This window comes from Limanda limanda, chromosome 7, assembly GCF_963576545.1.
Source record: "Limanda limanda chromosome 7, fLimLim1.1, whole genome shotgun sequence".
Taxonomy (NCBI): domain Eukaryota; kingdom Metazoa; phylum Chordata; class Actinopteri; order Pleuronectiformes; family Pleuronectidae; genus Limanda; species Limanda limanda.
In genome coordinates this window covers 3,588,369-3,659,649 of record NC_083642.1, presented here as the reverse complement: position 1 = coordinate 3,659,649, position 71,281 = coordinate 3,588,369, and the positions used below count along the sequence as shown (strand labels likewise).

The 71,281-nt window shown below is 43.8% G+C and overlaps 2 protein-coding genes and 1 long non-coding RNA gene across 6 annotated transcripts; 2 read left to right on the top strand and 1 right to left on the bottom strand.

Annotated features, from left to right (window-relative positions):
- Positions 1-14,567: 14,567 nt before the first annotated feature.
- On the bottom strand, positions 14,568-25,709 carry ptpn18 (protein tyrosine phosphatase non-receptor type 18). Of its 2 annotated transcripts, XM_061075315.1 has the most exons (16): positions 25,484-25,709; positions 22,947-23,055; positions 22,592-22,668; positions 22,292-22,387; positions 22,135-22,173; positions 21,673-21,741; positions 21,486-21,548; positions 21,191-21,333; positions 20,656-20,722; positions 20,186-20,263; positions 19,311-19,403; positions 18,353-18,405; positions 16,589-16,702; positions 16,151-16,338; positions 15,985-16,074; positions 14,568-15,175 (listed from the first exon to the last, which is right to left on the bottom strand). In XM_061075315.1, exons 1-16 carry the CDS (start codon positions 25,544-25,546, stop codon positions 15,102-15,104), a joined length of 1,416 nt encoding a protein of 471 aa, XP_060931298.1. In that variant the 5' UTR covers positions 25,547-25,709; the 3' UTR covers positions 14,568-15,101. The 2 variants fall into 2 exon arrangements, with proteins under 2 accessions (XP_060931298.1, XP_060931299.1); XM_061075316.1 differs by lacking the exon at positions 16,589-16,702.
- Positions 25,710-26,991: 1,282 nt separating this feature from the next.
- gripap1 (GRIP1 associated protein 1) lies at positions 26,992-45,621 on the top strand. 3 transcript variants are annotated; one of them, XM_061075100.1, is made up of 29 exons: positions 26,992-27,116; positions 28,204-28,270; positions 28,384-28,445; positions 28,544-28,570; positions 28,821-28,928; positions 29,156-29,318; positions 29,504-29,658; positions 29,819-29,858; positions 31,160-31,230; positions 31,637-31,684; positions 31,809-31,840; positions 31,966-32,013; positions 32,145-32,244; positions 32,583-32,660; positions 33,195-33,287; positions 34,428-34,562; positions 34,814-34,909; positions 35,055-35,165; positions 35,344-35,445; positions 35,599-35,712; positions 35,976-36,053; positions 37,794-37,889; positions 38,395-38,451; positions 38,693-38,792; positions 40,417-40,547; positions 42,073-42,189; positions 42,271-42,364; positions 44,031-44,248; positions 44,460-45,621. In XM_061075100.1, the coding sequence occupies exons 1-29, from the start codon at positions 27,069-27,071 to the stop codon at positions 44,520-44,522; spliced, it is 2,652 nt and encodes an 883-aa protein (XP_060931083.1). In that variant the 5' UTR covers positions 26,992-27,068; the 3' UTR covers positions 44,523-45,621. The 3 variants fall into 3 exon arrangements, with proteins under 3 accessions (XP_060931083.1, XP_060931082.1, XP_060931085.1); XM_061075099.1 differs by having other exon boundaries at positions 31,064-31,230; XM_061075102.1 differs by lacking the exon at positions 33,195-33,287.
- A 15-nt stretch (positions 45,622-45,636) lies between these two features.
- LOC133005429 (uncharacterized) lies at positions 45,637-46,592 on the top strand. Its single transcript, XR_009678371.1, has 2 exons — positions 45,637-46,148; positions 46,210-46,592. It is a non-coding gene; the product is annotated as an uncharacterized LOC133005429 (long non-coding RNA).
- Positions 46,593-71,281: the final 24,689 nt, after the last annotated feature.

Sequence of the window (71,281 nt, the reverse complement as noted above, 5' to 3'; positions counted from 1 at the left end):
CACATGTCCAGCTCTCCACAGAGAAGGAGAAGAAGTGAAGCCTCTGAGCAGGAGGACGTCTTCAAACCTGGCTCCTCCTCAGGAGACTCAAACAGAGCTGGTTTGGTTTTAGACTCTGAGGTGAAGTGTCGGGCGACTCAATGTTTTATCTACTGTTTGTATTCGGACGTCAGATTCATGCTGAACCGGCACAGAGATCATCTCTCAAACAAACCCAGAACCATCTAGACCTAGGGAATCAACCTGGGTCCGATTTCTGCTCCGGTCTGAAAGTAGGCGGATCCACCATCGGAGTTTGAGGCTGTGGTCCTTGCTGTCTTCAGGTCGGGACAGACATCCGTCCCCTGACTGACATCCAGACAGACGCTCCTCTTCCTTCTCTCCGATTTCTGACTCTTTAAAACACAAATAAACTAGTTGCTAGGTAACAGAACCTCGCACACGTTTTCATCCACATGTTATTTTTGTGTTTGACTGCAGGTCAGAAGTATGTGGACGGCTGTGAACACATGTGACACCATGATCACCGATGTTCTGCTCTCACGGTGAAGCTGGGGGGGGCATCACTCCCTAAATTAGCATGAGCATATGTTCAAACCCCCAAACCCGGACCCTATAGTGAACCACACGTCCGTGCACGCCCACATGCACGCTCCTCAGGCTCTTTCATCAAGATGGGGGACGCTTCTTTCAGCTCTTAGCACACCTGCCGAGCACCTTTCAGCGGCGTGAACGCAGCTTTGTCGTAGCCGGGACCGTTACAAAGGAAGGAGGACGCCCCCTGGAGTTCCTCAGAAAAGAGGCATGACAGCGAGCCGTTAGCATACGTCACAGCCTGTGACTCATAGGTTAGCAACGACCTCCACGATTGATTGATTGACATGCGCACGCGGACCAATCAGTGTTCAGGAAATCAAAAATCTAAAAAGTGTGTCACAGATTGCGGCACAATGGAAGACAAAATACAAAAAAAACATAATAAATACTCATTAATGATACTGAGCAGATCAGCACTTGAACTGATAACGAGACGCAGTTAAAAAAAAAATCAAATGTAAAATCGACCTCACGACAGGAAGGGGAACTTAAACCTGTTGAAAAGAGACTCAATGGTATTTCTACTATGTAACGGTTCATTATGAATAGAAATATGTGGAATGTGATGCTCCAGCTAAAATAAACCATCGTATATCCTGTGTTTTTATTTCTGTGTTTATACTGAAATATGTAGAGATTCTAAACGATGAAGTCGCTGTTCTCTAAGTTCAATTCCCTATTTCTGTCACTTCTCATAAGAGCAGCTGAGCTCGGTTCTGTAAAATCCCTCTGGAGAGACGCTTGTAAAATGTTACACACTCAGGTACAAATTCATCACGCCTGGTTCCTGCAGCAGCGAGACGTGAAGCTTCTGTGCGACTCGACTGAGGAGAGACGACGGCTGGAGACAGACTCCGGTGGACGAGTCTCTGAGGTTCACGTCAGAGAAAGAACAAATGTCTCAGTGGAGCTGGTTCTTCCACCATCAGTCCTCATAGCTGCCACTTCGAAGAATATTTTAGACTTTAATTTGTTTTGATAGTCATCTCAGACCAGTCAACACAGAATGAGAACATGAACAAACACGTCACATTCATCCTGACAGTTTGTTCAGAGCTGCGGAGGCCGAGGGTACGAAGCCCTGTCTCCATTTCAGTGTCTGTACATGAAGTGTTGGTCGTCCTGATAGAAAACACCTTGTATTTACTGAGCTGCTCAGACTCTTCACTGCTCCTCCATCACAACCCCCCCCCCTCACAGTGACTGCAGACGTGTGAGCGCTGCTGCTGCAGGAACTCTCTCCGGGTTAGAGACGATCCACCGAGCGCTCCGTGTGAAGCTGACTGACACGCTAACGTCACGTCTGTTCCAGCGTTTCTTCTGACAGGAAACACTGCTCGGCTGTTACAGGTCCTGGAGCTCAGAAGCTGCTCCAGCGTTTGAACAGTTCGTCCTCATGCAGCTGGAGGTTTGTTAAAGAGTCTCAGAAGCTGCAGGACGGATCGTGGCTGAACTGGTTTCTCGTGTTCTGGTCGGTTTCTTCAAAGCAGAACTGGGATGGTACGTTTTTATGTTTTTGGTCATAACACAGAGGTTCTGTGCATGGGAACAGAAGAGTCCGTGTCAGTGTCTGGATCTTCTCCTGCAGCCTCTTGGTAAATCGTCTGCAACATGTCAGAGTGAGTCCATGTGAGGAACCAACAGGACAATGTGTGGAAGCTTCCCAGTGAGCGAGTGGACATGTGGACAAGTGGACGAGGTTTCTAACACGTGACGTGAAACTGGAAGAACCCTAATATCTCAGGATGAAGAAGAGGAGCCGAACACGTAGAAGACGAAGACGTCAACTGGGACAGACCAGGAGATTTGTCTCTTGGAGCCGACGCTAGTGTGGAGGTGCTGTAGAGGAACCATGTGATCTCTGCAGCAGAATCCACCCCCCCCCCCTCTCGTGCCGGCTGCTCCGCCCCTCACTCGATTGCTCAAGACTTCTTTCATGTTATTATGACTCTATATGGAAAATCCAGTCCTGACACAAGTTTAAGAGTCTGAGGTTTGTTTCATCTTGTCAGTGTCTGTTCAGGCTCAGGTGCCCCCCCCCCAGCTAAATATATGTGAGGGTAATATCAGAGGTCGGAGGTAAAGCTGAGACTGTGAAACACTCCACCTTCACTTTAATGGTTTAAACAGATCCGAGAGAAGCTAAGGAAACTGCCTCAGACTGGTTTTCTACAGTTTAACTCATTTACTACAAATCACGTGGACTTTACATTCCTGTCGACCGCTTAACAAAACACACGCCGGCGTCACGGCTCTGCCGACGCGTGTTTACGTTTCAGACGCTGCGATCTGAGACATGACAGTTTGTTCACGGGAAAGAAAACTGGAGCAGGTCGGTCGTTAATGAGAGAAAACTGAGGTTCCATCCTTTAAAGGCTTAAACCAGCTGTGAACTGCAGCCTGAACACACACACGCACGCACACACACACACACACACTTACATGCACAGTTATACACACACCTATAGAATGTGAACACACTTGATTGTACATTGAGCACGACCGACAACAAAACAAATATTCCTGCGATGTCGTTATCAAACCCTTCTGACCACAGACTGTAAATAAAGATGGCCGACAGACGTGCTCCTCAAAAGTGAAGCCAAACCATCTTGATCGCCCCCGGTGGCTGCCTGCAGTTTAGGTCATAAACCTCCTCCGGGTTAGCAGATGGGACAAGGACCAAAAAAGATGGATTCTGTCCTTTTCTTTAGTTCTTATCACACTGATGTTTGTTCATGTTTCTGATCAGTTTGTTTTTTAATCTGACGATATAAAAAAGGCTGTGACTTCCTGATTGACAGCTGAGCCAGACTCCTGATTGGTCCAGAGCGTGTGTGAAGTCTCCAGAGAGTGTGACCGCAGCACGTGTTGACTTTTCAATCTTCCAGCAGATGTCACAGACGTCACTGAATCATCACACATGGTTTTCATTTCAGCTCCATTTTCATTTAAACTTCATAGTTTTTGAAAAGCTCTGGGGAGTGAGACTCTGTCTCTGCTGCTGATCCTCAGGAAAGTTCACGAGGGAGGTTTTAATTTAACTTCTTCAAAAATCCAATCATCTAGTTTCAGACTTCAGTTCAGTTTCAGAGCTTAAGCGAATGCCTAGACTGTGTCTCAAAACACACACACGTATGGGCATGTGTATTTATTTGACCCTGGCCTTGCGAAGGACTACACACACACACACACACACACACACACACACACACACACACACACACACACACACACACAGGATGAGCTAAGGAACTCGTAGGAAACAATCAGCTGACACTCTTCACTTCCTCCCTCGATGCCTTCTGACCTCAAGCATGTGTTTGTGTGTGTGTGTGTGTGTGTGCCTAACACAACTATAGAGAATATTTCGGATATCTCTCAGTTTCATTTCCTCTGGTCTCAGGGTTCAGTCCCAGCTCTGAGCAGCTGAGTGAAAATGAAGATCATGAACCAAATTTCATATAAATTATATATGAATTATCTGTGTTTACATTCAACTGCTTTTATGCTGAATTATAACTTCATCCGTGCTATCTTCAAGTGTTTCCTGTTGTCGGGGGTGTGAAGCTGGTGAGTGTGTGTGAGGGGGGGGGGTGAACCAGGGCGCGATGACAGGCACAGCTCATAAAGGCCGGAGCTGCTTCAAGTTGTGTTGAATTAATGTTTTCTCGAGTGTTTCACAATAAATCGAGTTGAAACCTGAATGGTTCTTCTCTGGTTGTTGTAGGAAGGCCCAGTAACACCCAGAAAAACAATAACAAACTGATGGAATTAATGATCCAGGGAGAAATAAGTAAAGGAAAATCTGATTAAATTGTAATAGTATTGAGTCACAATAAAGAAAAGAAAGACAAGAAAATCAGTGTCTGTGTATCGTGATGATTTGAATCAGGAAACGAGCGAGTGGTCACAGATCGGCCTCTTTCATGTCTGTGCTTCTGGATCTGTTGTCGCATTTATGCTTAAGATTCCTACACAGATGTATTGTCCGTACTCTGCGTTCTTTTCGTTCAACACGTTTTCCGAATGATTACAGATACGTCTGAAACAGTAGAACGGACGCAGTACAGCTGGAAATCACTGGAGGGCAGACTAGCAAATAGTTCAAGTGAGACGACGAGGAAGAAACGGACAGCCTTTTCGACGAGAACCTTTAAGCGTTTGTCAGAGACGGCAGGCTTCTTTAAATCGTTACTTCTAACGTGAAGAGAATTCATCGTCCACCTGTTGCGATCTATTTGAGAACCTCACAGACCAATCGCCATTTAAAAAACAATACAACAACTTTTTTATCTCTTTCTTCAGACGATATCACAACCCTCTACATAACCGTCGCCATGTTTGTTATCATCAGAGTCACTTGACTCTGCACTGCCCTCTAGTGGATGAATTGCTCAGCAACCGTCCAACACAAAGGACGCATGGAACCATAGTTTGAGACGTGTCTCTTTTCGTATGCTAGGTCAGAGTAAATGACTTGTTTACATCATTGTTAACACTTCATCTTCATCGCAGACGCACCACGCCGCCGGTTTAAGGTTTACAGATCCTGAAGACGTTATGTATAAGTGCTGGTTATAGAGGAGGAAGAGGAGGATGAGGAAGAGGAAGTAGAGACACAGCATTCCTGAGCCTAGCTGATTTTGACTTTGGTCCAGAAAGAGACGACGCCGCTGCTCCAGGACATTTTCATTATTATTAGATGATGGACGGACATTCTTCAACGAGACTCAGAGCTGAAAATATCATATCAGTCTCTATCTGCTGACTCAGCGGCGACACCGTCCCTGACTCAGCGTGTGTGTGTGTCTGTGTGTGTCTGTGTGTGTTCATGTGTCAGAGAGAGTGCGTGTCTATATTTGATTCTAATTATACATTAGCAAACAACGAGTTCTGATTGTGGGACAAAGACCAAGATTAAATTGCAGACACACAGAAGCACAGCTGCAGGTAACAGGTTGACCTGATTTCAACAAACACACACACACACACACACACACACACACACACACACACACACACACACAAGGTCAAACACACAGACGTGCTCTATATATGATCAATATTCCATAATAAGCCTCAGTGATGGATTTCCTATAGCAGAAGAACTGGGACGTTGTGGAGACAAGGAGGAAATCTCATTAAGTACACAGACACACACACACACACACACACACACAGACACACACAGACACACACACTCACTCACACACACACAGATGTATGGAAAAAGTGATGTGTGATAAATCTGGGAAGTTAAGCTCTGTGTGGAAAAATGTCAATGCTCCAAATAAAAGTCTCTCTTTTCCACTTGACGACAGAAGCTCCGGTTCACTGCGACCAATGTCATTTTTACAAAGTGTGGTACAAGACAATAACGGAAAAAAGTTTGTTTGTAAAATGGGAAGATTTCATTCTCGCCATTCATGAAACAGACAGAACCCCACCCCCACCCCACCCCCCCCCGATCAATGAGCTCCGAAATAAATATCGTCAATCATACGTCGACACGATGTTCAGCTGCTTCACAACATTCCTCCGATCACTAATTATTTTTTCCATTATTTTTCCCTGTCCCGTTTAGCTCATGTATGGAAACGTAACGTAAATATATCCGGCTTCACCTCCAGCTAACAGCTAGCGGTACACACGTTACTGCAACGCTAGCTAGTTTTTATATTTACGACAAACGCCACACACAAACAGGCAGAGGCGGAGCTAGAAGCTAGTGTACGTGAGCACAGCCGTGTGCACGAGGAGGCTCAGACCGAAACTCGCATGTACGACATCGAGCAGTGACTCCCGCCTGTAGGGGGAGCGTACAATTCTTGCGTTGTGTGGCTTTAAAAAAAAACAAATGGGCATTAAAACGTAGCTCTGTTGCTAGGCGACAGCGGTAAGAGCGGGACAAGCTGACGAACCGAAACCAGAGAAATCATTCGTCTCCTTTCGATAAGATCTTCATAATCTATGCAAAGTTAACGTCAGACATTTTCAACTTGATTCAGAAAATCAACCTCCAGGATTTTCAGCTGAATTGTGATTTCTATTTTATTAAATTCCAGAAACAACGAGTTCCTGAGTCTTTACATTGATCTTCATCGTGATGTCGTGAGTCTGGACAGTGTGTTGTTGTTGTTGTTGTTAATCCACATGTTGACGTGTGTTTGCAGGTGAGTGTGTGTCTGAGGTCGATGAATCCATCGTAATCTGATGAACTTCAGACTCGTCTCAGACACGAGGACGTTGAGCTGATCTCTGGATACAGCCTGACGAGTCGAAAACGACCATGATCGTTTGATTTTGTCTGTTTTTCCCTTTGATCCTTGTTTGAATCTGATCTTTTATTTTCCTCCTCCTGCTGCTGCTTCGTTAATCGCTGATATTTTATTGATCTCCTCCTCGTCGTTAATTATCTGCTGATTATTCCTCTCACATTTAATCTGAGTGGATATAAATCTGAGGTAAATGATCCAGAAGCTTCTGTCGGGCTGAGCTCATGTTTTAAATAAGCTTCTATTTAAATGATCTGCAGCTAATGATCGGATTCATTACCGATCAATCATCAATACAGAGGTGGTGATACACCCCCCCACCCAGAAGAGGAAACGCTCAGGTGGATCAGGAGGAAATGTTTGATCACCATTAATCAAATCATATTCTATCATTCAATCTAATCAGTAAATCATTTGAATCTATTCCGTCCAGGGGAAGTGATCGATCAAATTATTGATTAGTTCAGTCTGGACTCTTTTCCTCCAGTTTCACTTTCTTTATAAACTCCTTCACTTGTCACCTGAACCCATGAGGTCATCGATCAGCTTATTGATAACTCCTCTGAACATCTGCTCACATCTGGCTCCTCTCACATCAGCTCCTGAGGATTTGACTGATCACCTCCTGACGGCGAGCGGCTCGTTTCTGATCCTTTATCATAAAACTGATCCTATTATTATCGATCAGCTTCACAACACGTCATCCTGGAGCACGTCGTTGTTTTAAGTTTTTTTTTTTTTAATGTTTATTGTTCAACCGATCACGTCACTGATGTGTTCGCATCATCAGGATTTAAATGAGCATCAGGTGATGGCTTTGATCCCGGGGTCGGATCCTTTGATCACTGAAGAGATGATCGATCACACGCGTCACTGTTAATGCCAATGTTCGTTTATCAGAGAAATCGATCGATCACAGAGTCGAACACATCGATCAGGGGAGAAGAGGAGAGGAGGAGGAGAAGAGGAGGAGAAGAGGAGGAGGAGCGGAGGATCGATGCCTGGGATCCGGAGGATGGAGGCTGCAGCCCGGGTGCGGGTGGACGCCGGTGCGGGTCCGTGCGGGTCCGGTGCGTAAAGCTCTTCTCCTGCCGCCTCCCCCCTTTTGTTCTTTAATGGATCCACGTCTGGAGCCTCGCTGCCTCCCCCCTCCTCCCCCACCGCCCCCCCTCTCACTGGAAAACACACATTTTACATCTAAAGCAACACAAACGCGTCCTTAACGCACAGAATCTGATCCGGTGGGAGGGAGGAGGAGGAGGGAGGGAGTGGGGGGGGTGTCGTACCTGTGGTATCAACCCCCACAGCCCGCTGCAGCTCCCCCACCTCCCCCCCTTCCAACTGGAAACCAGTGGAAAACAGGAGGAGAACGTGAACGCGCATGAGGAGAAGCAGCTGAGCGGGGATGCGGCGGGGAGACGAGGCGTTTACCCCCCCCCCCCCCCCCCCCCCACCCCAACCCCCCCAATAAACATACACACACATACACCCCCCACCAGCACCTCCTCCACTGACCCGGTCCCCCCCCCCCCCCACACACACACACAGCTCCGGGACGTACCTGGACGTGCACGCGCAGGAAAGTCCACTTTGATTTAAATCCCCGGTCCCACGCGCTGCTGCTGCTGCCGCTGTTCCGTTCTTCTTCTTCCTCCCTCTGCTGCTGCGGCTCTTCCTCAGCTTCAGGTACCCGAGCTCCAGGTGCGTTCACCGGGGGGGGGGAGAGGGGGGGGGGTTCACGCGTGGAAACAAAGTGCAGAATAATCCTGAAGATGACGCGTCTCCCCCTCTCTCTCTCTCTCTCTCTCTCACACAGCCTCACTCGGCTCGGCTCGGCTCGGTCTGCCCCTGCTCCTCCACCGCCACCCCCCCCTCCTCCTCCTCCCGGCCGGACCGTACCACTGTGCGCCCTGGAGGGGGGGGGGAGGGAGAGAGAGACTAGGAGACAAAGCGGTAGAAACCTCACGGAGTGGGTTTTGATTAATGGAACATTCCGTCTGTGATCTTCTGTTTGATCACGTGATGCAGTTTGGGAATGAGGGTTTTATCACGTGTGTGTTTTCCAGGTGTGAAACCCGCTGGTGCACCCCTACACCACGTGTCACATGGTCCAGTCCGGCTCCTTAATCTGCTGTTTGTCCTCCTCCCTGAGCCAGATGTGGAGAGAGAGACTGGGGTAGAGAGGTAGAGAGAGACTGGGGGAGAGAGGGAGAGAGAGACTGGGGGAGAGAGAAAGAGACTGGGGGAGAGAGAGAGAGAGAGACTGGGGGAGAGAGGGAGGGAGAGACTGGGGGAGAGAGGGAGAGAGAGACTGGGGGAGAGACACCAGACCACAGCGAGAGAGGGGGAGAGAGAGAGAAAGGGGAGAGAGAGAGAGAGAGGGGGAGAGAGAGACTGGGGGAGAGACAACAAACCACAGCGAGAGAGGGGGAGAGAGAGGGAGAGGGAGAGAGACACCAGGCCACAGCGAGAGAGGGAGAGAGAGACTGGGGGAGAGAGAGAGAGGGAGAAATATATAGCGACGCAGTGGAGGTGAATAAATCTATGGACACATACACACAGAGGAGGAGATGCATGGAAATGAATGAGGAGAGAGAGAGAGAGAGAGAGAGAGAGAGAGAGAGAGAGAGAGAGAGAGAGAGAGAGAGAGAGAGAGAGAGAGATGAAAGATGAAGACAGATTCAATTAATCTACATTCAACAACTTGAGTTTTAACGTTGATCAGGTTCTGATTCAATCAATCAATCAATCAATCAAAATAACAAGTATCAATCAAGACAAACAGCAGCTCAGTAATATAAGTATGTTCACTGTGCATCTGGATAAAACCTGAGAAAATAAATAAAATAGAGGAAAAATAGAAGAGAAGATTATTTACAAACACATTTTTATTTCCCACCAATCCGAGATGTGCGCAGCCTGTCAGGTGAAACTCAGGGTGAAACAACCCAGCGGCTCCGTCCCCACAGTCTGACTGCTGCTGGCTCCACTGGTGGAAAGTAACTGAGTACATTGGTCAGAGTACGATACTCGAGTACATCTCTGAGGTACTTTTCCTCTGCTTTGTTTTTTTTACATCCAAGTCTTCTGTGAGTTTTCAGTGTTGAACATCGAAGCTGAGTCGACGTGTCACAACCCGACACTAAGCTGAGAATCATTTAATAATATGTGTTGGCAACTCGGGTCGGTTTCCACACTCCGCCCGAACCCGAACCCGAACCCTAAAGACAGAAGAATCATCGATCTACATTCTGACATCACCAATAGAACGAGATTTCCACTCTAATATCTTTAAAGAGGAACTGGTCAATCAGATACTGAGTGTTTTAGACCAAGAAGCCATCTTCCCTAAACCTGCCCCCCCCCTCCCCCCACTGACCATGATGACCTCTGACCTCAGCGACCACACGGGTCGGAAATAGGGGGGGGGGTCTACAGGTGCCTGCTATTTACAAATTTATGTAATATCTGATTATAGATCATTGATTCATGATCTATAATCATCTTGTTTTCTTGAGACCAGAAGTAGCTATATTTGGAGGAGCAGTGGGTGGAGCCTGCCTGAGAGCTTGAGGACACCCATTGGACGGTACAAGATGTCAATCACACTGTGGTATCCACCCCCCCAATACATCTGTTGCTTTATGGTCTGTTTGACTCTAAATTATCATAATTCACTAAATGAGCATCAGCTGTTTGAAGAAGACTTGAAACTAGAGACTGAGAAGTTGAGTCACTTTCTGATAGACTTCTATAGAAACTACCAGTGGAGTCGCCCCCTGCTGGTCAGTACACAGTACACAATATAGATTCATGGCACTTCCATATTAGCTTGCGATCTATGTAACACGTGAAGAAACTGAGCCGAGCGGAACGATTCTGCTGAAACGATTCTGAGTTGGCTTGAAGTGACGTCTGTGATTTTATAAACTCAGTGTTTCCACAGCCTGAAATAACCTGAGTGGTTCTGGTTCAGGTTTAGACTGAGGTTAGAACCTGGTTCACCCTGTAATCAGCTCCGACTCCGAGAGGACTGCTGCCCTCTCTCTCTCTCTCTCTCTCCCTCTCTCTCTCTCTCTCTCTCTCTCTCTCTCTCTCTCTCTCTCTCTCTCTAGCGCTGTAATTTTCCTAATTGAAGCCATTTGAGGGTCCATCCCTCTCCTCTCTTCATCTCTGCTCTTTGGATTCTCTCCACTTCAAGATGGAAGACAGAACTGATCCTCGACAGTGGGACGTTGACTCCGAGGCTCCAGCTAACCTTCACTATCTGCATCCACCAGCGGGGGAGCTCCTGAGGCAGTTCTTGCAGTCAGGAGACCTCTAGTGGCCATAGTGATAATGACGGGGGCAGAGGTGGCGTAGCGGCGTCATAAATTCATGTGGAGTCGGAAAAAATAATTGAGAGAAATTTCTTATTGAACCACGAACGTCCTGCAACCTCATCCTCGAGTTTGTAACCAGAAACCAACTTCTTCTCTAACCTAACCCCCCCCCCCCCCCGACCATGATGACCTCTGACCTCAGCGACCACACAGGATCGGAGAAGAGGGGGGGGGGGCTACAGGTGCCTGCTATTTACAAATTTATATAATATCTGTTTATAGATCATTGATTCATGAGGTTAAACAGTTTAATGTTTTAAATTTTAAACTTACCATCCTCCGACTTTACAATGTCCCTTTCCCTCTCTCTCTCTCTCTCTCTCTCTCTCTCTCTCTCTCTCTCTCTCTCTCTCTCTCTCTCTCGCTCTCTCTCTCTTCCCTCTTCCATCCCTTCACCCTCCCCTCTCCCCCTCACTTCAGTGTAAATTGATGCCGATCGCCCGTTAATCCTTTTAAGTTGGCGTGAAACAGCCAGCAGCATGCATGACAATAGACTTCTGTGTGTGTGTGTGTGTGTGTGTGTGTGTGTGTGTGAGTGTGTGTGTGTGTGTATCTGTGTGTATTTGAATCACAATGGGCCTGTGTTTACATGTGTGTGTGTCTGTGGTTTCAGGATCTATATGCTTGCTTTTAAAATCCCTGCTACTATTACAAAACACATCTGGATATGTGTGTGTGAGTTTGTGTGTGTGTGTGTGTGTATGTGTGTGTGTGCAGCTGTTCGTTAGAAGCTGAAGTTTACGAGGTCGAAGCCGCAGAGCAGAACAAATTTTCTGTGTCTCTGTCGTTATTTATTTTTACTTCTCTGAGGTTTGTCTGATGTCCAACGCGTGAAACAGCAGCAGCACGACAACAGACTGTGTGTGAGTGTGTGTGTGTGTGTGTGTGTGTGTGTGTGCGGGTCTGTGTGTGTGTGTGTGTGTGTATGTGTTAGTTTTATTATCCAGAACCCAAACACACTTAAAGCAAACTGATCGTGTTTGTCGCCTTCTTCTTCTTCTTCTTCTTCTTCTTCTTCTTCTTTGCTTTTAATGGAGAGATGTTTTGTTTGTTTTCTGTCCTGAGCCACACCTCCTCTAATGAGCTCGACCAATCAGATGCTCCCGCTGAGTAGCGTCACCAGGTGAAGACGCTCAGGTGTGATGACAGCAGCAGTGGCGGTCCTAGACTCCAGGGGGCCCCAGACACCCCCCCCCCCCCCACCCCCAAGATGGTTGCCATGGTTACTGCTGAGCCGCGCTCTGACCTCATTGTTCAAAAAGAAAAAAACAATGAGGAAAAACTTCAAAGAGGAGCTGCTCAGTTGCCTAGCAACAAGGCTCAGTGGCAGCACTGCTCTCTCTCTCTATCTCTCTCTCTCTCTCTCTCTCTCTCTCTCCCCCCCTCTCTCTCTCTGTTTCATCACTCTCTCTCTTTTCTCTCTCTTAAATAACTGTTTATCTTTTTTCATCAGCCTGTTCCCATCTATCTCTCTCTTTTCTTTCTCTCTCTCTCTCGCGCTTTCTATTTTGGTCACTCCATTAACTCTCACTCTCTCTTTCTCTCTCTTCTGTCACTCTATCAACACACTTAGACTTTTCTTCCTCTTTTATCTTCTCACTTCCTCACTTTTCTAAAGTTGCTCTCCCTCTCTCTCTCTCTCCCTCTCCCTCTCTCTCTCTTTCTCTCTCTTTTTTCTTTTCATTTTGTCTGGTTGTTTTTTACTTTATGTCATTGTAATTTTGATATCAACAAAACTTCTGTTCACGAGATTAATTAGAAATAAATGTTTTTTTTAAATGTATCACTCTGTCTCACTTTTGTTCTAAATGTTTCTGTAATACATAAATAATAATCATGAACTTTCTGTTTAATCTAACTGATCTGTAACATGTTCGTTCAAACACAGGATCCATGAATGTTCATCGTATCTGTTGAACACGTTAATGCAGATTGACTGAAATCATTCTTGTTTCTTTACAGTGAACATGAGGCTGTTAGCTTAGCTTAGCAGAAAGACTGGAAACAAAGGGAAACAGATAGCCTGTCTGTTAAAGTCTTTCATTAGTCAATTGAAAGAAAACTACCTTCTGACTTACTGCAAAGATAAATTTGAAAGTTGAACTTGGATTTGAACAACAGATTTGATTTACTCACCAGAAAAATATTAAAACGTGTCTGACCCCCAGATAATGTAAATATTTCTGTAAATTTACTTTCTGTAAAGACCAGGAGCTGATCTTTTTTGCAACATTTATCAAAGGAAGGAGACAAATAAAATGTTGGGGTCATTTGCAGTTAGATTTGTGTTGATGTGGAGACGTGGTCACATGATCACAGACACAGCTGTATACATGGACGTACGACACGAGCGTGAAAATGTCCTGGAGCTGCCCTTTAATTTCTATCTCTTCGTTTCATCTCTATCTTTCTCTCTGGATGCCTGTGGTCTCTCGCCCATTGGAAGAGCCAACACCCAGGATCTGTGTGTGTGTGTGTGTGTGCGGATGTGTTGGTGTGTGTGTTGGTTACTCCTGCCAATAAGTAATGTATACTGTGGGCAATGAGCACATTTACACACACACACACAAACACCGCTTCTCAAAAACCACATCGTGCTACTTTGTCTGTGTGTGTGTATATGTGTGTGTGTGTTTGTGTGTGTGTGTGTGTGTGTGTGTGTGTGTGTGTGTGTGTGTGTGTGTGTGCTGAATCACCACTATCTTTCGTAACCTGATTCAGATCTGATGATGTCACTCTCTCTCTCTTTCTCTCGGAGGAGAAGGAGGAAGATGGTTTCAATTAAACTTTGGTATGAATGGACAGTGTGTGTGTGTGTGTGTGTGTGTGTGTGTGTGTGTGTGTGTGTGTGTTTGTGGTCTAGGTATTACTCATGTTGTGGGGACATAAATCACTCACATTATGGGGCTTCTTGTCTTTATGAGGACTATGAGCAGGACCCTGTAACTTTCAGTTTATGTTACAGCAGCTTCATTAACGTTAACTTCAGGTTCAAGTCATTTTTGGTGCAGTTAGTTTTCACGTTAATATTTTTTAACAAACTGTTTTTGTCGTTTATGCAGAAGGTAAACATATTCTGGCTAAAATGAGTTTTCTATCATGAGAAGTTAGATTTTTTCTGTTTATCTTTCACACTTTGAGTAAAAGCATCAAACAATCACTTCAGGTCACATGACAGCTGAGCTCAGACAGATGTCATGTGACCTCCTGAGATGAGGGTCTCACTTCAAACTGCTTCACCGACCTCCAGCTCTGCCAAGTGCACGAGGGAGTGGACTCATCCGTCAATTACTTTCAGAAAAACTTGACATAGGATAAACAGGTTTATTTTATTGCAGTGGGTGGGAATCGAACCTGTGTGACAGGGAGAATTCTACAACTGATCCACCACGAGTAGGATAACATCAGTGTGTGTCCTGTGAAATGAAGCTGTAACTTTATCCTCCTGCAGGACGTTTCACTGCTGATGTTTTGTGTTGCTCTGCTGCCTCCTGGTGGTCAGCACTGGTAGAGTGGGTCGATCTGAGACAATGGCCTCATTTAACAAAGCTTCACTTTTACTTCTCCTTGCAGATGATACAGTAAAACTAATACGGCAGTACTTCTCTACACTACATGTTTGAACATGGAACCACACTGAAAATCTAAATCTGATACATCGCAGAGACGTGATTTAATATAAAGAGGAAGGTATCACACACAACAACAACACAACACATCGAATCATAGACGAGTCTCAGTTCAGGTCAACTGAACATCTTCACTCTGTGGTAACGTTAGCAGTCTGACTGAGTCCAGATCGACTGAGTCCAGTTCGACTGAGTCCAGATCGACTGAGTCCAGTTCATCTCTCAAGTCGGCTCCACTCAGCTGGAGGATCTCTGGGTCCTTTGGGCTTCTGAATACGACAGTTAAACCCTGACAAGTAACACAAACACATTCAGACACCCAATCCATCAGCACAGTATCACAGAGTTAAACACACAGTTAAAGGAGCAGTCCATCGTTGAGGAGGATCCTGTCGTTCTGGCCGGATATTGTTAAAGACTAGACTGTTCTATTCCGAAGGCTGCTAGCTAACAAATGATTCCTTTCACCCCCAAGAAACGAGGCTTCAACCAAACTCTCCTACGATTCATTGGGCTTTAGTGACAAACTGTTTTTCAAAGAGCTAATGGCTCCGGCAAGGAGCTTTAATATCACGCTTCAACTCCACCGAACAGAGAACTGTACGCATGTCAAAAAACAAAAAGTATTAAAACTTTCTCTGCACGTCAAACCTCAGTTCTGTTGTTAGGCAACAGTAACAAGGGTGATACGATTGTTTCATTTTGGTTTTCACGTCCGTCATGGACCGGGAAGACTGCATCCTCAGGTAGATCCATTCCTGGATGAGATGCAGCTTCTGAGAGGGATAGTGGTTAGCCTAGCTTAGCACAAAGACTGGAAGCAAGGTGTAACTGCTAGCCTGGCTTAAAATAGATGTGTCAGAATTCCTAGGCCGGCTACTTCAGAGGATGTGGTCGACTGCGACAGTCAAACTGGAATGAGATGATCTGGTCTACAGACTTCTTGATTAGTCGAAGGCTGATAATTAAATTTATGTTAAGTTCTCTTCCGACATTTCAGTCAACGACTGCATCAGGGACGATAACAGCAGTTAACAAGAGGACTTCCTAACACGGTCTGTTCCTTTAAAAGTGAGGACAGAAAGTTCAGGTACTGACCGATGCCCCCTGGTGGACAGAGGCCGGGCGTGTCTGTGACTGAAGAGGAGAATTCTTCATAATCGTCATTTGTTGGTGAAAGTGGTTCAGCTTGAGAAAAGAGAACAGACGTTTACTTACAGATCATCACCAACGTTCAAACTTCACCTGATGGTCTGACTCTCACCTGCGGCCACGTGATGCTCTCCGTTGCTACGCGGCGACAGATGATTGGTTGGAGATGCCAGGTCATAGATGGGCGTGGCAGAGAGCTGGAGGCTGAGTGGTTTATTCCGGGGTCGGACGTGACTGTAGACAGGAGCAGCCGACGCCCCTGCAGGGTCGTTGTCATAGTGATGGGATGGGGGCAGCGACCTGGAGAGGGGTTAACGCATCACCATGATAAAAATAAACAAGTTAGAATATTCAGAGTTAAGATACTCATGATCAGTCAAAATAATGATTTACAATAAAACATTTAAACTTAAAATATAAAAAAGTTCAACCAACTTGAATGAAGAAACGTTGACATTTACATAATGATCATGAGAACAGATGAGAACAGTTGAGTTGATTCTGATGAATTATAATCAGTAATTCTCGTATCAGCTTTTTCACTCTTTACCTGCTGGATCTGGGCAGGGCTACATCAGAAGGGGGGGGTTTAGATGGAGGTGGGTGGGGATGTTTGGGTTTATTGATCACAGCGTATGTATCATTCATGCTCAGCCTCAATGATCTATACATGGATGGATGGATAGATATATAGACAGACAGATAGATAGACAGACAGACAGATATATAGATAGACAGAAAGACAGATAGACAGATAGACAGATAGACAGATAGACAGATATGTTTTGTCAATGACGATTACAACCTCAGAAAGACTCATGGAAACTGTACCAGACCTGTGAAACAACCTCACTGACCTCTATAACCTCGTGATGAACCTTAATAACCACTAGACTCTTCTTAATGACTAAAACCCTAAACCATCTGTAGAACCTCCCCAGTGACGACTTTGCCATATTAAACATCGCTCAGAACTACGAGGAGCCTCCAGAACCTTCCCATCAACCACAGAAACACTTTAAAAGAACCTCTGCAATGCCAAAGAGTTGACTTGAACTCCAACACTTCCAAAACTCCATGTAGAATGTTTACAAAGACCATATCACTGAGCTCTGTAATCCTAAAAGACGACTTGGACCTTCTTAATGTTTAAAACCATCTGTAGAACCTCTTCAGTGAGAACTTTAACCACTTAAACAAACCCCAGATTTACCCAAGGAACCTCAAGAACCTTCCCATCAACCTCCTAAACATCTAAAATGATCTTGAGAACCTTCTCAAAAACCACGAGACCCTCTGGACCCATGAACCTTCTGTGGATTCTACAGTTAAAGACTCCACCTGCAGAGCGAACGTTGTTGTTTCATAGATAAGAGGGGACGTGACTCCTCAGTGAATATGTAGTTAGTGTGTAGTTAGTGTGTAGTTAGTGTGTAATTAGTGTGTAGTTAGTGTGTAGTTAGTGTGTAGTTAGTATGGATCAAGACACAGCTTGGCATTTTCTACAGGTACCATGATGCTTTGCTGATGACATCAGTGTCACACATTATTATTTTTATCGCAGCAGGAAGTCACTCAGCTCTCGACTTCCTGCTCTGGCTGTGACTTCAGTCGTCATGGTTACACTGACTGGTCCCAGTGCAGCCGAACAAGATGGAGGAGTGAGATTGTGATTACAGTGATTTGTTTGCAATCTTGTCTCATTTTCTCTCCTCTTCCTCTGTCATTTCTCACCTCCTCCGCCTCCATCCATCTCACCTTTCCTTTCCTCTTTACATTATTCTGCCTTCACCCCCTCTTCTTCTCACCCTCTTAATATTCTCCTCTTCCTACATATTCTTTTATTAATCCATCACTTCCCCTCCTCTTCTCACCTCCTACGTCTCCGTCCTCTCGCGTCTCCTTTCTGGTTTTACCACCTTCTTTCCTTCACTTTTTGCCAAATTTGTCTTTAGATTTTTATGTATTTCTCTCAGGGCTCATCTTCTCTAAACCCTTTTTTCCTCGTCCCATCTCCCCTTCTCCTCTTCTCCGCCCTCAATCTGTTCGTTTTCCATGGCAACATGGCAACATATGGGAATGGAGGATGGAGGTGAGACACTGGGGTGAGACATTCTGTCTGTCAGATATTTCTCATCTTCATATACAGTCAATGATCTTCTTAATATGTGGATTCAAGGGATGGTTGTATGGACAGATGGATGGATGATAGTTGGAAGGATGGATGAATGGGTGAATGAATGAATAGATAGATGGATGAATGGATGAATTAATAGATGAATAGACAGTTGGATGGATGGATGGATGGATGTACCTCTTGTTGCAGGAAGCAGGAGTCACCGTTGTTTGCTTGTCTTGTGTCTTCAGCTGGAGAACAAACATTTATGTGGATATTATTACTGTTTTTTATAGTGACTGTATCTCTTAAACCCACAGAAACTGAACTGCTATTTAAATATTAACAATAAAGTCTGATTCATTCATTATAATTTTATATAGAATGTAATTTCTAAGTTAAACTCAGTATATTTACATATTTGTTTATATATTTTTGGTATTCGAGGAAAGCAGAAGTGAGAACAGAGTCAGTATTTCTCTTTCTGTGTAACGTGAGAGCAAGTCACTGAGCTCGAGTTCTGTTTCCGCTGATTATTGACACTCGATAAACTGACGTGAATCATAAGAAAATTACATTTTAAAAACCTGGAGACTTTCAGCCTGCGTACACTGATCCTGGTCGAGTGTTTCTCAATCAATAAATCAATCAAATTCTATTTGTATTTCCCGTATTCACTGATCACAGTTTATCTCATCGGGCTTAACAAGGAGCCTCCGATCTGAACCCTCGACTAGAGCGAAGAAAAACTAACAGACAAAACCTTGTAACAGCCAAAGAAAGAAAAGCATGGACGCCTCAGAGAGTCAGGAGTGAGGGATCCCTTCAACTAGAGAACACTTCACAACATTCTTTTGAAAAGACTTCTGTAGAATCTGAGCAGTATTAGAGTAGTAAGCCCCTCTCTGAGGCCCTGACCCACCTACCTGTCAGCAGGCGTCGTCCATCACTTAATAAACTAGTTTCTGTAAAGGTTCCACAGCTGGAGCTTCTCTCAGCGTCTCAACAACTGGATGTCAGTTGCTCTGCAGCAGTGGATTTACATACAGGAAGTTCCCCAGTCACTTCCTCTTACAGCAGCTGCTCCCCATCCACTTCCTCCACAACACACTCCAACATGTTTGTGTTTTTCTTCAGGCGTGTGTGTGTGTTTTACCTCAGACCGGTTGCTGTAGATCTGTGGGCCGCTCGACTCCAGGAGTCGTTCGATCAAACAGGCGACGGACGAGAAGATGAACCGATACTGATCCTGCAGAGAAGAGAGGAAAGAGAGGGATGGTTGTTGGTGTTGATAGAATCTGTGAATGGAAAACGCACACACACACGCACGCACGCATGCACACACACACACACACACACACACGCACACACACACAGGTGAAACTGGGTGTTAACCACTAAACTACAACTCAAACCTCAATATGAATACTCACAGACTTCAGCGGCTGCTTTGTGTGTCTTTGTGTCTCAGACAGACACACAAACAAAGTCTCTGCATGTTGTTGTCGTTGAACAATTAGTTTTAACGATGATCTGACAATGATCAGATTTTAGATCCTGGTTGTGTGTGATGATTCACTTTTGGAGCTGATTGGAAAAGGTTTAATTTGAATTTGATCTAATCTGATTCAGACTCTGCTCATCGAGTCTGAATTCTGGTTCTTATCAATTCCAATTTCTTTTATAAATATGGTTAAAAAAAGGGCTTTGCTTTTCTTTTAAGCGTTTACTGAACTTTTTGAGCTTCCTGCTTGTTGCTTCATATCCAAAGGAGAGACATTAATCACACCTGCTGAACGCTCGCTGGAATCAAGAGGCCCAGTTATGATGTCGATCAGCCTCCTGACATGTTGGACTTATCTTCTTCCTCTTCCCTCATCCCTTCTTCCTACTTCCCTCATCTCTTCATCCTCCTCACTTGTGTCTATCATGTTATCTTGTGGTGACATTTTGTTTCTAAGGTAACGGTCTGTGTCGTGTTCAGGCCGCCCCTGACTGATCATGACGGTTTCCTGCTCTGTCAGCACCTACTTTGGTCTGGACGGCTGAGGGTCTCTGCCTCCGGAGCTCCAGGACGATCTTCATGATGCTGAAGTCCGTTGTGATTGGCTTCAGGACGAACAACAGACAACAGGTCGCAGGTCAGACACATGAGCACTTCAGTCGCCATTTAATTTCACACACATGCCACCAATGTTCACTGGTTCCTGAGGCTCTGCTCACACTGATACGCTCACATCACTGTTGCTATAAATCAGAGAGTTTTATAAACGCTGATCGTCTGATTTCAGTTTGAACAGAAACTGAGACTTTTGTAAACAACGACGCAGACGCCCACATTCTCTCCCTTATTGGTTCTCATCAGTCACATGACTCGACTACCAGCGGTGAAGTCAAAATGTTCCTCACACTTCCTGTCAGTAATGACAACATGTTAATGTTCAGCGTGATCAGGGAATACGTGTGTGCGACATGACAGGTGGTGTGTTATCATGCGTTACCTTGGTAACCAGCAGGTCATAGATGTAATCAAGAGCACAGATGACTCCTGTCCTCCCACAACCCGCACTGCAACACACGCACACACACACACACACACACACACACAGACACACACACACACACACACACACACACACACACACACACACACACACACACACACACAAACACACACACACATACACACACACGCAGAGGGGCAGATGCAGTGTGCATGTTAACTGTGCCATCGTTAGCAGGTGTTACCTGTTGCATATTCACAGCCTTCTGTTTCTGTTTGTAAGAGAGTGTGTGTGTGTGTGTGTGTGTTCGTGTGGGTGTATGTGTGTGTATGGGTGTGTGTGTGTGTGTGGGAGTGTGTGATAAGCTGCCATATGTGTGATGCAGCCTGTTGCATGTTAATGACCATCTGACCTGTGATCTGTTCTGCTGGAAAAACAAGCTTCAGTAATGATGTGAAATTACAGTTGACTAAGTTACAGTTTAGAGGCGGGTGGAGTGTGTGTCTGTGTGTGTGTGTTTGTGTGTGTGTACCTGCAGTGTATTAGCACAGGAGACGTGCGTGACCTCTGACTCGCCCTCACCCTCTCCAGCAGGTCCAGGACTCCTGCCGCCTCGTAGGGAATGTCGTGATCAGGCCACGACAGGAACTGATACTGAGTCAGTGAGCGGCTGAGCTGGTTTGCAATCAAAATATGAAAATATTATTAATTTTATTTATCAATTTTCTGACGTTTACACAAGTAGAAAACATTGTTTACAGATGTCTAATAAACTGAAAAACTATAATATAATATATAATATAATATAATATAATATAAGCTCGTACCTGCTGGTATGTGACAGTCAGAGCTCGAACCACCACATCTTCATTAGGATGTGTCTCCCCCTGCTGGAGATACACAGAAATAACACATTCTTTTGTTTTAATTTCGTCGATTAAAACAATTATTCGAATGATAATTCTATATTAAAAGTATAGAAACGTAAGAGACATTAGTGCTGTGTGTTCTTACGCTGCTGACGGTAAATGGTCCGAATGTAGTGGCCTGATGAAGCTGAGCCCAGTAACACTCACACTTCTTCTGCACACGACAAAACACAAACACACTTCATGTAAAAAAAAACACTTTCTACAGCGTAAATCAAACGTTTGTATTCTGCAGTTATAAGACAAGAAGAAACGTGTTATACATTTTTATAAATAAGAACTGATTCAAGGTAGAAACTCTAACATTTCAGTCAGGAGATAAAATCAACGTTAAATAAATAAAAACTCCTTTAAAAATGTAAATTTTACGTCCAAATGAAGATAGTGAAACAATATTTCAATTTAAAACCTTATTCGCAGTTTTCTTATTTAAAAAAAAATTATCTTCAAAATAACTTCACAAACTGGTGAATAGTGAGAACTTAAGAAATATATTTTTGTTTGATTCTTCATGTTGTTTAGTTGTTGTTGTTTTGTGTTATTTTACCTTCCCCATCTCCACCTCCCTGCAGGCCATGACTATCACCTGGAGCACAAACATACCAGTCATTAGTCAGATCCTCGTGAAGCCATCATTTCATATCACTGTGTTTCAGTGTATGTATGGTCAGTGTGTGTGTTCAGTGTGTGTGTGTGTGTTTGACCTTGACGTCATGTTGCCAGATCATCCTCCAGAGGTCAGTCACTGTGGAGCTGAGAGGAGCCTGAGAGGCGATGTACCTCTTGCCTGCTGTCGCCCCCTGTGGGACAAACACCAGCATTACAACAGCACAGCAGCGGCTCAGAGTCCTCAAACATGAACCAGCAGCAGAGGACATGCGTGTGTTTGTCGTGTGTTATATTGATAATATAAATAACTCTTCATTTCATTTAAACCGTTTTCATTCTATTCTTTGTTGTCATTGATCAGGAGATGAAGATAAGAAGGAGAGAAGTGTTTCTACCTCGACAAAACTTGCGTTGATGTAATCTGTGTCGAGATCTGAGGTCAGCAGAGACAACACCACTCGAGTCTGGTCATCTACACACACACACACACACACACACACACACACACGCACACAAACACACACACAAACAAGAGAAGAAAAGAGAGTGGTGCATTATGGGTGGTCTATAGCCTTCATGTGCTTGCAGAACATGCAGTGTATAATCTTTGTAGCCTAACGCATTAATGTGGAATGTGATGTAAACAAAGTTAGGCACGACTTCTAAAGGGAGGGAGGATGGAAGGGCAAGAGGAGGATGGAGGAAACGAGGAAAGGAAGTAAGGACACAGAGAAGGCGACTTGCTCTTACATGGCAGGATGTCTTTGTATCTGTTCTTCTTGATGTTTTCCTTCAGAGCTCCGGCCTCAGTGGTTAAACCCAGATCTCTCTTCATCAACATGGATTGTGAACGCACCGCCTGTCTCACACACACACACACACACACACACACACACACACAGACACACATACAAACGCACACACAGACACACACACAGACACACAGACACATTGACCTTTGACCATTGAAATATGTTCATCTTTCAGTCCAAGTGACAACTGTTCAAAAGGTGAAGAATTCCCTTTTCACAACAATAGGATGGACAACCCGATAATACATCTGCCCAATGAAAGAGGAGATAAAACAGAAAGTCAAGAAAACAAACAACAGAAAGTTCAAATAGAGGAAGAAGTTAAAGTGTTTCCTGTTCCACCGAAAAGTTTGTATGTTGTTACAGAGGGAGAAACTTTTAGCCCAGAGACGCCGGGAATCGAACCATCGCCCTTCAGATGAGTGGATGAAGAGAGTAATAAATGACAGCACCTGAACTGAGCAGTGACCGGGTTACTCGACGTGTCAGAGGGACAGAGGCTTATTACTGGAGCATTAACTGGGGAGGATTCACAGCGGTGCATGAATCCTTGTGTGTTGCTGTGGTGCAAACACTTCAGTTCTGTGTGAGTTTGGTTTCAGGCAGATTCTCAGGTCCGTTTTCCACCTCGACACTTTCACCGTTTGAGTCAGAAGACGAGGAAGCTGCTGCGCCGGCTCAACAGCGAACAGACCGGAGAATGAGGAAACGCGATGATTGACTCACTCCCAACGTCCAACATGTGGATCCACCTCAAAACACACAACCTGTGTGTGTGTGTGTGTGTGTGTGTGTGTGTGTAATATTCAAATCAATCCAATTATATTCAAAGATTCTTCTTAACTGACATGAAAACTCCACAGAAGCTGTAAAATAATCTTTTCATATAAAACAAAAGTACCTGTTGTCTGTTTTCAGTTTACATCATCTGAAACGTGTCAGTTTTAGGAAACAGGAAATGATAATTTTGTCATGTGGGACAAAGCGTTCCCACAAACTGGGTCATGATTATTTAAAATAACACCAACAGCAAAGTCACTATTAATTAATAATCTCAAATTATTAATCTGTAATCTTTTAAAAGGATCAGAGGGATTATTAACATTTAATCTTGGAGTTATGTCAGAAATAAGTTGTTAGAATTTATTTTGATCTTAAAAAATGTATATTAATGCAGACTGTAAATAAATATGTATGTCATAAAGCTCCCGAAAGTGATGTCAAATCCTCTCATTCGCCCCCTGGTGGCTGGCTGCAGTATAGGTCATTAACCCCGCCTCCTCCATGTTAGCAGAAGGGACAGAGGACAAACAGAACAATCAATGTAGATGTTAAATTAATGTTTTCCAAAGATAGTTTCTGTCGTTTCAGGTCGTTCTTTTCAAACTGACGTTTAACTAATTGTTCTTATTCAAGTTTGGTTTTAATTAATTATTTGATGGCAGTCGAAATAATTTAGCTTAATTTTTATAAAATGGAAGGAAGTGGAGACACATTGTCCCACCTCATTGACAGTCACTGATCGTCTTTATATGCAGTTATTTATTTTTTATAATAGAATAATAATAAAATGAAATGTTTTTTTCAGAGTATGAAAGTTGATTCTACTTTATAAATACATCTCTTGTAGTTTGACAAAAGAAAACACAACTTCAACCACATGAAAGAAGATTGTTTTTGATATACAAGGCGTCTGGTGAGTGTGTGTCTGTGTGTGATATGGTGGTTTAGAAATATCTATATCTATATCTATGTATGCCTGTAGCTAATTTCTGCAGGTCTAAACAGCAGCTCACCATCCAGTGGGTGACGTCATGGTGGGTTAATGAAGAAATAGAGTCTGATTTCTTATAACTTCTTCACAGATGACAGAGGACGCTTCCGTTGCTTAATTAGAAATAGAAGTACTTATAATAAATTATTGAATCAATTGTTTTTTTAGGTTACACCAGACTGTATCGTGTGACCTCACAGAGAAATGTCTCATCTCTCAGACTGGGAGAATTTGCATGTTTCACGCAGCTCGTTCATTCACGATCAGATTAAAGCTGCAACTCATTTAAATCACGAAACCACAGCTCAAAGTTTCCAGGAAAGACGGACAGAAACTGTGTGTTTGTGTTGCAGGAAAAGAGAAAGAAAAACAGAAGAGAAACACACACACACACACACATACAAACACTAACAAGGCAAGGGACACACAAGTATCTGTGTGTCATTAAATGAGTTACTTTACTAACATCAACCTTCAAATCTGACCTCCTCTGAACTTATTTAAAGGTGCATTTTTATTTTATAATTCACACATTTGTCAAGTCAAATATCAGTGTATTTATTGTTTTGTATTTATTTAAGTTTTTTTAAATGAACATCATGTAAAGTACGACCTGAACCTAACAGTGATTCCTGTGGAATGGTCCTCACAGAGATGTTAATTCCCAGCAGAGAGTCCCAGTGTGTGAATCAGACACTCACGCCGTACTCCAGCTCCAGAGCGTCCGGGTCCAGGCCGCTCAGCGAGGACAGCAGCAGCTCCATGTCGTCAGCTGACGTCCAGAAAACATCCAACACCCGAGGCCTCTGACTGACAGAGTCTGTCCGAGCTGTGACCAGAAGCCAAACTGAATGAACCCCTCCTCCCTCTCTCTCTCTCTCTCTCTCTCTCTCTCTCTCTCTCTCTCTCTCTCTGGTTTCTCTCGACCTCTCTTTGTTCTCTCTTTACCTGTGTTTCAGTTCTGTCTCTATATTTAACCTGCTGGTTAATAATTCACAGGTCGATCGCCCTGCTCTCTTCTGTCTCTGTCTCTGTTGAGCTGAAACAAGAGGGAACATGAAGAAACTTTAAAATAACATCACAACAAGTTCCTGGTTACAGGATTACTAACCACTAACCCATGTTACTTTATATACTTCAATAATTTTAGTGTATCTTTGTCGTAAATGTTATTCAATGTATCTGTCTGTTGGTTGGTTGGTTGTTAAGAAGGTTGATTAATTTGTTGGTTGGTTAAATGTTTAGTTGGTTGGATGGACGGTTGATTGATTGATTGGTTAGTTAGTTTGGTGGGTGGGTGGTTGGATGGTCGGTTGATTGGTTAATATGTTAGTTGATTAGTCGGTTGGGTAGTTGGTCGAATGGTTGGTTGATCGTTTGGTTTGTTGGTTGGTTGGACGGTTGGTTGGTTGAATAGTTAGTTGGTTGGTTGGTTGGTTGGTTGATTGTTAGGTTGGTTGGACGGTTGGTTGGTTGGTTGGTTAGTTAGTTGGTTGGTTGGTTGGATGGTTGATTGATTGGTAAGTTAGTTTGGTGGGTGGTTGGATGGTCGGTTGATTGGTTAGTATGTTAGTTGATTAGTCGGTTGGCTAGTTGGTCGAATGGTTGTTGGATGGTTGGTTGATTGTTAGGTTTGTTGGTTGGTTGGTTGAATAGTTAGTTAGTTAGTTAGTTGGTTGGTTGGTTGGTTGGTTGGTTGGTTGGTTGGTTGATTGTTTGGTTGGTTGGACAGTTGGTTGGTTGAATAGTTAGTTGGTTGGTTGATTGTTTGGTTGGTTGGACGGTTGGTTGGTTAGTTAGTTGGTTGGATGGTTGATTGGTTGGTTGGACGGTTGGTTGGTTGAATAGTTAGTTGGTTGGTTGGTTGGTTGGTTGGTTGGTTGGTTGGTTGATTGGTTGGTTGGACGGTTGGTTGGTTGAATAGTTAGTTGGTTGGTTGGTTTGTTGATTGGTTGGTTGGACGGTTAATCAACCATCTGGTGATAAATTAAGTACTTAAGCTGATTACAGCGTTTGAAAGCAGGATCTGCAATAAAGTATTTATCATTCGATTAAATAAGATGATAGTATTTTTACTTTGTGTACTTTAAGATCCCGCCTGTTCAACGTAACATCTTCCATCTCCCTGACGATCTCTGCAGCTCGGTACTCGGAAACCACGTCAGAGTGAGAGCTCTGTGTCCGCCTCCCCCTCTGCGCTGTCCTCCTCTCTGAGTTAGCCGCTCCGTCTCCTCCGCTAGCATTAGCATTAGCATTAGCCTGCCGCTGGTAGCAGCCCGGGCGAACATGGCCATGTCGCAGGCTCTGTCGGAGGAGGAGTTCCACCGGATGCAGGTGAGAAGGGAGCGGCGGCCGCGGGGTCGTGTGCCCGGCCCCGGGTGTGTGTCAGGTGGACGGGGAACACCTGTCAGGGGCGTTAGCTCCGGGTGCTAACCGCTAGCTCCGGGTGCTAGCCGCTAGCTGTCAGCTGGTAACGGTGCGCTAGCCGCGGGTGGGGGCGGAGAAGGGGGGGGGTGGGGTGTTACTGGGTTTAATGGGATCGTGTCAGCGCGATGGGAACCAGTCTGACCCGAGCCTCTGTCACAAGTCATAATAAACTGAATTACATTGACTGACAGTGTGTTAGCTTAATGTCCACTCCAGCTAGCTTAGCTTAGCCTAGCCTCCTCCTGTGGAAGAAAACAGTGGCTCGATTCATCTTCCGCCTGCTAGCAGTGTGGGGGTGTGAGGGGGGGGGGGGACATGATGAGAGTCACGGGGTGTGTGTGTCTGTGTGTTGATGTGCAGCCTCTGTGTGGCTAACAGAGAAGCTAACACCTGTTAGCCTGCAGACTGCTGCTGCTCACAGGATTGATGTGTACACAGGTTGTTGTGTTACTGTGGAGGCTGCAGGTTGTTGTGTCACTGTGGAGGCTGCAGGTTGTTGTGTGACTGTGGAGGCTGCAGGTTGTTGTGTCACTGTGGAGGCTGCAGGTTGTTGTGTTACTGTGGAGGCTGCAGGTTGTTGTGTTACTGTGGAGGCTGCAGGTTGTTGTGGTTCCAACCTGGCAGGTGTTGTTTACACTCCAGTATGTGGAGCCAGTGATGCTGCTTGTACCTGAGTTTAAAGCAACACATATACACATATTTTACTGTGTTTACCTGGACAAGTCCTGATATTAATCATTAACAGTGACTCTATTTGTTACATCACATAACTTATCATTCAGCCGATGCTTTTATCAAAGCGACCTACAATAAGTGCATCAACCATGAGAGAGCAAACCTAGATAAACAAGAATCATGTTCTCACATTTAAAACTATACTGCAGCGAAAAGAGAGGTCATTAAACATGATGATATAATGTCTGTGTCTGTGTGTGTGTGTGTTTCTGTGTGTGTTTGTGTGTGTGTTTCTGTGTGTGTGTCTGTGCGTGTGCAGGCTCAGCTGTTGGAGCTGCGGACTCAGAACTATCAGCTGTCTGATGATCTCAGGAAGAACACGACAGGTAAAATACGTCTCTGTTTTCCGTTGATGATGTTTATTTAGTTTTTGTCATTATTTCACTTTTTATGAAGCGTTGGTTCTCATTTCTTGTCATGTGACTGACGTGTGTTTCAGAGCTGAACGCCGTCCGTCAGAAGAATGTGGTTCTGGAAAGAGATTTTGTCAAAGCACAGAAGGTAACCCACATTTTATTAGTATCATAACTGCTGTGATAAAGATGTGGATTTAATTTTTGAAGTTGATCACTTGTTTATTTACTTGTGCTTTTTTTCAGGCTCTGAATAAGAGCAAGAAAGCTCAGGTGAGTCTCCCACGTTACCATGGTTACCTCAAGTTTACGCTGATCAGCAGCCTTTTGATAATAAGTTATATAAAGTTATTTTAAACCTTTACATGTTTGAGGTGAATGGTTTCATTCTGCTGTTCACTCACTGATTTCTGCTGCCGTAATTAATGAACTGAATCCAGTAGAATCAGTTTGTCACAGTTTACTGGTTTAACTGGTTAAATCCTGAAGTTCTTCACTCACACACGAGGTCTTTGTTCTGCAGGAGGTGGAAGCTCTGCTGAGCGAGAACGAGATGCTTCAAGGGAAACTTCACAGTCAGGAGGAAGACTTCAGGCTCCAGAACAGCACTTTGATGACAGAACTGTCCAAGGTACACCCAGCGCCTCCGTGTCACGCTTCACATTCATATGGTTCTATGTATTTAATAAGTGAGAGTGGACATAGCAGGAGAAACAAGATAAGACCGTGAGATGACTGGGAATAAATGAGACAGTTGAAAATGTCTCTTCGACTAGAAAAAGGAAAATGCTTTGGTAGCAGGTTGATGGCTTTAATAGAAGCAGGTCAATAGGCGTGACATCATTTGTCTTCCTCCAGCTGTGTACACAGATCGAGGAGCTGGAACAGGAGAACCAGGAGCTGAAGGAGGGAGGAGGAGCCTCTGCAAACACTGCCCCTCCAAACCCCGCCTCCTGTCCTGTTGATGGAGAACTCCTCCGCCTCCAGGCCGAGAACTCCACCCTCCAGAAGAAAATGAAAGGTGCGTGTTACAGTTAAATATATAATCGATAATTACATAACTCGATCGTCTTTCGTACATAAACATACAAAGCTCAGTTGTGACATTGGTAAATTACCTTTACTGTGACCAGCCACCAGGGGGCGATCCAGATGTTTCAGTCATTTTGACAGTACTCGTAATACTGAGATGTGATTCCCCTCCAGCCCTCCAAGAGCGCTATGACAAAGAGCTTCCACAGAGACGGGGCAGCCAAAGCGTTTCCTCAGAGACGGAGTCAGCCGGAGCCAACAGTGTCTCTGATGTCACAGCGAGAGGGGAGGAGCCAGGAGCAGAGGGAACCAATGATAGACTGGAACAGGTGATTGACAGTTTTTTTTAACCTGCAGCTATAAATATTTAGCTGTTTTAAAAAAGTAGCTCTTAAATTGTTCAAGTTTAACCAGATTATATTTCTCAAATTTAAATAAACCTGTATTTAAATGTTTAATTGGTTTTGTTTCCTGGTCGTGTGTTTGCAGTCAGAGGCTCAGCTGCAACAAACAGAGAAACAGATCCATGGTGAGTTTTATTTATTTTAATTTGGACAGAATTTCCCCTTAAATATATAAAACTCCTCTATTTTCATGTGACATTCAGTGAAGCTCTGCTCTGATGGAAATACGTATTATATTGGAATTCTTCTTATATGAGAGTCAAAGTTTGAACATTTAACATTTAACCACGAGAAGCCACAGAGCAGTAAAACATCTGGATTTCACATGAAGTGCTGTAAGTAACAATGAGCTTTGCTTTGTGCTGACGTGACTTTATTCTCTTCAAGCCTTCAATAAACTCTCTGATCAGATTAATTTAAAAAAGACTTCACTGACTATTGCTTCTGGTTTTACATTATTTTAACCTATTATGACCTATTAAGACTCCTAAATCCTGAGGGTTTTCTTAAAATTACCAACCTTTTATATAAACTTCTCAGCTCTGAAGCAGATGGAGACTTATATTGACAACATTTCATGGCTTCAAGGCTTAAAGGTGCATGTCACCATAAATTCTCAGATTCTGACCTCTGACCCTTTTCCTCGTCTTGCCCTCTCAGTGCAGCTGATTCCACTTCTCCTAAATGTTTGGTTTTTATTTGAGCTTGTGTTGATTCAAGCGTAGAGCAGCTAGCCGCTCAGGGCAGACACACACTACAAGCTGATGCTAATGAACGTTAGCAAACAAAGGTAATGAGGATTTTCACCCGAATGTACGAGTCACTTGTTTTCTGGCAAAGCTGCAAAAACTGGTTTACACACGTCAATTCTAAAAATAATATTGTTGTAGTTTAAGACTTGATGGATGATGATGTTTTTATGTGTACTGCAGCCAGCCACCAGGGGGCGATCAAGACTCTTTGGCTTCACTTTTAGCAGCTGTCAAGTCTATCATCTTTATTTAATGTCTACGGTGGAAACAAACACATAAACACACAAAAAGAGAAACAAACAATCGCTAATGTCTCTTAAAAATTGTACAAACTGATCCAAAAGTTGGAAAATAGCAGAGGTCAGATAAACGCAGTGTCAGTGAACGCACCCTGATAAACAGGTACGTCATCATTTGCCTTCAACTTTGCAGCTCGATCAGAAAATACCTGATCTCAACCTCCCCCTTCCCCATTCCCCTCAGAGAAAACCTCTCAGACCCCGTGTAGAGTCAGGAGCTCGTGTAGTGTGTGTCTGGCCTAACAGACTGCCCCCTGCTGTGTGCGGCGCCCCCTTTAGGCCTGTCAGAGAAGAGCGTAGAGAAGATTGTAGCTAAGCAGGCAGCGATAGGCTGGTCGGCTGCTCTCTGTCCAATAACTCACTGCTTTGGACCAGAGCTGGAGATGGCACTGAACACCGAGCAGGAGGAGAAGAGGCTGCTGAGGGAGCAGATCCACCAGGTGGAGGTACAGACACACAACCTGACACACACACCTGACACACACAACCTGACACACAAACCTGACACACACACCTGACACACACACCTGACACTCACACCTGACACACACAACCTGACACAACACTAACTGAGCAGGAGAACATAGACGCTGCCTTTCAGCTGGAGTCATGTGTGATCTTGATATTTGATAAATATGTTGATACTGTAGGTGATTACTTCAGTGTGTTGGAGCCTGATGGAGAAACTATAATTTATACAAAATCCTTTCCTCAGATTAAACCATGTGTTTGTGTTGTTGGTATTTCAATTTAATTTGGACTCTGCGTGTGTAAATAGCTGTATCTCAGCGTGAGACATTCAGGAAACATCTGTAAACTGCAGCTGTTTCTCTGTCTCCTTTCTGTCTGCAGGCATCCAAACAGACTGAAATCACCAAACTGCAGGAAGAGATTGCAAAGGTAAATATCTCAGAGGATCAATCAGTGATTAATTGGTTGATTGATTGATAGAACCATGGGAAACGCAGCCTTGGATTCTGACTTCCTGTCTGTCTCTCTACCCTTCTGTCCATCCGTCCTCCAGCTCTCTGACAAGTTGAAGAAGAAGCAGGAGAGGTGAGACACCTTCAGATTAACTTCACAGTAATGTTGGCTCGTCACTGGAGGACAGTCAGGAGGAGTTTGAATCTACAGGATTGTAAATAAAACCACTGGTGAACAGATTGTTTGTCTTTGTGCAGTTTTCAGCGTCTGCAGGGGGAGAAGGAAGCTCTGTACAACGACAGCAGGTCAGAAACTAAACACGACCGTTACTATGACAACTGTCACCGCAGCAGTGACGAGCTGTGATGTCCATGATTGTTGTTTTCAGTTTGTTGTTTGTCGGTTTGACCTGTTGTTGTTTTCTTCTTCTCTGCAGGACAAAGATCGATGAGATCAACCAGAGGAAAGAAGAGGATCTGAAGACTCTAAACGTCCGCATCCAGAAACTGCAGTCAGATGTCATGGCAGCCAATCAGGTGAGATCTTACACTTTAAATGACCCTTTGACCTCTACTGAGGGGGTCACAGTCAAAGAGTTTGAGGACACATCTTTACGATACACTTGTCAGGTCCTGGTGGTTTTTTCAGTGTAGATTTGAAGCAGATGATGGATTTTGGAAAAAGCTGAGCAGCTCGACTCGAATCCAATCAGAGACGTGTCAGAGAAACACAGATTTTTATCTCTTAACTTCATCTCCCATCATCCTTCACTGCTTCACCAAGTCAGCTGACCCTGTCTGTAGTTATTGCTCAGACCGAGATGCCCTTGAAAATTTTATATGTTGGGACTGACAGATGTGTTTTGCTTGTTTAGATCTCCACGGAGCTCAGAGAGCAGCTGCAGAGCAAAGAGAGGGAGCATGAAGTGGCCGTGCACACTCTGAGAGACCAGGTAACACACACACACACACACACACACACACACACACACACACACACACACACACACACACACACACACACGGTTGTGTATCTACATAGTTTACTACATCAGTCTTAGATCTGTCTGTTTCTTCTCTATGAAAATATATTTCTCTGCCAAAATGAATCAAACTTTAGAAAAATCGTTTAACAATCACCGAGACCGGTTTGTGTGGAGCAAAGAAGACGCAGCTCATTAGTACAGATTAAATTTTCTTATCAAAACCTTCATATGACAGGAAATCTGTTTTTGAATTTGACTTTGGCAGAGGAATCGTCTGGTGTTTGTTTCTCTGTCTGTTGCTTTAACTGCATCTCTGACCTGCTCTCTTCTTCTCTCTTCGTTGTCTTCTTCCTTTTCTTTGACCTTTGTTTGGTTCTTTTGTTTGTCGGCTTTATTTGTTTTTCTTGCTTTCCCTTTACTTCCACTGCTTCCCTTTTCTCTGCGTTTTTTTCTGTCCCCTTGCCTTTGCTGCCCCCTGCCTGCGGCTCGCTGGTGCTACAGGTAGCCAATCAGAGTGCAGTCAGTCAGGAGCAGGTGGACAACATCCTGCAAGAGAACGATGCTCTGAGGACAAACCTTGCAGCTCTAGAACAGGTAATTAACCTGGAAAACATCACCTGAACCTCCGGCCTAAACACGGTTCAGTGGAGCAACCTGTGAGAACGAGTCAGGAACCGAGAGAACATTACTCAGAACCCTAATACATCACCACAGAGTGGTTCTGTGAGCAGTGATTCATGTTAAGAACATAAATATTTAAAAGACAACAGAATAAAAACAAAGAACATTTGGAAACTGAATCTTAGAAAAACCCTGTGAGGTCTAAACCCTCAGAGAGCTCAGAACCTTCATCTAGAACAACGCACATTATCCGGTTTCTCAACAGCAACTCCAACATCTGAACTCCATCAGTTTAAGAACTCTACCAAGAACCTACCAGTTCGATCACAGCTCAGATCGATGGAAGTTGATTAATGTGATAGAATGTTGTTCTTAGCACTGGTCAGAATTTCATTGTGCCCAAAACAGCTAGAACCTCCAGAAACAATTCTTATAGAACCATCTTTACATTAATAGAATCACCTTTAAGTCAGTACGGTTCTCAGTACGGAACTTTAACCTCACAGGAGAACAGAGCTGTGATGACTGGCCTGTGTGCTTTTCAACAGGTAACTCGTTCTTCAGCTTTAACTAGAACCCTTGGGTAGAACCTTACCTGTAGATTGATAGTGTGAAGCTAATTTAGAACCTTTTTAGAACCCCCCCAATCTGATAGAACATTTAAACAGAAACCACATCTTCAGTCTCGACCCATCACTGTGTAGTTAATTAACTTCTTGATGAGAACCTTAATGAGAACCCTCATCCAGAACCTCAGTTCCTTCACGTGAACCCTGAATCCTCCAGTCTTCTCCCTCTGCTGCACTGAGGAACTCTTTTCCAGCCAATGAGCTCCTCAGGACTCTTGGAACCTTATTGTGAGAGATGTAACAGAACCTGCTTCGTGTCGGTGTGACTCTACTGCCACCTACTGGCCTCTACATTCATTCTGTGTCCTCTTCCGCCCCCTGCTGTTACTTTATTGTTCTCTACACGTCTCTTCCTTAGTGTTTTGGCATCAGCTGAGGTCAACCGTGTTCCACCGTCTCTTTAGAACATAATGTAACACACGTGATGGTTATAATCTCTGGTTCTGCGCTGATGTTTAAAGATAGTTTTTGGAATCACGTTTAGATCCAGACGGTGAAAACGCAGGAGATGAATCTGATGCGTGAGCAGCAGGAGGCGCTGACGAGCGAGCTGCAGCAAAGACGTGTTGAACAGGAGAGCATGTTAGCTCAGAGAGACGACCTGGACTCCCAGTTGCAGGTAATACACGTGTGTGTGCACACAAACACACACAAATACACAAAAATACACAAAAACACACAATGTTGGAACGATTTTTTAGATTTGGTGATGTAAACGAGGACATAAGATGATAAAACGATTTACTTTTCAATCTCGAAAATGAAATATTCTCCCTCATCTTCATCCACACGTGTGTTCAGTGTTAAATGTGAGCTGCTGCAGAGCGATTGAAATTAAACTGAAACGTGTTTGTTTCTTCTCTTCTACAGGAGTCGAGTTTTGCAAACAGGAAGTTGTTGGAGCAGTTAACAGAAGAAGGACAAGAGAAGGATAAACTGCTGAGAGACCTGGACGAGGCCAAGAAGGTAAACACACACACACACACACAGACACACACACACACAATGCAAATACATCAACAGTACATACAAGCACACAAAGATAAACAAACACATTAAACCTATAAGGTCAAAAACAGTAATGATTGTGTGTGTTTGTGTGTGTGCGCAGACGGCAGAGAAGAGGAAGTCCATGTTGGATGACATGGCCATTCAGCTAGTCCAGGAGAAGTCCGACCACAAGGAGGCGCTGTCAGACCTCAAACTGCAGCACGAGAAGGAGGTGGGACACTAAATGAGCCCTGAGGGAGAAGCTGCTGCTTAGTTCTTTTATTTATCACTTTTCTGTTTCGCTGTTTAAGTCTGTTTCCTTTTCTTTTGTCATCTTATTCATGTTTTTAAAATGTGACACATGTTTTACTTTCCTCTTTCTCTTTTCTTCTCTTTCTCCTCCCTCGCAGGTCCTGGGGGTGAGGGCTCGGTATGAGAAGGAGCTCAGAGGACTCCACGAAGATAAGAATCGCTCCGAGGAGGAGATCAGACAACAGCTGAGAGATGAGAAGGTAAAAGAAAAAGAAAGTCTCCCAGGGTGAGGAGGTGAAAGACGCTGGGGGGAGGAGAGGTGGAAAGGAATGAGGAAATAGGGGAAGGCAGGAGGAGGAGACGCGTAGGCTCATTACACGTTTGATTATCATCATCAATAATTGTGTTTCCAGGCTCGTACCAAAGAGCTGGAGGGGCTTCAGCCGAAGGTGGAGGAGCTGCAGGCTCAGGTTCAGTCCATGGAGGGAACCAAAGGATGGTTCGAGAGACGACTCAAGGAGGCGGAGGTCAGTGTGACGTCAGCCAATCAGCTGCTTTACCCATTAAGACCTCAGGTGCCCATTAAAAAACATTCTCTGAAACCTCAGAGGTTTTTGAAGAACTGACAGAATTACTGAGGTGTGTTGTGGGCAAATCTCACAAGCTAAAAACATGTTAGTGTCTCTGTTCTTCAATGGACGTGCAGAGTGTGTCCATGTTTGTTTTGTGTATTTATTAATGTGATCGTTTTATTTGACTGTCTTTCGCCTGTTTTTCTTTGTGTGAGCAGGAGAACATAGAAAAGAACTCGCTTGAACATCAGGAGGAGATCAAACAGCTGCAGAAAGATCACACACTTCAGCTGGAGGTAAAAACACACACACGGTTTAATGTTTCAGAGTCTCATCTTTGTTAAATATATATGTGTGTGTTTTATAGAAGAAGAGTATGTTAGTAAGTGTGTGTTAATAGATGCAGTGTCTGTGTGTCTGTGTGTGTGATTAATGTGGTCCAGTTCTAATTTAACGTGTGTTTCTAATGAACGTGGAGTTGTCTCCATGGTAACAGGGAGGTTAAGTGGTGTTAAGAGGGGATCAGAGAGGAGGAGGCTCGTGCTGGAGATAACTTCACTTCACCTCGTTGTTCCCAGTGACGCTTGTCACGATGTCTTTATGTCTCCGAGGTTCTGGACACGTCGTCCTCAAGATGAATCTGACGATGATGAAGAATCTAAACATCTTAGGATAAATACACATGAACTGAAAACCCAAAAGTAACCGGTACTTTTAGGATTGGAATTTCTTTCAAGGAACTAAAAGGTTCCTTCAGTTTGTTGAGATGAGACAATCATCAACACACACATCAAGCTGTTAATGGTTCCTGTGGTGGAAACACAGCTAAAGTTTCACAATTACCACCCTGACTTCGTGCTCCCACAATGATAAAACGAACCCTTATCATGGCCACCATTAGAGTCTGTGCACCCGCCGTGCATCTTGGGAAATGTCAGCATGGATGTAACGGGTCCTTTCAGCCAATCAGATAAGCAGCTTGACTCGTTCTCTCGTGCTCCTCTGAAATCCTGCAGGGAGCGAATGGTTCCTCCGAGACCGACTTCACTGATTGCCCTGTGTGTGTGTCTGTGTGCGTGTGTGTGTCTGCGCGTGTGCGTGTGTGTGTGTGTTATCTGTGTGATAACAGCCTCGTACTAAGGGCAGACCGAGGGAAACTTAATAGGAAAAGTTAATTAATGATGGAAGAAGTCTAATTAGCGGGCAGGTCGGCCACTGGGTCGAACTCTGTGTGTTGTGGGTTCGAGTTCCACTGGTTTCCTGTTAGTCGAGGAGTTGTAGAGCAGGTCGTCCACTGGTTAGAAGGTCGAGGATCTCATCAGTACTTTACTTCCTGTTATCAGCTTCTTTTATAATCACTATTTTATCTGAAAATCGTAATAAATAATAATGGCTGTATCCCTCACCCCCCCCTATCTTCACACTTCAGCAGATGTGCTGATGAAGCAGATATTAAATGTCATTCTATTATTTTATTATTATAAAAGCTCTTTGCTCTTAAACCTCAGATTTAACTCGGTGAGTTTGCAGATACGTGACTTTGATGCTTGATCACTGAACAGGAAGAAGAAGTGAATTTATCCACGGCTCACCTGAACACACCTGCTGCCTCTTTACTCTGTGTGTGTCTGTGTGTGTGTGTTTGTGTGTGTGTGTCTGTTGTTTCCCACAGTTCTCCAGTGTTTTCCGTCCGTCAGGTCTGCGGCTGCAGCCTGTGTGCGTCTTAATGTAGATTTTGAGTCGTATTAATTAGCAACTGAGGATTAGAGGAGAATTAAACGCAGGTCTTTTTGTAAATTAATCCCTTGGTCGGCTGGATTAAGGATGACTGGGTAACACTGAAGCTGGAGTCTGTTTAAAATACTTATTTTAACTTCGTCCACCAGGAGAGAAGAGAGAGCGATAGAAGAAAAGTTTCTAATGGGGGTGATTGTTAAGTTCCTACAGATTGTTGAACTCCTGGTTTCACTGTGTTCCTTCTGTGTGTGTGTGTCTGTCTGTGTGTGTGTGTCTGTGTGTGTGTGTGTGTCCTGCAGGAGAAGCAGTCAGAGATGGAGGGACTGAACCAGCAGCTGTTGGAGGTGGAGAAACAGAGGGAAGAACACGGCGACACCATCGAAAAACTCAAACAGGTGCCAGCTTGTGTGTTTTCTTCTCGTCGTCAAACTGTATCAGAGTCTGATGCACACTCTAGGTTATTCAGGCTCCGCCCACAACTTAACGTCAAGTAGAAAAAAACAGGATAAAGCAAACAAGCTAAAGTTCGGACTTACTGTCCAGTAACAACAACAACACCAGGTCCACATCTGTCCTGCCTCCTTTTCCCTGTGGAGTGAAATATGCATTTCTTACTCGCTCACTTTGCCCTGACGTCCACGCTGAGAATGGCGAGCGACTTGTTTCTTACAGCTAGCAGCTGGTTGCAGCTCTGGTTGCTGGTGTGTGACAGATGTCGTAAAGTGTGTTGTAATGTTCCAGCAGAGTAGTTTCAGGCCTCCAGGGGGCGCTGTGGATAATGACAGACGCATCATTCTCACTATTATAAGTTTGTGAAGCATCAAAATGATTTTGAAGCTGTTTTTTTAAGGTATAAAAACTACGTCACGTTGCTGTAACCTTTTGTTTCTGACTCTGCAGGAGATTAAGGACACTGTGGACGGTCAGAGGATCTTAGAGAAGAAGGGAAGTGCAGCGGTGAGTTGATATTAAAACGTTTATCAGACTGATGAAGATAAAGAGACAACAGACGGACTGAGTCTGGACTGACGAACACAGGAACAGACAAACAGGAGGATTTGAATAGAGATGAGAGGAAGAGAATATAATGTGCAGAGTTATTTAAGAGCAGGCGTGCATGAAAAATTATAATTAGAAAGTAAATCCCTGACTGTGTGTGTGTGTGTGTCTGTGTAACTGTGTGTGTGTGTGTGTGTAGCTGAAGGATTTGAAGCGGCAGCTGCAGCTGGAGAGGAAGCGAGCGGACAAACTGCAGGAGCGACTTCAGGAGATTCTGACCAACAGCAAGACGAGGACAGGTACACACACATGCTCACACCTGATGACACCTGAAACCTGTGTGTCTCTGCCCCTGAAACAGACACACAAACTGAATAAGACTCAAAATCACAAGATCAATTCCCAAAACATTCAGTTCAGTTAAGGTTTTAGGGTTAATTTAGATTTTCAAAGATATTAATGAACGTTAGAAGAAACTGGGGACAAAGTCCTGAACATGTTCCAACATCACCTCAGCGCTTTGTTCATGGATTTAAATCTGTGGAGATTTTAAAAACATAAAAATTAAACGGCTGCTTGTAACTGTTTTTGTTCTTGTCCTCCTCCAGTCTCAGATTCAGACGTTAACTTCTCATCACAGACACAACAGAGTTTTCCAGCAGCTTATTGATCTGTTCACTGTCGATGAAGCAGAACCTGAAGTGACTCTGAAACCAAAAGAGAGAGTGTTTATTTCTTCTGACTGGAGGGTGTTCCCCTTTAACTGCTCCACTGTGTGTGTGTGTGTGTGTGTGTGTGTGTGTGTGTGTGTGTGTGTGTGTGTGTGTGTGTGTGTGTGTGTGTGTGTGTGTGTGTGTGTGTGTGTGTGTGTGTGTGTGTGTGTGTGTGTGTGTGTGTGTGTGTGTGTGTGTGTGTGTGTCTGTGTGTTTTTGTGTCCTAAGTGGTTGAGATGTGATTGTTATGTGAGCGATGGATCCGATAATCAGCGGTATGCTAACCCTGCGTCAGGAGGTTCTGGCTCGGCCCGGAACCTTCTGCTCAATATTTAATGCATCGCTCTGATTCTCAGAGCTGAGGTGGACACACTGGCGTCTGCTGGCAACACATAGACACACAAACAAACACACAAACACACAGACACACAGACACACACACACCCCTGCAGTCACTCACTCTCTGTTTGCCTGCTTTGAATTTCTTTTTCTTTTTTTTGGGACTTTTCCTTCTTCACTCAGGTGTCTTTACACATTTTTATATACACACACACAGACACACACACAGACACAGACCCACACTGGGAGCAGGGCAGTCCTCAGCATCATGTATAATCTATGAGTAGTGATGAATGTTTAAAAGGCTCTTCTGCACAAACCTGAGAATCAGACATTTTAAAGTAGCCTACTTATGTCTCTGCCCGCTCCCAGCACCTGGCCTTAAAGGGACGGGCCGCTGCCTTAAAGGGACGGTCCACTTAGTTACTGCAGCCAATGGTAGTTATTTCAGCCGTTTGTCCTATTGTCCGAATTTGCAGATCCTCGCCACAAAAGATACTGTGCTGCGAATACCACAAGTAACAACAAAGAAAAAATCCCTTTGCACTTGATCCAGTAATGGACGAACTGAAATCATCGCTCTGAACAGGCTCAATAATCCCTATGGAATCATGGATCAACTTCAAAAACCTTGTGGTTTCATCAGAACTTCCCTTTAAACCAGGAGACAACTAAACGAGTTTATTAAAGCCAGTAGAAGGGCTGACAGAAGCAGGACCGTCCCTTTAAGACTTTAAAACATATGAAACAGCCTTTAACAGTTTTTTATTTATACCAACGCCCGACTCAGGACAGGTTTTATAAATCGGTCCAACAGATAAATACTGGTGTGGTTTGTATTTTCCTCATCCTGGTGTTTTGTGTGTCTCAGGGCTGGAGGAGCTGGTCCTCTCAGAGATCAACAGCCCCAGTCGGACTCAGCAGACAGGAGACTCGTCCTCCGTCTCCTCCTTCTCCTACAGGGACATGATGAAGGAGGCTCAGCCGACCAGTCAGAACAAGGTGGGTGTAAACACAGTCACAGGGGAGCGTCATCAAAGTGCTGAACAGACCTGGAGGAGTCTGTGGTGTTAATTTACTGTGTGAAACCATAACTGTGATTTTTGAAAATATGCTTATCTCCCCACGTCTTTGGGTAAAAATGAATGATGGGGGAAGAAACCTTTGATTTTTGAAATCTTGACTGAGCCAGAACCGTAAATCCTGCAACTACAAACCAGCTGCTGCAGTGTGATAACACAGATCAATCATCAGCATCAAAGTAGGGACACATTATGATTTGATTTCTACAGAAACGGAGCGTTTTATGAAGTCAGATCTGTTTTCTCTCAACACAAACAGACTTTAAATACTGCTGCTGTTGAAAGGCACCGGACTCCACTTACAAAAACAGTAGATTCACATCATAGAACTGACTCGATCGATCAGGTCGTGTAATTGTGACTTTCAGCGAAGGAACAAGTATTTAAATAATTTACTTAACTCATTAACTCAGGTACAGAATCAAATCTCACTCTAAAACCTCAACGGTGTCAAAAAACAACTAAAACATTAGGCTTTTCTAAAATGAGCGAACATGACAGGAAATAAAAAAACATTTGACTCAATAACGAACTGTCATAACTCCATAATTCATCTGCTAACGAGAAGGAGGCTCAGAGGACAAACCCCTGCATCTCCCCATTTTAGAGAAAGTTAATCTAATCTCTTATGTTTACCTGCAGCAAGATGTAATTTTTTGATTTGTTGGTGGAATCCGTGAGGCCTCCTGTAAACTGTTCCCTCCCCCCAGCTGTTACCACGGTGATGTGGTGACGAAGGCTGAACCGTAATATCCCATCATCCTCCGCATCAGATAACTCATCTGAATGTTTTATTACATTTAACATTAATTTCTGTGTGAAGACTCTTTGACATTTTTCTGCAGCTATTTTGGAATTGTGTGTGTGTGTGTGTGTGTGTGTGTGTGTGTGTGTGTGTGTGTGTGTGTGTGTGTGTGTGTGTGTGTGTGTGTGTGTGTGTGTGTGTGTGTGTGTGTGTGTGTGTGTGCGTGCGTGCGTGCGTGCGTGCGTGCGTGCGTGCGTGCGTGTGTGTGTGCGCTCCTATTGATAGAAACACTGTAAATAGAGCTGACAGCTTTGGTTTATGTAACTGTGGAAACGTGGCGTCCAGCGTCGAGTCCGTGTGCTGTGGCTGTTCGTCGTCGTTAGCAACAGCATCACATGACTCCGGGGAGGGTGAGATGAGTTTGAATCTTATTTCAGAATCTGTCTTTTCTATGTGTGAGTCAAATAGACCATATTCCACTGGGGCATGAATCTCCGGTGATTGACAGCTTGGACCGTTCAAGTGAAAGTGGGCGTGTCCTCAAACTCTGTCAGGTTCCACCCCCCACTCCTCCAAATAGGGTTACTTCTGGTTTCAAAAAACAAACATGGCACTGGAGAAAATGATCTCTGTCTGTATAGAAACTATTCATGAAGGTTCATGACAACACGATGTTTACCAGCCTGTGTCTCTGTCTCAGTCCGGAGGAGGAAGTCCTCAGTCTCAGCGTCCGGCGGAACTCTCTGACGACGAGGTGGGGGAGCTGTTCCAGCGTCTCGCTGAGGTTCAGCAGGTGAAGTGGATGCTGGAGGAGAAGGTAAAGTCTTTACAGACTAAACTAACAGAAAGATGATAAACTGATTAGAAGCTCATCAGTCGTTGTTTGGTTTGTCTTCAGGTGAAACATCTGGAGGTGAGCTGTTCGTCGATGGCAGAGGACATCTGCAGGAAGAGCGCCATCATAGAGACATACGTGATGGACAGCCGCATAGGTAACACACACACACACGCACACACACACACACACACACACACACACACACACACACACATACACACACAGAGTTGTATTTACGCTCAGACGTGTCTGAATAAACAAATCGCTGCAGCAGCTTCAACAGGAGGCTGTGGGATCAGCTGTCCACATACTTCTGGCCACATAATGGAATGATGAATGGGATGTTCGCTCTCCGCTGACAGTAAACATCGTCTGCTGGAGCTGAACGCTCCTCAGAGTCAACCAGAAGTCTGCTGAAACAGCAACGGAGAATTTAATCTATCTGCTCCGTGTCCAGAGGGAGGAGGGTTCACGAGCGGGAGGAAGAAAATATGTTTTACAACAGAAAAAGGAGAAGAAGAAGAAATGAGAGACAACAAGAAGACGAGAGGAGATGATGATGAAATCCATATTTATAACTTCTGAGCTTTATTGAGTTCAGAAATGAGAACTGATGAACTCACAGTGTGAACAGGAGCTGCTGATGTGCCCTGAAGCAAGGCAGCAACCCAACTGCTCAACAGTGTTGCCTAGCAACCTGTCAGCAGCGACTCACACTGTCCTAACGATGTGTTAATGACACAAACACACACACTGTGAGTCCAAATCTGTAGCAGATTAGATTAACCATTATAACAGTGTTAATGAGAGAAGGAGGGAGAGAGCGAGAGAGAGGGAGAGAGAGAGGGGGGGGGGAGTTAAACCAGTCAAACATGAAATTGAAAACAGCAGGAGAGAGAAAAAACAGGAGATGACAGAAGAAAGGATGGAAGAGGAGAAGATAAAATGGGGAGGTGAGGAGAGGATGAGGTAGGAGAGGTTGGACGAATGAAGAAAGGGAAGAGATGATTAGGGATGAGGCAAATAGAGAAAAGATGATGGAGGAGATGAGTAGATGTTGGAGAGAGGAGTGGAGGAGATGATTGTGGAGGAAGAGAAGAGAAAAGATTGATGACGAGAGAAGGAGAGGATGAAGGAGGAAGACAGGAGAGGTTCGATGAGATGAGAAAGGATGGAAAGGAAAGGAGAGAGATGAGGGAAGTAGAGGATGATGGAGGTGGAGATGAAAGAGGAGGAGACTGAGCACAACTTTTCACTTTGATTCCGTTTTTTTCAGACTTTAACTTTTTTAATTCACTAACAGAACGTTTGTGTTTTGACCTTTGACCTCTGATAAAAAAAATCGGAATCCTCATTTTGGTAAATGAACAAACTTCCTCTGACGAATCAAGATTATCTGATTACGTCCAGAATCTAAATATTTTGCCTTAGTTGTCAGACAGTGGGAGGAAGAGGAGGAGTGTGAGAAGTGAGAGGAAGATCCTGCTGGATCAGGAAGTGATATTCGATCACATGACCCCTGGAGACTCATTCTGGTGTCAGGTGTGAACTGACGACCTCAGAGCTGAAGACGAGTGATTGGACGCTTCACACCTTCACTCTTCCTGTAGCGATCGTTGTGTTGCAGTTTTGTGCGTTGTGCAGCACTTAGTAAACACTCAGTGTGTTTTGCTGCGGAGCGTTAACGGCGTGAAGCGTCTTCACACGTCTCAGAGCGCCGGTAAAAAACGACCATGAAAGGTGTTGAAGTGAATCATCACTGTCCCTCTGTCCATTCCACTGGAGCTGCTCACTAACTCCTCGTGTCCTCGTCCAATCAGATGTGTCGGGCAGCGCCGTCGGAGGTCACGGAGGTCACGGAGGTCATGGAGGTCACGGAGGTCATGGCGGCCACGGAGGCTCCCTGGGAGAGAGAGGAGGTCTGGGTTCTGTCCTCAGGGACCTGGTGAAGCCGGGAGACGAGAACCTGAGGGAGATGAACAAGAAGCTGCAGAACATGTTGGAGGAGCAACTGACCAAGAACATGCATCTGCAGAAGGTAACGCACCATCGTTACTCATCATTACTATCTGTGTTATATATTTATAAACAGAGACGTATATGTTATAGATGGATAAAAGTTCAATCACATTATAACTGTTTACAAAGTCTGAAAAGTCTCAGTGACTGAAAATCAAGACAAATATCAAATCCACCAAGAAACCATCCGTCTGCAGATCTGTTGAATATTAATGATCGTCTCTCTGCAGGACCTGGAGGTTTTGTCCCAGGAATTAGTCCGTCTCAGCAAAGAGACAGCTGGGTCGGGATGAGACTATCACCTGAGCCGACCCGTCCGTTCCCTTTCCTCTCACTACTGTTGCTCTTCAAGGTGTGGGCTGGGCTCAGACTAACACCTGGAACCAGCATTTCTGTCTTTCCAATTCGCGAGCCTGAGACCTGCTGTGGGCTGGGACTACGGTCTGGAGCGGTTAGGACAACACTTCAGTCTGTCTGCTGGGCTATGACTAAATGCTGGAATATGCTCGTGTTTCTTAATGAGGAAAGACAACAGTAAGAAACTAAAGACACAGAGGGAAAGGAAACATTGGGCTCAGCTCATTTATGTTGCTGTTGAATGTACTGTAATTAGACTGTACCACTATGTTGTGTCCTGGCTATAACCTGGAAACCACATTGTAACTGTATATTTGACTGTATATTTTAGCTTTTGCTGGATTGTATGTCTGTTGGGTCCTGGCTATGTCCTGGAACACACCAGCCTGATATCTCAACTGACTGCTTATGGTTTTCAATGTGCAGTAGCTCTGTTGTGATCTGGCTATTTCCTGGACTTCCTGTCTGCACCAAAATAATCTCTATACTTTACTGGAAAGACCTGGGGTCAGTCTATGCCCTGGGTCGACTAAGACTATATCTGAACTGGTTGGTTCCTCTTTCTGCCGCATCTCACGAGCTTCAGCCGCAGATTCTGTTTTCTCAGATTCGTGACTACTCGGTTCTTATCGTTACGACGTAAACTTTCATGTGTGGATCATGTGATCATGATGAAATCAATGGCATCACTACTGAGCCCAGATCAGCTGCAAGTGAAGAACATGAGATGAGGCTGAAAGATCAAGTAAGAGAAGCTTGGAGTTCAGGTTTGGTTTTGCATGTGACTATGTCCTGGGCGTCAGTAATGAACGCAGCTTACACACACTCCGAGTCGGGAACATGACTCAGCTGATTTGACCTGTTCTTCACTTTAACCACTGAAAGTGATGCTGGCCAGTTGGTGTCTGAGAGCAGCTCTTCTTAGTGTTCGGCCGTTTCACTTCTCTTAGTTATTACTCTTCTAACTGGGACGTAAAATGTCTCCTGTCTGTTTAGATACTTGGTTCAAAATCTGTCATGAATTTATAGATTTAATTTAAATTTAAAATCATGTCATGTTTTTAAATCAAAATTATGAGAAACATAAACGTTGGATCAGTTTAATTACTGGATCGTTTAGTTTCAAAAGACTTGCTCGTGATGCAAAATGTCTCATTTAAAAAACTCAATGACTATTTGTGTGTTTGTTGTTCGGCCTTTTGTCTCCGGGGTCGTGTCTCTGCCTTGAATCACATGAACTCTAATTTATCTTGCACTGGAAGCTTTGTGTTTATTTCCATCCTGAGACCAAATGTTGCAGAAAAAGATTCAAACTCTCGGCTTCCGATGTTTTTCTGGTTATATTTCTTTCCCCCGTCGGGCTGCGTCTAATTCCTGCTTGAAGCAACTTATTGTTTTGACTCCATCTTTAAATCTGCATCTGTTTTGTGGGATTTAAAAAAAACAACTGAACTTGAACTTTAAAAATGACAAACACTTCCTGTCACTTCAGCTTTTATCCTCTGACTCGGGAACGTTATCTTTAAGTTGTTTTTAATGTTTGCTACATGGCCTCTAACTATGTCCTGGATGCACCAGGGCTCAGACTATGTCCTGGATATTATGCCTGTGTCTGCTGTGGAGACTCGTTCTGAAAACCAATTGTTGTTGCAGCTTTAAAACACATTTTTACGGATTTAACTCACAAAATAACTGGAAATATTTGAAGCAATTAAAAAAAACGTTGCACTCTTTGATTTTGGTCTGAAAAATTCAATGTTTGATGTAAATATTCAACATGGGGAAGTCAGAAAGTGGTCGAGCTGCTCTGACTGAATGGGATCAGTCTATGTGCTGGGCAGTGACTCCGCCTGTTGCACTGTTGTATTGTCTGTAACATCTGGAATCTGTATATAATGTGAACGCTGACACATGACTTCTAACTGTATAAGAATCAGCTGATCTATTTATGAGACTGATGACGCTAATTATTCTTGATGAGAAAATATAAAATGTCGTCTAAGATATTGACGTGTCTGTTTTTTTTCATCGTAATTACATGAACTGATCGTTTCCATATGTAGAAAATTTAAAATATGTTTATCTGCAGCTGTGAAGCTTTAAATTTTAAATATTTAAAATAGATCATTAATAAATTATTTTGCATTAAAATGAAGTTAAATAATCAAAAGACAAATATGCGTCTTAGTTTTATTCCTTGTTCTTATTTCATTTGTCGTTTTCCTTCCATTTCGTGTCTTTATTCTGAAATTCTGGAATTTTCATCTGTCTGGAATGAGCTACTTCCTGGAACATGTGACAAATATGTTATTTAACGGGATAGAAAACTTTGCAGCGCAAAGAGTTCACGTCTTAAGCTCTTGTCTCATGTTGGGATATGTCTATGTCCTGGACAACGCACACGGAGGTCAGGTGATTCCAGTTCAGTGAAGTTAACTCTGAAATCTGCCAAAATCTGAAAGAGGTTCGGTTCGTTAGTTTAGTTTAGTTGAAACTTCAGCTTCTGCACAAACTCGTGATGAAACAAACTTCTCGTCGTCCATCCTTCCCACAATCCTCTCTGGGCGTTTTTTTCAGAATAAAACTCTCTTCTCAAGAAACTGGTGATGGAGGTCGAGTGTGGGGCCGTCAGCGGGGGAGACGCCACCTGGCTCAGCGCTAATTAGCTGCCGGGCACTTCCTGTCCCACAGAGGAGGACGGATTAGAAGAGGTGACGGGGTCCGTCTTAATGAGATAGCGTCTGATTGGCTGGAGCCGAGGGTTAATTGAAGGGAAGGCAGCGATGAGTTCTTTCAAACGTGGTTTTAATTAAAAGGACGTCTCAGAGGGAGGGAGGCCGTCTGTCCATCCATCCCTCCGTCTGTCTATCTGTCTCTCTGTCCATCCATCCGTCTGTCTCTATCTGTCTCTCTATCTGTCTGTCTCTGTCCATCCACCTGTCTGTCTTTCATAAATCCATCAGATGAAAGACTTAAATCAAACCTAAACATTTAGTGACAAGAGAAGAGAGGAAGACAAAATCTGAGAGCAGGAAGGAGAGAAATGGAAGAATGGGTTGAGAAGAGGGGACAGAAAGAGGAGAACAGGGGGGACAGGAAAAAGAAAATGATGAGGGGGGAGGTTAAAGGGCAGAGGAGAGGAGGAGGTGAATGAAATGTTAGGAGGGGGTGAGAGGAAAGAAGAGATGAAAAGAGAGAAGGAGTTCAAATGAGAGGAGGAGAAAAGAGGAGGTGTAACTGTATCAGACGGAGAGGCAGAAGAAAACGATGGGAGGAGGTGAAGAGTGAGGAGGAGGAGGTGAAGAGTGAGGAGGAGGAGAGAACGCTGATTTGTATTAATGTGTTTTAACTCTGACTCTTTACAACAGATCAGGTTTAACGGACGAAGATTTAAAAACATGTCCTGTTTCCAAGCACGTCTTTATCTTATCTTAACTTATCTTATACAATGCAGCCGAACCACAAAAGATACTTACTCTACTCTTACTTTATTAAAACTTTCTTGTCATGTCCAGCTCCAGCTCTGTTGCTAGGAGACAGCGGTAAGGACGGAACAATCACGGAAATCGTCCACAAACCAGACGTCTCGTTTCATTTTGAGCTAAATCTGTCGATGCTTTAATGTTAGAAACTCGCTGGTCATTCCAGGAAGAGGAACCTTTGGGGCGGGGCTTGAAGCACTGAAGAGTTTTATTTCAATCAATCTTGACAAATATTTGTCTGTTTCTTCTTTTGTCTCATGTGTTGTAAACACACAAATACAATTTAAACAGTTCTCACATTTGTTTTACCTTCACTTCCTGTGCATTCACATATTTGAGTGTAGATTTAGGGTCATCGACGTGTCAACGAGCGTCTTCACACATACAGAAGGACGGACGTGTGTGAGGGTGATGATGTAATGGGGATCTCGATCCCCCCGGGAAACCAGAGGGTTACCACGGCAATCCCAAAATCCCTGACAGAGAGCGAGAGAGAGAGAGAGTCTGGGAAGACGAGTTACAGAGTTTTAAAAATGCACGAGTTTTCTTCTGCAGCAGGCAACTAAATATAGACTGTGTGTGTGTGTGTGTGTGTGAGTGTATGTGTGTGTGTGTGTGTGTGTGTGAAAGGACAGAAACCGTCCCTTTGTCTTCACAACAGAAACCAACTGTCTGACAACACGCCTCCTGAAAGGAAACACCAGAGAACATTAAAAAGAGACAGTGAACGCATCACCACAATAGAGTACACACACCATCAACAGTGCATTACTGGACAGGACAGTAAATGCAGAGGACAGTGAATGCATCATTTGAGAGGACAGTGAATGCAGAGGACAGTGAATGCATCACTGGAGAGGACAGTGAGTGCATCACTTGAGAGGACAGTGAATGCATCACTTGAGAGGACAGTGAATGCGTCGCTGGAGAGGACAGTGAATGTAGAGGACAGTGAATGCATCACTTGAGAGGACAGTGAATGCGTCGCTGGAGAGGACAGTGAATGTAGAGGACAGTGAATGCATCACTTGAGAGGACAGTGAATGCATCACTGGAGAGGACAGTGAATGCATCATTCGAGAGGACAGTGATGCAGAGGACAGTGAATGCATCACTGGAGAGGACAGTGAATGCACCGCTGGAGAGGACAGTGAATGCATCATTTGAGAGGACAGTGAATGCATCACTGGAGAGGACAGTGAATGCATAACTTGAGAGGACAGTGAATGCATCACTGTAGAGGACATTGAATGTCCTCACTGGAGAGGACAGTGAATACATCCTGGAGAGGACAGTGAATGCATCGCTGGAGAGGACAGTGAATGCATCATTTGAGAGGACAGTGAATGCATCACTGGAGAGGACAGTGAATGTAGAGGACAGTGAATGCATCACTTGAGAGGACAGTGAATGCATCACTGGAGAGGACAGTGAATGCATCACTGGAGAGAACAGTGATTTGGTTGTGGGAGAGGACAGTGAGTGCATCACCTGAGAGGACAGTGAATGCATCACTGTAGAGGACAGTGAATGTAGAGGACAGTGAATGCATCACTTGAGAGGACAGTGAATGCATCACTGGAGAGGACAGTGAATGTAGAGGACAGTGAATGCATCACTGGAGAGGACAGTGCATGCAGAGGACAGTGAATGCGTCACTTGAGAGGACAGTGAATGCATCACTGTAGAGGACATCGAATGTCCTCACTGGAGAGGACAGTGAATACATCACTGGAGAGGACAGTGAATGCATCGCTGGAGAGGACAGTGAATGCATTATTTGAGAGGACAATGAATGCATCACTGGAGAGGACAGTGAATGCATCGCTGGAGAGGACAGTGAATGCATCGCTGGAGAGGACAGTGAATGCATCGCTGGAGAGGACAGTGAATGTAGAGGACAGTGAATGCATCGCTGGAGAGGACAGTGAATGCATCGCTGGAGAGGACAGTGAATGCATCGCTGGAGAGGACAGTGCATGCAGAGGACAGTGAATGCGTCACCGGAGAGGACAGTGAATGCATCACTTGAGAGGACAGTGAATGCATTATTTGAGAGGACAATGAATGCATCACTGGAGAGGACAGTGAATGCATCGCTGGAGAGGACAGTGAATGCAGAGGACAGTGAATGCATCACTGGAGAGGACAGTGAATGCATCATTCGAGAGGACAGTGATGCAGAGGACAGTGAATGCATCACTGGAGAGGACAGTGAATGCACCGCTGGAGAGGACAGTGAATGCATCACTGGAGAGGACAGTGAATGCATCGCTGGAGAGGACAGTGAATGCATCATTTGAGAGCACAGTGAATGCATCACTGGAGAGGACAGTGAATGCATCGCTGGAGAGGACAGTGAATGCATCGCTGGAGAGGACAGTGAATGCATCGCTGGAGAGGACAGTGAATGCATCATTTGAGAGGACAGTGAATGCATCACTGGAAAGGACAGTGAATGCATCATTTGAGAGCAAAGTGAATGCATCACTGGAGAGGACAGTGAATGTAGCGCTGGAGAGGACAGTAAATGCAGAGGACAGTGAATGCATCACTGGAGAGGACAGTGACAGCATCGCTGGAGAGGACAGTGAATGCATCGCTGGAGAGGACAGTGAATGCATCATTTGAGAGCACAGTGATGCATTCACTGTCCTCTCCAGTGAATGCATCACTGGAGAGGACAGTGACAGCATCACTGGAGAGGACAGTGAATGCATCGCTGGAGAGGACAGTGAATGCATCGCTGGAGAGGACTGTGAATGCATCATTTGAGAGCACAGTGAATGCATCACTGGAGAGGACAGTGACAGCATCACTGGAGAGGACAGTGAATGCATCGCTGGAGAGGACAGTGAATGCATCACTGGAGAGGACAGTGAATGCATCACTGGAGAGGACAGTGAATGCATCGCTGGAGAGGACAGTGAATGCATCATTTGACAGCACAGTGAATGCATCACTGGAGAGGACAGTGACAGCATCGCTGGAGAGGACAGTGATGCAGAGGACAGTGAATGCATCACTGGAGAGGACAGTGACAGCATCGCTGGAGAGGACAGTGATGCAGAGGACAGTGAATGCATCACTGGAGAGGACAGTGAATGCATCACGGGAGAGGACAGTGAATGCATCATCACTGTATTATCTTCTCTTGTGTCGTTTTGTTGTTCTGTGTTTCTCTGTTGCCAAACTTTACACTCGCCGCCTTAAACAGACTTAAGTTATAGCTGAGTGCTGACAACACACACACACACACACAGACACACTAACACACACACACACACACACAGACACCCACACACACACACGCACTCGGAGCCGTGTGGCCCCAGAGGCCTCACAGTATTGATTGGACTCTCAGTGTGTGTAATGAGAGCCGCTGCGTTTGCTTTTAGCTTCAGAGTGGGAGGAGAGAGATGTGGCACTGCGGCAAGACACACACACGCACACACACACACACACACTCACACACACACGCGCACACACAAACACACACACAAACACATGTACAGTGAGAGATGTACATGTCTTTATATAGACACACTGAGCAGTGTGGGAGGTTGTAATTGAGGAGGAACAGCCTGAGGCCTGATTACACCTCCACTCGTTTATGTCTCTTTCTTTCTGTCGTTTGACTTCATCACTTTCTTCTTTCCTTTCTTTTTACCTTATGCTCTCTTTTCTCCACTCTGTTGTTGTTGTTGTTGCTTCGACTCGTTCTCTTCACACAAAGTGTTTAATCAAACGGCTGATGAAGATGATCAGGTTGTTCTTCAGTGATGAAGATGATGATCACAATCATTCTGTTGGTTTAGCAGCAGCACATTTAAAAGGAGAAGATGATCTGATGGACATGAACGGTACAAATATTCATAAATTATTTATCTGCTGCAGATCGACTTCGCTGTTCATCACGTTTTTGATTCAACGCTGAACCGACAGATCTGTGAGGATAATAAATGCATAATTCTGTCTCTGAAATCGTGGGAAATCAAACCATCACTTTTTAATATTTAATGCAACATGTGTTATAATAACTCAGATACAAACGCTGATGATGTAATTTATAGATTTTTTGTAGTTTACACACAAACACACTGTTTGTGCCGGCAGGTGAGACAACGTGGTCGTGTATGAAGCCTTCACGTTTGTGTGTTTGTGTGTGAGAGTGAGAGAGTGTGTGTGTGTGTGTGTGTGTGTGTGTGTGTGTGTGTGTGTGTGTGTGTGTGTGTGTGTGTGTGTGTCACTGACTCTTATGGATGAACTTTCTCTGGATTTGACGAGTGGATGTGAAAGTGCAGAGGAGATGTTTCGTGGATAATCTCTCTTCTTTATTATTCATCAGATCACGTGGCTCACGGTATGTGAGCGAGTGCACGCTATAGAATATTTACTGAAGTCTTTGACTTCATGAATAATGCGGCGCTCCGCTCTGCCTCAGGGTCGATCGCGCTCGTGGTCAATTAGGGTCAGGAAATTATTTATTTAAAGTGACACTGGATCTCCTGCAGCAGCGCCCCCTGCAGGCACAGCTCACTTGATCTTAAGTTCCTCATGACACCAGTCGCTCTGTCGCTGGGACAAAAACACAAAAGTGTTTAAAAGTTTTCATGTTTAGAAAGTTTTCCTGCTGAAGAACTTTTTAATGATTTGTGTTTCTACGTCTCATAACCGACTGATCTACGATTTGAGATTTACTTTTAAACTTTCGTTTTTTGCGAATTTAATTGGACTTGTAGGAAACATCTTGTAAAGAACCAGTAGAAACCAGTTGACGCTTTATATCGTCTCCACAAGGGGGCACTGGTGTTTCTTTTCATGGAGACATGTTGACTATAAGAAAAATGTGTTAGACTATAAATATAAAACTATAAACTGACCATTAATTATAGTTGTGAGTTTCTGTTGTGGAGATTAGTGAGGGACATTTTAAGTGACTCCTCTGTGTTTTGTAGACGATATAAAGAATATTTTTAGAATATTTATCCAAAAATTGTTATTGAGTCTAAAACATTAATGACAAAAATACTTGATGTGAAAACATGTTTTGAGGTTATCTTGACGTCAGGTTGTGTGAGTGTGAGTGTTATCTGATGCTGTGTTCAGACTGAACCAGACTGACCTGACGACCAGGTCACAGAGCCACTGTCTACCCCCCCCCCCCCTGTTTCTGATATGTGATCTGATTGGTTCTAATGACGCCTCATTATTGCGGCAGGATCAGGTTCCTCTGTTCAAACATTCTCCTCTTGGCAGATACTCAGAAAAACCCAAGAGGAAGTCGTCATGAAAGAAACGGTGCAAAGCATCATGGGTCAGTTTCCTTCGGGTTCAGAACTCGAGCGAGAAGACGAGTCAGAACAGCTTAAAAAGTCATTAGATTATTTTTACTGATCAGTTTTCTGTCTGATAAATGTGTATCATTGATAATTCCTCATTAATCGTCACATTAAAGATCAATAAACAGGAAGCTTTTCTACGCACTGACAGACACACACTGAGAACACAATGAACCCACGGCACCTGAACGCCTCGTGGACAAATCCACAAACAAGACGAGAGATCAAAGACAAACTGACGGATCGTTGAGTTTGGACTTTTAATATCAATTTAATAAAATACATTTTCACAGAAAGACAAAGTGACAGTTCACAACCGGCTTCTTCTCTCTCTCCTCTCCTCTCACCTCCCCCGACCTTCACCTCCCGTTCATCTGCAATCTGTGCGAGCGGCGAGGCGAATCAAACACGTGCTTCCTGTTGGGGGGGGGGGGGGGGGGAATCGCAGCCTGGCTTTCTGTGGAGTCGAACTTTGGTGTTTTTTCGTTTACAGCTGCAACTCTTATCACTACAAATACCTATTTACGCTTATTATATTTATCATAAGGAAAAAACTCTGATCTCAGATTTGATCAATAAAAGATTCACCGACGGGGTCATGTGACCTCAGGAACAAACAGTCGCTCTGAACAGGTCGATAGTGAGGAGAGGACAGACGGACAGGTGAGACCACAGGTAACACACACACACACAGACACACACTGGTCACGTGTGATCATGCTCCTCTGGTGTGTGACAGACCGAGACACAAAGAGCGGCTCACGAGGGCAGACAGGTGGAGCTGCAGACAGGTGGAGCTGCAGACAGGTGGAGCTGCAGACAGGTTTCAGGTTTCAACAGGACCAAGTTTCCACAAACACAGAGACGGACAGAGGACGACAGACGGACGTGTCCCTGTGTCCTCACCCTCTGTGCATGTGACACCTCAGAATAACACGGAGACTCACCTGCAGCTCAGTTTGTTCAGTTTCACGCGAGTCGGGAGGAAACGTCCGAGACTCAAGCGTTTGTTTTGCTTCAGTTTGTCAGAAGTTTATTCATCTCACAGCTTCTTCACACAGAGGAGAAGTACTGTAGATCTGCAGCGTTCACACTGTAGATAGAATATGTGACATAAAGTTAAATGTGGTGATGACATCATTAGTGACAGTAGTGATGGTGGAGGGGTGGACCCGCCCAGACAGGCTTTGACCAATCATGAGTCAGCATCAGCCGTCAATCATAACGTCTAAGTTCATTTTATATCATTGAAAAACCAATTCAAACCAAACTAATCAGAATCACTTGAGCATCAGTGAGATAAGAACGATCTAAAGTGACAGAAAACATCTTTGACAAACATTTATTCAACTTCTACTTTGACTTCTTTGGTTTGGTCCATGTCCCATCTGCTAACATGGAGAAGGAGGGGTTTATGACCTATACTGCAGCCGGCCACCAGGGGGCAATGGAGACACTTCCTCTTTTTATTATAGCTAGCGGTTAGCAGATAGCTGTTAGTGATTAGCTGTTAGCAGTTAGCAGAAAGTTGCACCATCACAGTTGACGTCACTGTTGAATGTGTTGTAATGAACTTTAAGAGTTTTTAATATTATTTAGTTTAACGTACTTATCTTTGTTCAGACGTGTCCTGAAGAAAACAGACAAAATCAACATTTAACCACAAAGTTGTTTGGAATATACAATAAAATATACTATTTAAGTAATAGAGTCGTTATAATCGGAGTTATCTCTCTTTCAGTGAAAACCTCACGAGTAAAAGACTCAAAGAAAACCAGAGTCTCTCTGGTAAAGATCACCGACCTCATTTTAACAAAACCATCATCAGCTGAGTCACATCCCATCAGCTGATTGGTCGTTCCTGATGATGTCATCGCTGCTTTTACACGCATCTTTTTTAATTTCATCTTTGTGTTTACATGCAGCAGTTCTCTCTCTCTCTCTCTCTCTCTCTCTCTCTCTCTCTCTCTCTCTCCATCATCTCCGCCTGTGTGGGTGGTTCTGTACGTACTGTATATAAATGTTTATGTATCTTTGTGAGGACCATTTAAAGAACAGACCATTACAGAGAGAGGACATTTAGCTGGTCCTCACTTTTTCAGTGGACTTTTCGAGGGTTAAGTCTTCTGGGTGATAATAAGGGTTAGGGTTAAGTTTATGGTTATGATAATGAGGGTTCGGATTAGGGTTAGGTTTATGATTATGATAATGAGGGTTCGGTCAGTTTGGACTCGATTTCGGGTTAGGGTTAGGTCATTGCTGCCTGGAGGTTTCTTAAATTGTCTTATATTTCACAGATGTAAATAACTCTAGATGTTTGTGTGTTAGGTGAGTGTTGGAAAACAAAGTTGACTGGTAATTTGTATATACAGATGTATATATATTATATTATATTATTTATTATATTTTTTTGAGCTGTGGTCTTAAACTTTTGATCAGCTGATGAACAGCCTATTTGAGTTAAATTGTTGTTTTCAATAAATTGCCTGCTCACAACTTTTGGTCTCTTGTTCCCATTTCTTCTTTTTGCATTTTGAAGCTCTGCTTAGAACCTTCCTAAGATCCAACAGTGCAAAAAGCAAATTCATGCAATTTTTTAACTGGTCTTAAGATTTTGATCAGGAGTGTATGAACAAGTGACTTTATTGCTGTTGGGAGGTACATCAGCCCTGTTTGAAGACAACTCAATGAATTCTCTATAAGGGTTTGACATTTAGTTGTGATGGTTAAGGTTATGGAATGCATTCTGCCAATGAGTGTCGTCACTGTGATATAAGTGCATGTGTGTGTGTGTGTCTGTGTGTGTGTGTGTGTGTGTGTGTGTGTTTGGATGCATTAAGCTGCCTGACAGAAATATAGATGAAATAAAACGATGTGTGTGTCTCCTCCTCTGATACTAGACCACAGTCGATTGTGTAATATTTATTCATAAATAACATTTAAAAATGTTTTATTGTTCATTTAAAATCAGGACACAAGTTACACACCTTGCATCTTCTGTGTGATCTCAGCAGAGAGGAAACAACCTGTAGATGTAAAACACTGGAGTTGAATATATTAAATATGATAGTTTTACATATGAGGGAGAAACTTCAGATGTAGACACAAACACAGGAGCTGAACCACAATTGAGTTTTAAATTCAATCGGTTGTGTTGTCGTCTAAAAACTGAGTTTGTTTACATGATGGAAAACAAAGGACCTTGTGTCATCAATAACACTTTGTGTTTACTAAATATCACTATGATGCTCGTAGACTGTAAACAAAGATGGACGACTCGTTGTCTCGAAAAACTAAAGACAAATCATTCAAGTGTTCATGTGATGTGATGATAGAAAAACAGGCCGAGGCTCCGAAAGACACTGAAAGTACAAGATGACATTTTCTCCATAAAGATGTCAGCATCAACTCGTTAGAGGAGAAAACATGTCTTCATCTCTGCCCTGTGTACATTCAGTTTGTGTGTGTGTGTGTGTGTGTAACAATAGAAGGAAGGCGTTCTGCAGCTGTGTTCTGATCCAGAGGACGACAGTTTAATTATAGAACAAATATGTTCTAGAATAGATGATATCTTCTGTGTGTGTGTGTGTGTGTGTGTGTGTGTGTGTGTGTGTGTGTGTGTGTGTGTGTGTGTGTGTGTGTGAGTGGGTGCGTGCGTGTGTGTGTGTGTGTGTGCTAACTATACATCCTGATGTTCTGATATTGATTTTCTCTCTCCACATGATAGTGTTGTGACCTCTGACTCCGGCTGAGCTGCCGTCACACTCGTATTCACTCTGAAGACTTCGTGGATTTTATTGTGATTTGCTCGTAAACTTGTCTTTACTTTGATTGGATTGTTCCACTTCACTGATGATGATGTGTTCAATAATGACAACGTTCACCTTGTGTGGTCAATTCAGTCTGAACCTGAACATCAGGTGTGAGCGGTTCCTCAGAGCAGAGGAGGAGTTCTGGCTCTGGATCAAACTGAACCTGGTTCTGTTGGTTTGCAGTGAAAACACCTTGTTGGATAGTTTGGACTTTTGGACCAATCACAGGAAGTAGAGACAGAATTAAGCAGTAGAAGAATAAAAGATAATGCTGTCACTCAGGCGTTTGCCCGAGGCCGAGCTCGGCTCAACAGCAGTAACACAAAGTCTAACTTTTGAAACTGTTGAAGAGATATTTACTCAAACACAGAACTTGTTTCTCCCTCTGGCTCGTTTGCTCGGGGTCTTTATGATTTTGTGTTTTCGCTGACTTTTGTTTTTCTGCTTGGCTTCCACTGACTCCGTCTGTTGTTCCAAAGAACTCTGCACTCCACCGACTCTCCTGGTGCCAGAGATTTACCATTAGTCTCTGTCTGTGGTGGACACTCGTCTCTCCTCTCGGGGTTAATAAAACTCATCATGTCCATTAACAAAACAAGGTTTTAGTGGAATTATGTTTTAATGAATCATCTGTATTATCCGTTCTGTTTCTTGTGCATCAGTCATGAACAGAAACAAGAGAAACTAACATTGGAGACTCGAGTCATGTGACTGATAAGAACCAATCAGGAAGAGAACGTGTCATCGTTCACTAAAACACAACGATGGAGTTTTCAAACTAAAACGAGACCGGCAGCGTTTCTGAAAGTCTCAGATCTGGAGGCTGGATAACGCTGTCCGGTGTAACCATAGCAACAGTGATGCATTTTGAAACTATATGTGTATGAATAGAGCCTGAATGAATGAATATATGAATGAGTGTCAGTGAGACAGGTAGGGTTGCGTGAGAAGGAAATGCCGACTCGCTCTGGTTCATTCAACTCGACCACCTGCTGACCCTCTGTGTGTGTGTGTGTGTGTGTGTGTGTGTGTGTGTGTGTGTGTGTGTTTGTGTGTGTCTGCAGAATCATGACCTTCACACTGAAAATATTAACGTGTAAAAATCTTGTGGGTTTTTGTTTGACGTGGATTTTTGTACGTTGTCTTCCTACAGAGTCATCACCAGTTTGAATGAAGTCGTATCTGTCGACTCTCGGCTCCTCCGGGGTTTTGTGTTTTCAGGGTGTGTTTGTTGTTGCACTCGCTCCGTCCCAGAGGGGTGGAGACTCCCATCAGCCGAATTTGAGTGTGTCCGGCTCAGAGAACTCTTCCCTCTTTTCAATTCTCCTCTTCCCTCTATATTGATCCAGACCTTCCTCCTTCTCTTCCTCCTGTCCTCCTCCATCTTCCTCCCTCTTTCCGCTTCATTATCTCCATCTCTCCTGATGATCTGTCCTCCATCCTCCTCTTCTTCCTCCCTCTGTCCTCCCTCTCTCCTTCACTTCCTCCTGCTTTTAAAAACATAAATATAGACCCGTGCATAGTAAAACTCCTCTTCCTCCTCCTTCCTTTCCACTCTCTGTGTTTTTCGGCTTCTGTCAGTCGATATGTTTTCTCTCTCCTCTGTTTCTCTCTTTACTTCCCTCCATCTCTCTCTCCCTCCATCTCTCTCTCTACTTCTCTCCTCCCTCTCTCTCTCCCTCTCTCGGCTCTTAAATGCAGAACTTTCTGCCTGAATTTGGCTCATTCTGTGTGAGTGTCTCATCTATCATGCATGAGTGTTAAATTATAAACTGTGGGTCACTGCGCCTCCCTCAGCTAACATCCTCTTCCTCCTCCTCCTCAGAGAGAGAGAGAGAGAGAGAGAGAGTTAACAGTGGATGGATATCAGGTCTCAATGTAATCGGGGAACTCACTGAAGTCGTTCGTCCTCCATCCATCCTGCTGCAGTTTGGTGTCTCCTCACGTGGAGAAGCTGCTGACGGAGCTCTGAGGGCGACAGGGTTTGTCCCACAGAGCCACAGACGGAGAAAACAGCAGATATGTTTATTATGTATATTTTATCTTGAACACACAAGGTATATATTATAATGTTTAAATATAGAATTGTAGAATTATTCTGGTCTTTTAACATATGTGAGAAAATAAAGTTAAAATTATAATTAACAGAATCATTTTTAATTGGAAAGTAAAATGTGATTTCTTCCAAACAGACAAATAGACAATGATGATCTGACGTTGACCTTATTCTGAAAAACAGAGCTCACAACTTTATCATTTAAATTCACTAGATCCTGGTTTTTATTGAGTTCTAGTTACGTCTGGATAGAATCGTTATTCACTCCCGGTTCAAAAGACTCCGAAACAAATTTTTTTATCGTCTGTGGTTCTGGCAGTGATGGAACAATGACACCTGTGAACGTTCCCATTTCTTCTTCCTCACTTTAGCAGTTTTGATGACACTGCACTTTTTCTGTGTGATTTCATGATACACTTTAAAATTAGGGTGAAACACATTTATGATACATATGTGGTGTGTTTTTCCAAATCATGTTCAACCAGATGAATTCAACATGCAGTGGGACGCTGAGTGTGTTTCTTAAAAACAAAGTTGGTATCACAAGGACTTGTGGCTTCTACCTTGGATGGTTAAAATATTATGGCTGATGATCAAAACCTCTATTTACAAAATGAATGGGTTTTTTACTTGGGAACTTACTATATTTGTCTATGTGGTTACTTTTGGTTAAGAAAATACAAGATGGCGCTGACAAAATGTCACACCTGAGGCTTCGAAATGGCAGCTCACCAACCAGTGGGTGATGCAATGATGAAACACATAATAACCTACGATAGCTTCTTCCATTTTGAACTCGACTCTTTGTTTCCTTAAGAGTTCGTCACGGCAGCTGTTGGTTAACGAGGCGATTGTGTAATTCATCCTTCGACTGAATCCACTGGAATTTAATTAATTTTCCCAATAATGTTAGTTTTATGTCACTGTGCAGAGCTCTACAGCGCCCCCTCTCTGCAGAACTCGAGTTCAGACTTGCATCTTGTTAAGAATTAGAATCATCCTCAGTTTGTGCACGACTACAATATATTTATTTTCTCACAGCAGCAACTTTTAAACCCATCAGGTAAAATTGTGAATCAGATTTTTAGTGAGTTTTCCAATGTTCAAGGTTTTCATCAAACCTCCGTCTCTCACCGGTCCCTCTCCGTCATCAGTCATAAGTTCAAAACTCATCTCATCAACAAACACTCCTCCGTCCTCCCGGTTGAATCAGATTCTCATATTGTTCCGGCCGGCTCCGTCTAATAGTCTGGTCTGAAGCCTCCGGAGAGAAAAACTCATAAACCCAGTGACGCTGTTGATGTGTATAATGTAATGATGATGTATGAAGTCAGGCTCGTTTCGCTCAGGACATTAAGAAGTGACGATGAAAACATCACTAACACCAACAGTTCTTCTCTCTTTCCTCTTCTCTCCGTCCTGCACGGCCGACAGAACAGAAACAATCAGTCAGTTTGATTCTGAGCGATCAGGTGTGTCTTCAGTCGGACATCGAGCCCTGCGGCGTCTCTGCAGTGGATCTGATCACCGGCTTTAAACGTAGCATGTAGCCAGCAGCTAAGTGTTCGCTTCATGGATAATTCATCAGGCTTCCTTCTGGATGAATCTTTCATGCAGAGGTGTAAAGAGTTGTGCAGAGGTTAGCTGGGTGAGCAGGTGGCTTCAGGTTCAGAGGAAGCAGGTCTATGACCAGCAGAGGTGGATCCGTGCTTAAACACAGTCTTTTATTTCAAATGTGTTGCATTCACAAATAGTTAAGGAATAAAATATCTCAAATAAATGTTTAAACATGCGAAAGATTCACGAGGAATATCGTAACTCATTTTCAGTGCAAAAGAAAGGTGGAGATCCTGGAGTGAGATGGTCGAGACGTTTCCACACAAGAACATAACCACACAACACGAATCAAAAGCCTCACAACAGAAACACAACCACAGCAGGTGTACGAACCAGGTGTGAAAACCCAGAGAAGACAGATGTTTCTTCTGCAGAATTCACCTGTAACGTAACTGAGTCCGTTTCTGCCGGGTCATTTCTACAGTGAGCAAGTGGATGTGTGGACAAGGTTTCCAACACGTGACGAGAGTGAAACTGGAAGAACACAAAGATCTCAGGATGAAGAAGAGGAGACGGACACGTAGAAAACGAAGACGTCCGCTTGGAAAGAGGAGGAGATTCCAGACCTTCTGGTGAATGTTCCTCACATGTTCCTGTTGGTGTGAACGACCTGCTGCTTCACAAACACCAACTACACCTTTCATGGCTGAAAACTTCAGAAACACTTTAAACCTTATAAGAACTTTCACTTCTTTAAGTTTCAGTGACGTAGCTCAGTAACGGAGATTTCTGATCATCAATTATTCGTAAGACTCAGGGACGGACGCTCATGGGACCGAGTCAGGAAGGACAGTGATGCTGCGGGGGAGGTCAGTGCAGCACAGAGGTGAGGGAGGTGGAGGAGGGAGGTGGAGGAGGTAGAGGAGGTGAAGGAGGTGATGTAGGTGGAGGAGGTAGAGGAGGTGAAGGAGGTGATGGAGGTGGAGGAGGTGATGGAGGTGGAGGAGGTGGAGGAGGTAGAGGAGGTGAAGGAGGTGATGGAGGTGGAGGAGGTAGAGGAGGTGAAGGAGGTGATGGAGGTGGAGGAGGTGATGGAGGTGGAGGAGGTGATGGAGGTGGAGGAGGTGAAGGAAGTGGAGGAGGTGAAGGAGGTGGAGGAGGTGAAGGAGGTGATGGAGGTGAAGGAGGTGGAGGAGGTAGAGGAGGAGGTGGAGGAGGTAGAGGAGGAGGTGGAGGAGGTAGAGGAGGAGGTGACATGTAAAAAAGTAGAAGTATCAGTCATTGTTCAAAGCAGGAACAACTTGATCTGAATTCTCCTGAAGTTTCTGGTTGGACTGAATCTCTGATGAACAGACCTCTCACTCTGTTCAGAATCTGTTCATCTGTTAATCTGTTAATCTGAATGTGTCGGATTAATTTAGTCTCAGTTAAACTCTCGTCTCCTCCCTGAACTGCGAGGACGTCTGGGACTTCCCTGTTTGTCTGGGAAATGTCCGTCCACTCAGCACTGCTATATATAGACACTACACACACACACACACACACACACACACACACACACACACACAAAGCACACACCCTCAGGGGAATAGTGTGTGTGCTTTGTGAGTGTGTGTGTGGGTGTGTCTTTTCTTTTAGTCTTTCTCTGGATATCGCACATTTCGTTTTCTGCCCCCCCCCCCCAAATCTGCACTGGGCTGCTTTGAATTATTAATAAGTCCTCACACACACACACACACACACAAACACACACACACACAGACACACACACACACACACACACACACACACACTCACACAGTAAGAGTTTGTCTCCACTTACGATCGATACGTCCACAAAAAGCCTTTCCTCTGCCCCCCCCTCCTCTTTCTCTTCTTCTCTTCTTTCCTTCTCCAGCGTCATTGATGGAAAATTAAGATCTATTTCCTCTCATTCTGTTTTATTCTTGTTTTGTTCTATTTTGTTCTGTTCTGTGATTTGTGATATTTTGTTCATTAATTATAAAACTATCCTGAATCTCTCATCTGTTTGTTCTGTTCTGACTTTTGTTTCAGTAAATGGCTTCATTAAAACTGTATAAACACTTTTATCAAATGCACACACACAAACACACACACAAACACACACACAAACACACACACACACACACACACACACACACACACACACACACACACACACACACACACACACACACACACACACACACACACTGGGACATTGTGCCCAGCAGGTGATTGAACCATCAACCCTGTCATCGTGGAACAAAGCTCCTGATTGGCTCGTCACTACTGTCTAGATGTAAAAGGTCACATGACCAGGGGACTCGACCCTGCGGCTGAATTTAAACACGTGTGTTTGTGTGTCTGCAGCTGTTCTGCACATGTACATGTGTGTAGCGTGTGTGTAGCGTGTGTGCAGCTTCATGTTACATCACAGTCGATCAAGATGCTGCAGCAGATCCAGACTCTTCGGTGTTGGGGACTCCAGGGGGCGTGGTTACAGTGTGATTGACAGCTGGTGACATCCAGTGGGTGAAGGTGTGGGCGGGGGTGCAGTGTCTTCCACTTCTGTCAGGCTCCTCCCCCCCGCTCCTCCAAATATGGTCACTTCTGGAGCTGGACCACTCATCTGAATTTAACTTTCCTTTTTAATCAGCTGGAGAATGAATCATTAGTTTGTAGGAGAGAGACGTCTCAGAAGATGTTAGATAACGAGTGTCTCCACACAGACGGAGGTGAAGGAGTTCTCTCTCTCTCTCTTCCATCCTCTCCTCCCATCAGAAACCAGAGCTCAGGGTCTTCGGGGGGGTGGGGGGGTGACATTCATCTCGAGGACAAACCAAGAAAGAGAAAGACTCTGTGTCACTGTAATCCTCTTCAGTCACGAGACGCTCACAGAAATGCTAAAGCAAACAAAAAGCTAATCTCAATGATATAGATGGAAATCCCTGGTGTGTGTGTTTGTGTGTGTGTGTGTGTGTGTGTGTGTGTGTGTGTATGTGTGTGTGTGTGTGTGTGTGTGTGTGTGTGATTAGTTAACCTGAGGGAATGCAGGAGTAATGGGGACTTAAACAAACCGTCCCCGGAGTCTAAATGCCCCTCTCACTACCTGATTAGCCATTGATTTTCCCCTTGTGTGTGTGTGAGTGTGTGTGCGATTGTGTGTGGGTGTGTGTGTGTGTGTGTGTGTGCTGGTGTTTCCCGTCTTCCCAGTATAAATAAGTTAAAGCAATTACGGCTCAATCTTCACCACAAGAGAGAAGAAAGAGGTGGAGAGAGAGTTTAAAGAAGAGGAGGAGGAGGAAGGAGCAAACAGATGAATCAGCCTCGGTGACAGATTCATGAAACATGCTTTTCTCACACGGCTGCTCCACCATGTTTCTACATGTGTTGGTGGGAGGATCACATGTTTGTTTTCATGTTGATGAAGATCTGAAGCAGAAGCTGTGACGTACAAACGGGCGGAAGGAGCTGCAGACGTTTCTATGAGTTTTAATTTTATTATTTTACCAGATCTCTGCTCAGGGTGAAAATAACATTGATACGAATAAATCTCCATAAACATTTACTGCTGACACGACAGAAGTGAAGCAGGAATCTGGTGTAAGACGACAGCCAATCACGAGGCCGGCCTGAGATGCAACTGAGGCATTTACATGATGCACATTCACAAAATCACATGAGTGGGATACACAACTCTCCACACACACACACACTATGTGTTTGTTCTGTTGTGTGACGATCAGAATGAAACAACATGAAGAACGAAGGGAAAACCGGAGCATGATTGTGAAATGAACCTTTAAGATTCTGAAGCTCCACAACAAACTGTCTTCACCACACGGACATTAAACTTTGATATGAGGTCCAGATGGTGTGTGTGTGTCTGTGTGTGTGTGTGTGTGTGTGTCTGTATGTGTATAAAAGATGACAACCTGAGTGACAGCTGACCAATGACTCTTTACATTCATCGTGAAATATTCATCAGTAACCAGTGTGTGTGTGTTTGAATCCAGTCTTTATAATCTTCATGTAGCATGTTGTGTGTCTGTGTGTGGGCGTATACAGATGCTGCACATGTAGCTTCAGGCAGTCTGTGTGTGAGTGTGTGTGTGTGTGTGTGTGTGTGTGTGTGTGTGTGTGTGTGTGTGTGTGTGTGTGTGTGTGTGTGTGTGTGTGTGTGTGTGTCTGTAAAGGTCTTTTCTGTTTCTCTTGCTCTGATCATCTGAGATATTTTTAGCCGGCGCCTTGCGGATCAGCCTGAGATTCACGAGCAGAAAAATAATCAAGAATTGAATTGTAATTTTTTTTTTTTTGTGTATCAACTTCTTCAGAATCCATTTGTTTTGTGAAAACTTTATTTTTACAACAAGAAATTTCCACGTTTCTAACCAGATAGAAAACTGGGACTCAGCAAAAAAACAAAATATTTCACCAGAACATTTGATTATTTAACTTCCACGTCTGTTTGTATCATTCTCAAACATTTATATACGTTGAACATGTTTATTCATTTATATAGAAATAGGCTGAATATCGATTGTCACCAGCAGAGACGATGTTTGTTTGTTTGTTGCTGAGACTCAGTTTCTGTTTAAATGTTTAAATAAGCAGCTCCAGTGTCCAGGTGTGTGTGTGTCTGTGTGTGTGTGTGTGCGTGCGTGTGTGCTCGTGCAGACAGTGTTTTGCCTGACTAAGTGTTTCAGCTGATTGTGTTTCATCCCCGTGTCCGAGAGAACAAATGAAATTTGACCTGTAACAGACTAAACACTTGTGTTCAGACTGAACCCACAAACAGATTCTATATAAATATAAATTATAAAAGAAGATTTTTATTAACTAAATTAAAATTTCAGATTCAAATTCCTTGTGCTCATTAGTTTCCTGTTCTCTGACTCAGCAGCAAAGAAACAAACATCTGAGTTAAGGTCACGACTGTGGGAAAGTCAAAATACTTTGGGATTAAATACGAACAAAACTTAGAGTAAAGTTAAAGTTCATCAGGTTATGAGCCAAAAAGTCAATAATATAACAAATCAATAGATAAACCTACGAACACTTTATAAAGTACATTTTCATGATAAATATATTGTCAGATAAAATCTTGAAGTCGAGGATTTTACTGTTAACTTTAGAAAAAAGGGAATAAATAAGTTTTTTTTTGTTAATAGATCAAATCAGAGTAATGCTTCTGATTCTGACCAGTTGTCACTCTCACTCAAAGGTCAAAGGTCACATAAACGGAGGAACACAACGCTCATGATCAGCTGATTGAGCCTCGGTTCACATCTGTCCCACAGGACGCTCGTCTCATCTCATTCACAGACTCGTGATTCAGTCCAACAGGAAGTTCCTCCAACTCATGTGTTTTATATTTGTTGATTTGTCTGATTTTATTAGAATGTTTCATTTTTTCTTTCTATCATCTGCCAAAAGGAAAACTCCCATCAGCCTAATGTGGAGCAGTGTGTGTGTGTGTGTGTGTGTGTGTGTGTGTGTGTGTGTGTGTGTGTGTGTGTGTGTGTGTGTGTGTGTGCGTGTGTGGAGAGAAAAAAGATGAGAAGAAAAGAGCAAGAGAAGTGACAAGGAACATAGAGATAAAGGGAAGGGAGAGTTGAGGGGAGGGTCGAGCAAGCAAATGGGAGGAGGTGGAGCCAGAGAGAGAGAGAGGGAGAGAGAGAGAGAGAGAGAGAGAGAGAGAGAGAGAGAGAGAGAGAGAGAGAGAGAGAGTGAAAGAGAGAGTGAAAGAGCGAGTGAGCATGTGTGTGTGTGAAAGAGGAAGAGAGAAAGTGAGAGAGAGAGAGAGGAGGGATGACAGGAGATGTTGGTTGTTGCCGCGGCAGCAGAGCAGGACAGATCTGATACAGTAAAACAACACTCCTCCTCCTCTTCCTCCTCTTCCTCCTCCTCCACCTTCTTCTTCTTCTTCTTCTTCTTTTTGTCATCACTGCTTCCTCCTCCTGCGTCCGTCCTGTTCCACCTGGAAAAACCTACCTCTGCCTTCCTCCTCATCCTCATCCTCAGCTGTGGTAAGTAGGATGAAAACTGCTCCAGATTCACCGCCGCGGCTGAGAATAGAAAAAGAAGGAGAGAAGAAGAAGTGAGGTGGAGGACAGGAGCAGGACGGAGGGGTGGATGGAGGGAGGGAGGGAGGAAGAGGAAGGGAAGAGTTTCAGAGAGGAGGAGAAAATAGAATCAGAGTAGAAAACTTGAAATAAGGAGGGAGGAGAGAAGGGAGGAAAAGAAAAGGAAAGAAAGAAGAAGAACAACAGAACATAGAAAATAATAGAAATATAAAGAATAGAAGAGAAGAGGTTGAGTTGGTTTGGTTTAAACAGTTGAAACAGTTGAAACGTTTCAGGATGAAAAAAACTAGAAAAGGTAGAAGTGCAAAAGAAAAAATAGGTGTGTGTTTGTGCGTGTATGTAAGTGTGTGTGTGTTTGTATGTGTGTGTGTGTGTGTGTGTGTGAGTGTGTTTGCGTGTGCTGAGGTTGACGTAATCCAGCAGTATGAATTAGTGATGATGTTCTCTGTGTTTCCCATTAACAGTGGTTAGCATTCACACACACACACACACACACACACACACACACACACACACACACACACACACACACACACACACACACACACACACACACACACACACACACACACACACACACATACACACAAACACATCCTCTTCTCATGTGGTTTAAAGTTGAATAATATTTCCTTCAGGATGATGAAAGCTCTCGGGTTCTAATTGACGACGTCCATCTTTAAAAACTCACTTTTAGTTTTTGATCAAACAAACAGGAAGAAACACTGGAGACTATTTCCAGCAGATTTGATTCTGTTTTTTGTTTAAAACCAAACGAACACGAACAAAAATATAAAATGTAATATGAGTCAAATAAGATCATAAAATAAGAATAAAAACCCGTTAGAAATGAATGCGACAGGAGTTAAGAGGAACAGAATCACTTGAATTTAAGTGTTGAAAATAATTTTATTTTAAAATTAAAACTTTTTCCTATTGAGCCTCATTCAGGAGCTTCACTCTGTTTCTGGCTCAGACTTCTGAAGAGGAATTAAATCTATATTCTAAGATCAAAACGTTTTCATTCAAATTTGTCGTAAATTAGTTTGAAACAGGAAGTGGAGGTTTTCATTACAACACGTCATTTTCTTTAATAATTGATCGATCGATTGTCGATCAATTATTGGAATTGCGTTCATTAGTTGGGTCAGGGGCCGGGGGGCTGCAGGGCCGGGGGGGCCGCTGGGGACCAGGTTCCTGTTCAGGTCTGTAGAGGTTAAATAATCTGACCCTCGGAGGAAGAGGTTGTGTTTTGACATAACCTTGAAGTGTTTCCTGTGATTGCTTCAAAGTAAAAGTCCCGTGAGGGTCATCAGGCCGACGTGTTTTATTGTGAAGCAGCAGACAAGGAAACTTCAGAGTTAAACTTCCTCCTGCTAATGAAATCAATACGAAATCAATATGAAATCAATATGAAACTGTGTTTTCTCAGTGACACTAACAAACCGTTTTATCACATCATGTTCACATATTGTCTTTAGTAATTATGAATGTGTAAACTCCAAAGTGTCAGTCGGGTTTCTCTCTGTATGAAACCAGGAGCTTTGTTTCTGATGCTGTTTGGTGGAAATAGAACATTTGACTGATATTGATCAGAAGGAAACAGTTTCCTGGACGTGTTGACGTTGTCTAATAATAATAAGTGAATCTGATCCAGATGTTGATAAGAATCTGATCTGTGGAAACGTTGTGTTGATGTAGAAGAAGCAGGTTTGTGTGAGTGTCTCAATGTGAAAGTCTCCGAGCAGAGATCTTTATCTTTCATGTGCGTTCTGTTAGTTGGTGTTTTATAATCTGAGAAAAGAACATCTCGAATGTTGTGTAACAAAAATAAATGTGTGTGTGTGTGTGTGTGTGTGTGTGTGTGTGTGTGTGTGTGTGCTGCAGTGAAGTGCTGTTCACTGATGGTTGTCTAATGGTTTCATACAAACACTCAGACTGAACGCCCATGTGCTGCTCTTCATCCTCCTGTGGTGTGTGTGTGTGTGTGTGTGTGTGTGTGTGTGTGTGTGTGTGTGTGTGTGTGTGTGTGTGTGTGTGTGTGTGTGTGTGTGTGTGTGTGTGTGATGAACCAGGGCTGCGTTCACAAACAACAAAACAACAACATGTTTATTTCTTTACTTTTGATCTAATGATCTCAGAAGCTCGTTCTTGTCGTTCATCTCTATAAATGTGTGTTTAATAAAATACACTTGATGTTGCACTTAAATAACTTTGATTTTATTGTATCAAATAACTTTATTATAAATTACTGATGACGAAGATCTTTAGTTGAGGTGAACGCCAAGGTTTGTAGAGAACTTTAATACGACAGGGTTTTTTAGCCGCTGCTGCTGATTGGCCAGATGTGATTAATAACAAATGGAATCTGATCAGCTGCTGTTCTGATGTTTGTAAAAATCAAAGTCTGATCAATACCAGGACAACATGTCTGTGATCAATGAGGCAGAACACATGATCGTGATGATTTATTGAAACGGAGGCAGAGCTCTGTGATCACAGATCAGTAAGAAGCTGAACATCACAGGTGTGTCCCTCTCAACAGGATTATCAGATTCAGATTGGACCATCTCTCACTTCTCCTTCGCTAGAGTTCAACTCATATTTAATTTCTTTCCAATCTCTTCCCAGCATCATACATGTGTTATTTAGTTTTATGGTTTGATACCAACTTCTCCTCTTCCTCCCACTTTCCAGGAGTGACTCTTAATGATCTCAGATACAAGCGAGTCTGCACAGTGACGAGCTCCCGTCGACCAATCACAGAGTCAGAGACATGAACACTCGAACATCAGTGTGAGAAGAAATACCTGAAATTACAGAAACCATCTTCCAAAAACTTTAAGTTACGTCAACTCTGATGACCATTTATGATCTATACTGCAGCCGGCCACCAGGCACATGTCCGGAGCAACGGACTTGGACATTTGAATCTCGTGAGGACACAAATTTTGCGCAACGCCCTGAACCTCAACTTAACCATCACAGTTAAACGCCCAACGCTGATCCTAACCTTACCTAAACCAAACTCTAGCTCTGACCCTAAAAGCACGTTTAGTTAGTGTGGTGAATATTATGTTTTAACTTGAGATTATCTTCTGTAAATTCATTATTGGAACCCGCTCCACCTGAATCCCTCCTCAGTGTCTGTGAGGACGTCCTGTCGCCGTCAGGCAGCAGATCCACTGACTCAGGTCCAACCCTGTCTCTCCAGTAATAACCATAAAACCAGCAGCCGTCCCATTACCGGAAGCTTCCCGGGTCGAAGCCACAGAAGCCGCTGGTCGTGAGTGAAACGCTGATCAGCATCATGATGTCTCTTCAGAAACACATGATGTCAGCAGGGATTCCCACGGAGAGGACGGACAGACAGACGGGGGGGGGCGGGGGAGTGGACACAGGGACGCGACTTCTTCTGCTTTTATTACGACGTCTGAATCTCCCGACGCCAACAGTCTCAGAGTCGGACCGAACAAACCCTGATGAGCTGGAGTCATTATTCATTATTTACAGGCTCTGCTGCTGTTTTGCATTCATTGTGGTACCCCCCCCCCCCCCAATACATCCGGTGCTTTATGGTCTGTTTGACTCTAAATTATCATAATTCACTAAATGAACATCAGCTGTTTGAAGAAGACTTGAAACTAGAGACTGAGACATAAACTCCTTAATGTTTACTGACGTAATAAAGTGAGAGGTAGAGTCACTTTCTATAGACTTCTATAGAAACTACCAGTAGAGTCGCCCCCTGCTGGTCAGTGCACAGAAGACAGGTTTCAGGTACTGAGACTTTGGCTTCACTTTCCAGGTTCGAACAAGTCGAGACCACATGACCACTTTCTTTTCTTAAAACAAGTTATTTGTGCCAGAAATTTATAAAACAAAACACAAAATATCAAAGCCTCAATTACAATTCTCAGTCATGAGGGTCTGATAACGATATCTCAGGAATCATTTAGTCAATATATCTTATTCCCGAATATCTGTTTCTGCATCGGCACCAGAACCCACAACCTTCTCCTCACAAAGTGTAAATCCTCAACGCTGAAAACTCTCATCCGATGATTTGATTCAACATCAGATCACATGACACGAAAGAATGAGCTTTATTCTGATGACTCAGCTGCTGATTCACTGACACATTCTCAGAAAGCTGCAGAAATAAAATGAAACATTGCAGCTTGATTGAACTGTACAGTGTGTGTGTGTGTGTGTGTGTGTGTGTGTGTGTGTGTGTGTGTGTGTGTGTGTGTGTGTGTGTGTGTGTGTGTGTGTGTGTGTGTGTCCGTTCTGCTGCATCGTAAAGTATAGATATCCCTGGTGAAATTATGAAAAACACTGAAGCTGCAGAATGAGT

What these genes read in the sequence shown, in the direction of transcription:
- ptpn18 (XM_061075315.1), bottom strand. Translation starts at nt 25,546, where the DNA reads ATGGAGCTGCTGCTGTCCTCGCTGAGCGGCCTGGACCCGGACGCTCTG. An exon ending in TCAACGCAAGTTTTGTCGAG is followed by an intron (nt 22,388 to 22,591) that starts GTAGAAACACTT and finishes TTTGTCCCACAG; the next exon opens with GGGGCGACAGCAGGCAAGAG. An exon ending in AGAGCATCACGTGGCCGCAG is followed by an intron (nt 16,075 to 16,150) that starts GTGAGAGTCAGA and finishes TCTTTTCTCAAG; the next exon opens with CTGAACCACTTTCACCAACA.
- gripap1 (XM_061075099.1), top strand. Translation starts at nt 27,069, where the DNA reads ATGGCCATGTCGCAGGCTCTGTCGGAGGAGGAGTTCCACCGGATGCAG. An exon ending in TGATGACAGAACTGTCCAAG is followed by an intron (nt 28,929 to 29,155) that starts GTACACCCAGCG and finishes GTCTTCCTCCAG; the next exon opens with CTGTGTACACAGATCGAGGA. An exon ending in ATCACACACTTCAGCTGGAG is followed by an intron (nt 36,054 to 37,793) that starts GTAAAAACACAC and finishes TGTGTCCTGCAG; the next exon opens with GAGAAGCAGTCAGAGATGGA.